Source organism: Cavia porcellus, unplaced genomic scaffold, assembly GCF_034190915.1.
Source record: "Cavia porcellus strain 051 isolate PalLab524CR breed Dunkin Hartley unplaced genomic scaffold, mCavPor4.1 scaffold_20, whole genome shotgun sequence".
Taxonomy (NCBI): Eukaryota; Metazoa; Chordata; class Mammalia; order Rodentia; family Caviidae; genus Cavia; species Cavia porcellus.
The window spans coordinates 24,331,554-24,403,642 of NW_026947503.1; the positions used below are offsets into that span (position 1 = coordinate 24,331,554).

General features: G+C 39.8%; 1 protein-coding gene across 1 annotated transcript; it reads right to left on the reverse strand.

The window, feature by feature from the left end:
• Window positions 1-4,208: 4,208 nt before the first annotated feature.
• Sec11c (SEC11 homolog C, signal peptidase complex subunit) lies at window positions 4,209-27,767 on the reverse strand. Its single transcript, XM_003474146.5, has 6 exons — window positions 27,571-27,767; window positions 16,096-16,205; window positions 11,971-12,120; window positions 9,504-9,623; window positions 7,271-7,328; window positions 4,209-4,409 (listed from the first exon to the last, which is right to left on the reverse strand). Exons 1-6 carry the CDS (start codon window positions 27,655-27,657, stop codon window positions 4,356-4,358), a joined length of 579 nt encoding a protein of 192 aa, XP_003474194.1. The 5' UTR covers window positions 27,658-27,767; the 3' UTR covers window positions 4,209-4,355.
• Between the last annotated feature and the right edge of the window lie 44,322 nt (window positions 27,768-72,089).

A 72,089-nucleotide genomic window follows, 5' to 3' on the forward strand; every position in this document is an offset into this window, starting at 1 on the left:
ATGAAACTACTCCATGATACTACAGTACTGAATACTATTATTATATATGTGTCAAAACTTGCAGAGTATCTAGTAGATATAATTAGAGTGTACTCTAATGTAAACTATGGGCTTTGGATAGTAAAAGTTGCATCATGTGGGTTCATCAGCACTGGCAAATGCATTATGTTTGTGGGGCATATTGGCATGTGTAGGGCGAGGAAGCACGTGGGCAAGCTCCGTCTTTTCCACTCAGTTTGCTATGAACCTAATATGCTCTAAAAAATATGTCAAGAAAACAAAGCAAAATTCTGCAGCATAGAAAAAGCCGAACACCTTTAGGCAACTCATTAAACCTGCAAAGAGGCATATGGTAGACAGTGTGGGTGGTGATTCAGTAGGAGGCCTAGCCTCAGAGCATGTGGGAAGCCTTTCATTCTTATGCCAGCACAGAACTTGTGCAGAAGCAAGATGCAGTGTATAGAGGGTTTATACTCTCTTATATCATCCTAAATCTTCATACAGTTAACGCAGAGACCCTGGAGAAAATATCCCTGCCCTAGCATGCCTGCAACAGCGTGGACAGACATTAAAAGCTCAAAATAATGTAGATGGGATTTTCTAGGCAAAGAGGATAGGGAAGAATGCGAAAGAGGCTCTGGAGGAATAGTAAATCTTTATTCAAATACAGGCATCAAACCAATCCTCTGCTCTAAATTGATGCTAGAAAGAAAGAAACTTGAATCCAAGCTAGTTAAAAGTGTCTAGGAAGTAGATAAAGGCAAGACCTTACCCACAGTGTGACTCGAAATCTTTCTTTTATCCAATCCTACTCTCATTGTAAATGGAGAGCCTGCTAAGTCCGAATAATGGGGATGGATAGACGTCTGTCCAGAATTTCAGGATGAGTCTAAGCCGACTGTTCAGTGCCCTGAGCGAAAGCTTACTTTGTAAGATGTGGTGCCCCAACAGAAACCAGATGACCGCAGTAGAGAGCTTAGCATCAGTTCAGGTGGGAAATGGTGAGACGGTGGCATGTAGACAACAATGCATTTCTGGTTTTTTGCTCATCATGCAATCTGAAAATGACTTCATGAAGACAAAAAGGATGTTATGAACAACAAGCAAGCCAATCTTATGAATTGCCAATTTGCGCGATGTTTCTTGGTGCTTCTCAATTCAGCCTCACATCAGTTACCTAAAGAGTTGCCAGATGCCCACGCTTCCCCTGATAATCTCACCTTGCTTACTTAGAAAACTCAAGACTTCCTCTTCCTCACAATGCTTCATCAGTCCAGCTTTGTGGGGACAGTAGTAGGTAAAATTTTTAACAGACAAGTCAGGTAAAGTCTGCAATCTGGTTGTGGGAATGTGTATGCATACTGGGAGCTATTTGTCTAGCATTTGCATAACATTAACACAATGGCTGCCAAACAGGAAGGGTTGGAAGGGCTGTGGGTTAGGAACTCTGAGAGGCTCTACTACCAATTTTGGTTCACAGTTTGTAGAAGTTTCAGTCCATAGTTGGTTGGCTCCAAGGCTGGTGGCATTGCCAGAGGGGCATCACCGATGAGAAATGTTACGTGGCATGGCAGGCAGCAGGCAGCAAAGCAGCAGAAGCAAGTCCACCTTTCCCTTTAATCCCAAAGACGCTCCAGACCTTTTGGTTGATGACACTCACAGCCAGGGTGGGGTTTCTATCTTCAGTAAGTTCATTCAGTCATACCCAGAACTATGCTAATTTCAATGAGTGGATTTAGAACACACACCCTTAATCTCAGTATCACACATACTAGATCCAGCCAGCTCTGAAAAGCCCCAATGAGCACATGAGCCTTTGGGGGGGACATCTAATTTAAGCCATAACAATGTGTAGCCCCTTAAAATACAGTGAGGACTTTGTGGGTTGTCTTTATGCCATGTGGTGTCCTGAGATGTTTGTATCAGTTTAGGTTTCACCTTCTTAGTGGTGTTGTGGGTAGGCACATTGTACTTTGATGCTTCAGCGCAGAGGTGGAAAAGTTACCTAATCATGTGAGAAATACAGTTCTGGTTTTTGGTGTGTTCCAGACACTGAGGCTACAACCAGAGAGCCTACGATAAAAGAAATTGAGTCCACTATTAACTTCCACCGTGTCTCACGTAAGGAAGGCCTGGCAGTATCTCTGAGGTCCAAAAGATCTTAACCAGCCACAGAACCCAAGAAGGAGATGAAATCATTAAGTCCCTGACTTACAACTTCTTCCAGAAGAACATCTGTTCAGTCAGATTCATTCCTAAGTCCAACAAAGTCCTACTTTTGATACAAATGTACAATGTAAGCCATGACCTCTCTCTACACAAGAATATTGCCAGTAAACAGCAGATGCATTAGCTACTGCTGTGATTTGTTCACATCTGTGAATGTTCATAATATGAGGTTCCTTTGTATCTGTGCAGGTTTGAAACTCCAATGCTTATGAATTGGGGACTTACTATCATGAAGTTTTGACCCAAATATTTTAAAATTCTATTTTTAGTTAAAGGAAGAAAACACTCATTTTTCTTAAGACAGTTTGTTAAAAGGCAGAAGAAAATGTTTTTAGAAAGTATTCTGAAAATTTTTTTTAACTTTGCTGATTTCAACAGGATGAGGTCTATTATTGTTGCAATACACTATTCAGGAGAAAGGATTTAGAGGGCAAGCTGTCCCCCAACAGAGCCTTCCTGCTGGCCTTTCCCAAGTCAGGAGCTCGTTCAGAGAGGAACTTTGCAGGTATGTGATGTGGTACAGACTTACCCTGAAGAGACAGGAAGTACACAGGGAAGTCTTCCTCAAGTGCACACTATGTACATGCACAGCACTGTGCCACAGCACTGTGTTACAATCTGATTATTACTCATGGCAGCCCAGTGTGGTAAGTTTGGCTCACAGCCTCCTTTCCAGACTGAGAGAAGTTAAGTTACTTGCTTAGGCTGCACAGGAGTTGAAGGGACTTTTAGGTTTTCTAAATTCTTAGCTTGGACAAACCTAAATGAATGAGGTAGATGGGTGAGCTCTGACAGCATGCAAATGCCATATTCTCTAGCTGAAAACAAAACACTTTTGTAAAACTGAGAAGTGTATTTTAAATACCCCTGGCCTTCCTTTATCCCTCTAGTATGGTCTGGGGACCAGGAGCCTCAGCATCCCCCAGGCACACTGCCCTATCTCAGACCACTTGGCCAAAATCTGTTTATGTACTGCTGGGTGTTCTACGTGCTCTTGAGGAAACCGGGAGGAACCACTGCAGCCTGCACCCAACTTTGCCTGCTCAGGGCTTTCTGCTGACTGGAATGCTGTTCCCCAGGCCTGACACGCTTCACTCTCATTCCCTCCTCCTCTGCTTAGTATCACCCGCTTCCTCAGCCAGCTCTGACCTCTATATGAGAAGCAGTATCTTCTGTCCCCCTCTATCTGCTTACCCTGCTTAATCACAGCAACTATCACTACCTGAAATCACGATGTGTTTATTACCTCTTCCACTGCACTAAACCCTCCAACAGGACTTGGGCACTGCATTTCAGAACCTAAGACAGTGGTTGGGGTAGAAGTGCTTGACCAACAATTTGAATGAGAAATGATTTTAGATGTAGGACTATCTAGAGCACAGCAGAGATTCCTGGAAATAGGAAAGGCAGACGAGGGAAGGAATATGTCCCTTTCACCATTCCACATTTATCTGGAGTCTTCATCAAGGGTGTGTGCATTGCTTTATTATGAAACATTTTTTCAAATACCTGAACAAACCACCTTGAGACATATCACACCATGAAAACAAAGCAGGTTGCATCCTTTCCTTCTAAAGGGTTTTAGACATTATTAATTTACCAGATTATACTTTTAATAATTTTAAGTCCATTATCGTAGGCCAGGGAATTAGCTCAGTGGCATAAGTGCTTGCCTGGCAAGTGCAAGGTCGTGAGTTCGATCCCTGGTACCAAAAAAAAAAAAAAAAAAAAATTCCGTGTCTGAAACGTCTGCTTGTCCCAAGGAATGCCGTTATGTTAAGTGAGTTTTATTTCTGAAATGCAGGCACTACAACCCGATCACACGGGCTATGCCTTGCCCTTCCTCCCCAGCAGGCCAGGCCCCTGCACTGCTCACCTATTCTCTAAGGAATGCCGGCCCTCAGACTTGGTCAGAGTGGCTAGCAAAGCAGCAGACAGAATGGGCGGATTCCAATCAGAGCTTACAAAAGAAAACAATCTTTACTGATGAATCATTTATTTGAACAAGACAAAAACATCTCCAAGAGTTTTCTTTTATACAGAAAGTAGAACATTTCAAATATATTACTTTTTTTTCTTTTTCAACAGAATTCACTTCAGCCTGGTCCCAGGAACTGCTTCTCATGTTAGGATTCACGTTTTAGTAACACATATGCACCCATTATAGCCAACAGTGCATACTGTAAAGAAATACAATGGAAAATTATTGTGAGGTCTACAAATACATTTGGCTTATAAATGTACTGTATTCAGATGAAGCCTATTCAATACTGCACTGAGGACAGAATCAAAAGATGACCTCTCCCCGACGGCTTGTTCTCCAAATTAGCTGTTCAATACCACACTGTGGTAAAGACCCAAAAATACATCAATGGACCAAGGATCAAACACCTGACAAACATCTAGTGCAGTACTTATTCCTAGGTAGGTTTCCTATTGTTTTTCAAGTGTTTATTTTCCCCAAAAATAGACAAACTGTTTCTATTGAAGCTAGTAGGCAAATATTACTAGGTTTATTATACTGCTTTTTTGTCTGTTTGAAAATTTCCATAATAATAAGCAACAATTACATAAGTGCCATTTTAGAATATACTATGAACAAAAAGATGAAAGATACTATTTAAATAATTAATTTAAATGTCAATCGAAGTGTTCTGTTAATTTGTAGTTAACTATATATACTCTGCAGAAAAATTAGTGGCAAAATATTTTAAGACTACCTCTTAAGAAATAGCTAGACTGGCACCTGCACGCCCACACCATCAGAAGATTTGCCTCCTGTGTGCAGTCCGCAAGGGCAGGGAGAAATAGCCAGACCCACCTTGTGTACTCACAGGCCATCAAAGGTGCTTGTTTCCCGTGGGCAGCCAGTGCAGGCCACAAGAACCACACAGACATGCCTCTGTGCACCTGCTCCACAGGCAGCACATAGGCTACGAGAAGAAGCGGCCCCACCTTTGCACACCCATGGCCAAAGGGGAAGCCTCAGGATAGCCACACAGCTCTAGGGAGGCCTGCCCCAGCCCCACTGCCTCCTTGGGAGCTGGGGTTCAGGGAAACCCAGTGCCTGGCCCATTCCACTACACTGCAGAGAGGCAGCTGGCATGGGAAGTGCCTGGGAATCGGCTCGTTGCGAGGAACCCAGGAAAATGTCAAGAAGAAGGAGCAAAGGCAATCTGACCCTCAGCCCACACAGAACAAGTCTTGAGAGATACAGACATGGAAGAAAATGTGGAATTCACACATCTGAAATCTCTGAGAGGACAGCAACTGAAATAAAGAAACAACTTCATGAGGTTGTAAAAGTAATTGAATCAGAAATAATATCTCAAGTAAAAGAAGAAATCACAAACAATGAAAGAATTGCTGAGAATATCTAAAGAAGATTCAGATAAAAAAGAAGAGCATAGGAAAATGATGGAAACCTTTAATGAACAATATAGGAAGAAATTAAAATGCATGAAACAGATTCAAAGAGATATCCAGGAAATTAAAAACTCCACTGAAAACTGGCAAAACCATTTGAAAGAAACTGGAGATAGACTTTCAGACTTTGAAGACAGGATCACAACTAACAATTGTGAAAGAAAAGATCTCTTAAAAATAATGAGGAACCAGGAAATAGCAATTCAATAGCTACAAGACAACACAAAGAAAAATAATTTAAGAGTAATAGATGTCAGCAAAAAAGCAGGAGTCAAAATGACATAGAGACTATTTACAAGACTAAAGCAAGAGAATGTCCCAAAAATGTGAAACCTGACATAGATAAGGGGGGCATATAGAACTCCAACTATCCATAACCAAAATAAATCTACACTTAGACACATAATAATCAAGACTCAAGAAATTCAGCACAAGAACAGAATTTTAAAGGCTGTTAGAGAAAAGAAACAGATAACCTATAAAGGAAAATCCATCAGAATGACAACAGACTTCTCAACACAAACTGTCAAGTCAAGAAGAGCTTGAAGTATTTCAAACTCTGAAAGAAAACAACTTCCAATCCATACTGATGTACCCCGAAAAACTAGCCTTCAAAACTGATAGATAAATAAGATGCTTCCATGATAAAGAACTGAAGGAATTCATTACCATCAAACCAAACTTATACAGAGTGCTGAAGGATATTCTAGAGAGAGAGAAAGATGAACATGGTTCCAGGAACAGCAGCAGAGGGGACTGCTGAACAGGGCAGGCAGTTGAACAGAGGGGGAAAGTGGGGGGCCTGCAGCAGGAGGATAGCATGGCGGAAGTGACCCAGTGCATGCTGGTTGTAACCATTTACGCAGATGTCTTCAATTCACCAATAAAAAGAAACATAGGGAAAGTAAATGAAGAAACACGCATCGATATACTATATTCAAAAAACACATTTAACTCAAAGGAAATTCATAGATGAAGGTAAGAGAGAGAAAACAATGTTCTATGTGACAAGAAACCAGAAAAAAGCAGGCACAGCTTGTCCATCAAACACAGAATGGATAACAAAGATACAATACTGTTATACAGTGGAAAGCTATTCAGCTATCAAGAAGGATAATTTTGAGGCTCTTGTAGGTAAGAGGATGGAACTTGAGATCATGCTTATGGGTGAAATGGTGGGGACTTGGAGTTAGTGGGATCCAAAATGCACAACAGACATTATGCAAGTGATAGGGGAGGAAATGTCTAAAAAGGAAAGGTGGAAACCACTGTTAATTTCCTATTATCTTATTTTGAATTCCTGTATTATTTTCATAGTTTGGTTAAGTTTGGCTTTGTTCTGTCTTGCTCTGTTTGATTTTACTGTGTCTGATGGTATGGGCAGCTATTTTGAAGATAACAGAATGTTTTATGGTACCCATTGTTGATTTCCTATTTTATTTTGAAGTCCTGTATCACTTTCATTATTCTGTTCTGATTAGCTTTATTCTGTTTTGTTTGGTTTTATTCCCTTTAAAATAAATAAATAAATAAAAAGGAGACTGCCTCTTTACAGTTGTGCAAATAAAAGCTCCAATATTTAAAAATAAATAAGGACACACATATAAATTCTTACCTTGAATTTTGGATAGTCATTCATTATTATGGTAACCATACCAACATATGGTAAAAACCTAAGTTGTGGGAATAAAAAGCAAAAAATATATAATTGTTTATGATAATACTTTTTTTTTTTGTCTTTTTCCTTTTCATTGGTACCGTGGATCGAACTCACGACTGCCTGCTTGCAAGGCAGGCACTTATGCCGCTGAGCTAAATCCCCAGCCAAATAATACTTGACATACTGTAAGTTGGCTTTATGAAGTAAATCTTTCATATTATACCACTGGGCCGGTGGTTTAGCTCAATGGCCTACATGCCTTCATGGCAAATGTAAGGTTATAAATTCAATCCCCAGTACCAAAAAAAAAAAAAAAAAAAGTTTATGGTATCACTAACTGTGGTTTTAAGGACAGTATTTATCCCTGGCTCAAAGGGCTTTATCAGTGGGAAAACATCAGTGTTAACAGCTAGGATAATTTTTTTAATCCAGCATATGATCTGACATAGCAATGCTACTTGTCTTCATTTGCCATAATTAAAATCATTTGTTGAGTCACTCATCCAAACAGAATAGATAACTTTCACAAATATTTTTTTTCTTTTTTTTTTTTTTGGTACCAGGGATCAAACTCACAACCTTGCACTTGCCAGGGAGGTACTTATGCTGCTGAGCTAAATCCTCTGTCACAAATCTATTTCTTATCTTTTAAGGAAAGCAATTTCAAATGGCTCATATATAAATTGCTATAGGATAAAGCTTTAAAGCACATAGATAATTAGTTTGTAATTTGAAGAATCATTGTCATTTTCACTTCACAGTGCTTTTCAGGTGTGAGAAATACATTTATTAGGCAGTAAATACACAAGAATCCCATACCCCATACTCAAATATGATTACAATCCCAGAGAGAGAAGGTTTGGAGCCACTGCTTATGCTGACAGCATTAATATCAGTATGTCATCAGTCTGACCCATCTCATCATGTCTGATAATGCAAACAAGGAAACACACCCACAGTGCCTTCCAGCCAGCGAGCAGCAGCTTCCAACCTCTCTTGGCCACAGACTTGCACCCGTGTTAGAAAAATAAGACTGACTAGTGGGAGGCCCTCCCTGTCTCCTTGAAAATATTCAAGAGGAAACCCAACAGTTCAGGTAGCAAGAGTCCTTACACTACAATCTGATGCATAAAGCGAAATCTTAAACAATGGTAGCCAGTTTCTTAAGCCATATATAACTGGTGAACTTCAGATTAAGACAACGTATTTCTAAGACATTTAACAAGGGTTAAATATTTAAAGGGTCACAGAAAGAAGTCCTTTTTCGGTTTTGGTGTTGTGCTGTATTTTATACCGAGACAAGGTCTTGCTGTGTGGTTCAGCCTGGCCTGAACTCACCACACAGCCTAGGATGGCCTTGAACTCAAGGCAATCTGCTCCCAAGTGCTGGGATTACAGGCATGCACCACCATGCCCAGTTGCTTTATTTAATAAGATTGACTCAGAATCAAAACTCACTGCTGGAACAATCATGCAAATTAATATTAAAAAGATTTACCACAAAATTGTTCTTAGTTGCTGGGGATTTAGCTCAGCGGCATAAGCGCCTGCCTTGCAAGTGTGTGGTTGTGAGTTTGATCCCCAGTACCAATAATAAACAAACAAACAAAAAAAATTAAAACAAAAATCGTTTAGTTATGAAAAGTAGAAGATAATCTAAATATTTACCATGACAAAAAATCCACCAAAAGATATTTGATTACAAAAGTGATGATTATTATTAGAATAGCATGTAATCATTTTAAAAGAAAAAGGTAGAGATTTGACAAGTAAATATTTCACACTGCCTCTTAGGTGAAAAAACCCAAATCTTCTAGGTAACACTGCACACCACAGGTGCATATACACACATCTATTGGGCACAAAGAGCTTCCAGAATATTCACCAAAAGGTCATTTCTGAGAGGATTTGCTGTAACTTATTTACAATCTACAAATAACAAATCTCTGAGATTTTATTTTGAAAAAATTAAATCTATGATATAGACCATATACTTGGATTTAGTTTTACATTTTAGGTCTTTAGAAACTTCTAAGTTTTCTTTAGTTTTCATGGTATAAACTAGCACTATTTCAGGTGCTCCTGGCATATTATTATGATTCTGTTACACTATAAATTTAGTTTCTTTGTTTTTAAATATATTTCCCTGGCTTCTGAACCTTTTGCATAACTGAAAATTCATCCTCACCCTCGTGCTCTTCCCACCACGTCCTTCTTTTCCAGCCAGTTCTGGCCTTCTTTGTACAAGCCTCTATCATCAACTTCATTATTATCTCCTTTAGTTAGAAATTTGATGTCTCCGTTATCTCTGGAAAGCAAAATAATACCTTCTCAAAAGTTATTTTCAGCACAATATCATTTAAAAATATTAGTTTACCTAAGACATTCTGGTCAGACATGAACATTTAGAAAGCAATCAAAGAACACTTGACCTTCTTTTGGTCTAAGATGACTGCTTACAGATAATCATTAGCTGTAGCACAAATGACTCAAATTCTGGAACACTCAAATAACCCTGACAAACAAAAGCATTTGCAAAGCACCAGAGCACCAGGAAGGCAATGGTTCACACACAATACAGACCTGCTTTTCGCTCCATGCCTTCACTCCATGAAGAAAAAGCTAGTTCCTTACTTATTTTTAATTTATAAAACATGAGGATTACTATCAGGGTAAAATCAGGTAAACAATCCCTGTGCATAATCATATTCTGGCTTGTAGCCTACCCAAATGTTGTGGACAATCAGCTTTTCCAAGCTTACTGCTGTCATTCACTTCAAGTCAGAAGTCAGGGATGAGGCTGACTTAACTATCTGTGTCGTATTTAACAGTTTTCATTCCTTTCCAGACCGTAGGGGCCACTTGTTAGCACGAATTATATTCTTCTTCACTGTAGACACAAACTTGGTCCCAGATGACAGACTCGAGTGCAAGATATATAAATGCAACTGTGTTCCTAGCTGCCCTCACACTTTTCTTTGTCTAATGTGGAATGTGTTAATGGGTTACTCCTTCCACCACTGAGCAGAGTGGTGAAAAGTCTTGTTTGCAAGGAAATAAGTCTCAAGTGGCATAAAGCTGGTATGTTAAAGAGATATATGAGACTAATATTAAGCATTCTAAGCTGGTACTCAGCCTTGATACTAGAAACACAAAACTGTTTATGCAGTTATAAAGACAGCAGTCTTTCAATAAAACAAGTGAAAAACAAAAGTACCCTTATAATGAGAGAAAATATATAAAGCTCATAAAGATTTGAAACTCTGTCAGAAAGAATATCGTAACTTGCAGCCATGGCTATCTCTCACAGTCCATCCCAATTACAGCAACTAATCATCATTCTCAACTTTGAACAATTTTTCATCTTTAGAAATTGTGTTAAAATCAGGTAAGTCATGTCATGTCTGATCAGACTCCTTTCTCAGTAAGCTAACAAGTAGATATCAGGTGACCATTAGAACAGTACCAGTGTATCAATACAAACTAAAACTGAATTGTCAATGTTTAGAATAAAATGAAACAAAAATTTTAAGTATTAATATATTTGGAGAACACCTGGTAGCAGTGAAAAGCATGAGAATCTAATGCCATAAATGCATAGTTATCTAACACACAAACACACACACACACAATGAGAAATCCTCCATTATTCAGAAAATACAGATGTACGTAGCTAATTGTAATTCCATAAATCAGGTAAGTAAAATTTGTATAAAGGTAAACAAATAATCCAAGAATATGAAATATTGTGTAACATTTTCATTTTCTCATGGAAATTTTCTATGTTTGAGTAGAGGTAAATGTTTTGTTTCTAAAAATAGAAACCAGACCTTATTAAGATCTTAATAAGTCATCTGGCATTTAAGTGAAAAGCAAGGCTGTCTGTACCAGGAAGAATTAACACAGGATATGCCAGGGCCACTCACGAGATGAGTTAGGGAAAGGAAGTTTTAGCCATATAGGGCTAACGTTATGCTGAAAATACCACTTTGGCCAAAATGACACAGAAAAATACTTTTTTATATGTCAAAAAATAATTATCACATCATATTATCAATTTCTAAAAATGAAAAATTGTTCAAACTTGAGAATGATGATTGTTTTCTGTAATTGGGATGGGTTGTTTATTTGTTTCACAAATAAACAAAGCACTCTCAATAAAACTAAATAAAATGCATAACTTTTAAACTAGCCAGAGAACCTGTTCTATTCAACACAACATAGGAAAAAAGAAACTACCAATGTATAGCAAATATACCATCTATAAAACAGCAACGCTAAGTGTTTCTCTAGTTTTAAAATAATTGTAAATTAAGCTCACCAATTAAAAAGTAATTCTCTATCAAAGTAATCCTTTATTAATGTGATATGGTTTTCTTTGCAATTGCTTTAGTAACTAACACAATATACCTTACCTTCAATTTGTGCAGCAAATTAAGTTTTAAGTGTATTGTTCATTTGGTTTTAAATAATTGCTCATAATCACCCTATGAATTATTAAGAATAAAATATTATCACTTCCAATTTTAGAGAGTGAGGTGGTTATTCCAAAGTTACTCAATCGGTAAATGGCAGAATTAGGAACATGATTTTACTACTATCTAATTACCCATAAAACCATCTCCCCAAAATTTACAAAAACAACGGCTCTTTACTTTTCATGAACTTTGATTACTCTGTGAACTATTGGAATGTCTCGTCCTTCGACTTTAAAAACCACTATTTCACCAGCTCTAATGGGGTCTTCCCGGAAGTTTGTGAGGAACAGAAGATCTCCCCTGTGAAAGGCTGGCTCCATACTGCCACTGAAAGAAACACAAAGTCAGTATCAGCGAACAAAAGGTAATCACAATAAACTTACCGGTCAGAGTTAACACTCAGCCATAGTCAGCCAAGTCTCCAGAGCTACAAACCAAGCCACTGTGGTTCCTTCAGTTCAAGTGACAATGAAATGTGAGACAGAATCGATTTCTACCTAGACTGAAGAATGAAAAGGGCACTAGGAAGCCCAGTGCTCTTTGCATTAAGTAGAACAAGGACCAGGAACAGGACAGACTCTTTGAAGTAAAAGCAGCCAATTTTTAGTCTTAAAACAAGCCGCACCTCTACAAATACATCACTATTTTCATTCAGAACTGCAGGCCTGTCCAGCTATGGGAACTCTGGTTTCATACATATCTCCAACACCTAAGACACTAAGTATTTGTTCATGGAATGAGAAATAAACTGGGACATGGGGACAAAATGTGAACCCCTGTCTTGCCACCTGGGACATCACCATTTTGACCATATTCTTTTTTTTTTTTTTTACATTTTTTTTATTTTATGGAAAAAAGGTAAAACAAATTTCATATAAAATAATAGGAGAACGACAATAATTAATACATTACATGTTGCCATCTTTAAAGTAGTTATTCAGGGAACAAGATATGGGCAAAAAAATTTCTCCAATCAGTATTAGCACAAACCACCCTTCTTAATGAACTAGACACAGAATAGTATAACTGACTTGCATTTTTTCCCTTTTCCATACCGTCCTTCCCCCTTTACCCATCCTACTTCTTTTTTCCTTTGGAACAATTTCTTCTCATTTCACAATATCTATTGTATATTTTAGAACTTACTAGAGATTTCAGTTTCTCATACTAGAGAGAAAAAATGATATTTACACATGTGAGTCTGATTTATTTCACCTATGAGTACGGACTCAAATTGCATCCATCTACCTATAAAAGTCTCAAGTTTATTCTTCTTTATGATTGAGTAATACTCCATTGTACTTCATCTTTTTATTCATTCTTCTGTTGACGGGCATCTGGGTTGTTTCTAAGATTCAGCTGTTACAAATTGTGCTGCTGTAAACATGGGTGCACATGCATCACTGTGGTATGACATTTTTAATTCTTCTGGGAAGATACCAAGAAAGGAAACTGCTGGGTGGAATGGGACTTCTAATTCCAGTTTTTTTTTTTTTTAATCTTTACACTGATTTCCATAGTGGTTGCACCAGTCTACATTTGCACCAACAGTGGAGGACTCCTTTTTCCCCACAGCCCTCCAGCACTCGTTATTGGTTGATCTTGGCCATTCTTTCTGGGGTGAGATGGAATCTCAGTGTTGTTTTAACTTGCATCTCTTGACTAGCCAGTGATGTTGAACACTTTTTCATATATTTATTTGCTATGTATATTTCTCCATCTGAGAAGTGTATATTTATCTAAGATGCCCATTTTTTGGTGGAGTCTTTGAATTCAGGTGTTCTGATTTTTTAAAAATTCTTTATATGTTGTAGATAAAAGTCCTTTGCCTAAGAGATAATTGTTTAAAGCTTTTCTCACTCTATGGTTTGTCTTTTCACTTTGATGGTGATTTCTTTTGCTGTGCAAAAGCTTTTTAATATAATGAGATCCTAGTTATTGATTCTTTGAGATACTTCCCAAGTAGTCTGGGTTTTGTTCACGAAACCTGTGATTTTGGCTGTATTCTACAAAAGCCTAGGCTAGCAATGTAGATGTGGAGGTCAATAAATAATCCCCAGTGCAAATCCATGCCAAAATTTTTGGTGGGTACAAAGTGAACTATAATCTACTGGGAGCTGAAGTTAAAAAACCAGAATTCACTGTATGTACAAAAATGCTTTAATATGTGAGAAAAGAACAGGCCTAAAAATCTGCCTTGATAGAGGCCGTGTAACAAAGAAGAATGAGTAATGTCTGTTCAGCAGGAAGCAGAGGGAGAGAAAGCCAGGATATTGAATCCACATGGAGCTTTACAGGAAAGAGTCGCTCATCGAACTGGCCCCCCTTTCCAATTTCAAAGCCCTGGTACCCCTGAACTTCACAGCAGATGCCAAATGCAGGAAGGAGACATGCAGCAGAGGCTGGCCATGGAGCACCCCCTGGGAGGTTTATGTTAGAGTGACACCAGCACATTAAGTATTATAACATATTTGGTGCTCAAAACCAAGAAATCTGAGTAAAAAAGGCACGGGGAGTTCGCAACAGAAATGACCAAAAGGAAAACAAAGAGAAAACAACAGAATAAAATAATTTTGGGGCTTCATTGTTTCTCAACACAAAATTTATTTTGTTTTCCTAAGTGACACATGAACTGCTTCAGAGTTGTGTGTTCTTTTAAAGAACAATTGTTAAAATGCTTAGGATAGTTTCTTCAACTGTAGTTTCATGTTTATTCCTTCAACCAAATTTCTGAAGACACAGTGTGAAGATGTTTCTAGAAAATTGTTTTGGTCTGTGATAACAGAATTACAGAGAGGAAAGAACTTCCTGTACAAATCTCAGAGGCAAGAAGGGTATACTGAAGCTTGGCACTGAGGGAGGGATATGATCTGTCTCAACAGGAAATCAGTTCTTTTAAGTGTTTCCCTAATTACCAACTTATACTTGCTTTTCTCCTGGCCAGAGATTCCCCCAGGGTCACACAGTCCTCAGGGAGGTCAATGTTTTATTTTATAAAACAAAAACTGCTTTGAACTATAAAGGATACTTTTTAAAAGTTCCTATGCACTGAAATTTCACAATTACCTCTTTGTACAAATGTGTCTCTGTGACCTGAGGAGAGCCACGTGTTCTCAGATGTGGCACCATGCATGCACTGCCAAAAGTAACCGTGTGACCCTTGCCACACTGCCTCCCAGGGCCTTAGGGTCCTACTCTGTGACATGAGATGGAACATCTACAGTTGAGGCTTTTAATTCTTCTTCTCTTTCTTGTTCTGTGTGTGTGTGTGCGTGCATGCACACACGCGCTGGGGATTGAAGTTAGAGCCCTGTGCATGCTGGGCAAATGTTCTACCACTGAACTACACTCCTACTCCCCATTTGAAAAGTCTTAAAATCCTTCTTTCAAATGAAACTTGCCAGGCAAAATAGCCACACAAATACATAAAAGTAGAACTATTGCAACTGAAGGTATCAAGGGTCCAGCCTCAACCCTTTCCCTTTTTATCCATCAGAGCCCAGGAGACTCCTGGAGCACAGTGTAAACACCTCATCCGTGTTGTGAGCCATCCTCAGGCAGGTATATTTGTGAAAACACTGTGCCTCCAAAAGTGTGCCCTTTGGCTAGTTGCACAAGGGTGGCCAGGAGAAGTGCGGACACGGCTGCAGCCTTAGGACGTGTACATCAAAGGGGCTATCTCCTCACTGACAGTAAGAGCCAACCATCTGAGACAAGCTGGACAGAGAGCATCATGAAGCACCTACCAGCTCCCAAATGTGGTTATTTGATTTCAGATTGACTTAAAATTTTCGCTTGGGTGACCTTATGGCTACATGAAGTTGAATTCGGCATTTATTCTTCTAAAATAAACATGCTTTATTTTTATAAGCACAAGAGTCTCTAGAAGACTGTAACTACTATAACGGTATCACTGAAGAAGCCTGAAAAAGTATCAGGCCCTTGCTAGGCACTGGGCACTCTCTGCCTATTAGGTTCAAAGAAAACCAAGTGACAATTTTAACTTAGTTATTTAGAAATCAACTTGAACAACAATAATGCATTATAGCTAAACTGTGATTTATAAGTGAATTAAATGCACTAGTATCAACACAGATCTTTAAACTGAGAAGATAAGATTTTCCACCAATACCACAAAAAAAAGGGGGACAATCTCAAAACAAATATCAATAAAGAAGGTTCTAATAGCTTAACCAATTACAATCTTGAGTAATAATTGTCACACTCAAGTTTCTCACTCAAAGTCCGCTCCTCCCCTTTACCCCAGCGTGACACAGGACAGGGGCTGACCCGTGGGCTTACCTGAGTACCACCACAATGGGGCTCTCACTGCCTGTGAGGACAATCAAGCCTTTCCATATCATCAGTGCAGAAGACACGATCATGGCGAAGTTTAAAACCTGGTAGTAGAGCTGGAATGAAAAAGGCCAAACACAAAGTGAAAAGTCACTTGTAGACTATTCAACACCCCAAAGCCAGGGATCAGGTTCTGAAATAAAACAAAAAGATGTGATTTTAGAACATGAAATTAATTTGTACAAGGCAAAAAAAAAATTAGGCAGTGTTTTAATATTTTTTCCAAAGCAAAAGCCTTTCAGTTACCATCTCGCCTTCAGTGAAGGGAGCAAGGAGAGAACAATCTGTGGGGTGCGCTTTGTTAAAATCCTAGTGAGGATCTACTAACCACTCCAGATTTCCCAGCACCTTAAAACCTGAGGGGTTCCACTACCAGGATCCCAGCTCTAGCCATAGGCATGGCTCCATGTAAAGAGCAGGGGTCCAACCCTGAAAGTCTGGTACACATAGCGGGAATCCTTTAGCACCACAGCCAAAGCTGGCCTCAAATGGAAGCCTTACAGTATGATGGTGATTAGTGATGAGCCCTCTGGATCTAAAAATTACCTGTTAAAACATTACCTGCATGTTTAACTGTTCTATAAACATGAACAGTAAGTATTTGGTTAAGAATATACAAGTCAAGTTATTAATGAGAGGTTTAAACTGCCCTCACCCCCCCCATTTGTTATGACCCATAAGGATGGCCTCCCTGTCGACGCAAGCCAACCCATGAGAATGGCAAAGCAACACCTACATATATCCCTTAATCCTTTAATCCGTGGTGAAACTGTCAGCCAAATGTCTACCATCCTCCAAGAAGCTATAGGGACTAAAGTCACAGTGTCTAAGTCCTCAAAAGGTAAGCCCTCAGGGTCTGATCCTTCCTACCCTGAAGAAAGGCACCTGACTGGTTGGTACCTGCCTCAGCCCTACTCTTGCAAACTCCTTTCCAAATTCAGTTTCTGGACCTCCTCATTTCCAGGACCTTCTTCCCTCCCGCCTCAGAACCATCCACTCTTAGCAACATGCACTGAAATGGAAACTCCGGCAAGCCACATCTCTAATTCCCCTGGCACCATAGGATCACCGACATGCTACGACTCTTGCTCTCTCAGGACCACTGCCCCTCACTTCTGCTTTCATCCTCAGTATGCAAACTGCTCACAGTAGTCTCCACATCCTCCACCAGGTCCCTTACTCCCGAGACCTTCTGTTTATTCCTCTGGGAAATAAACATCTAGATCTGCAACAGCAAACCTTTTGGAGATCCAGTGCCTAAATTGCAACCCAAAACTCTCTTATTTACCATCAAGTGCCAACACCGCAATTAAACCTGAATACTGAGGTTTTAGTTTAAAAAACTGTTATCTGATACTTGGCTGCTGGAGCGACCTGATTCACCACCACTGATCTAGACCTTCACCCGTGAGGGAAGGCATCCAAGTGGGGTGGGGAGGATAGCTAGAGATCTAACACTTCTTGGCTTGTTCATCCAATCTAATTTATCTCAGCCCCACTTCTCTTTCACCTTAAGTTTCAGACATATCAGCTACAACCAAGTCTCGAGTCTTTGGGGATTCTGCAACACAAATAGAGAACAGTGGTCCCCCATCTTCCCCTAGGGTTGCTCAGCATTTTTGCCTTTCTGAGTAGTATCAGTTACCATTCTTCCACATGACTCCTAGCAACCAGTATTTGGTTCATCTTGATTTCTTGTCTGGACCTCTCATCTTGAAAAACCATGACTTTTTAAATCTCCTAACTGTTGTTTTATGGATGTTTCAAGATGAAATCAGATCCCATTTTAGCTACCTACCAGCTCTCCAAAATATCCTTATGAAGTGAGTTTGGAATTAGAATTCTGATCACGTAATACTAAACACTGTTTCCCCAAATATCCAAATTTAATTTTAACAGAAATAGAATGTGGGGATATGAATTCTCTTTGAGTTCTGAATATAGTTTAAGGGTAAGTGCAGAAGTCCCATTGTGCAATAGGACACACATACTATTTCAGAGAGAGTTCTAAAGATGGCGCCTTGTTTTCTCTCTGAGAAAACAACGCAGACGCTAGAATTTAACAACATGGAGAAGACCAGACGAAAGGAGAGGGATTCTCATGACCCAGGAAGAAACTGAGGAAAAAGAAAAAGAACGAAAGGAAGGAAAAATGTGGATGAAAGGCTGGAACCAGACACACTCACTGGGACTGGTGCCGCACTGCGCTGGATGCACCTTGCAGACAGACGATTCACAATCACACTAAAGCCACAGCCACCGATAACAGGAGTTGTGAGTCCCGGGCCCTTGGTGGGAGGATGCGGTGCAGCATAGAGTAGAGCTAAGGTGGAGAGCTGCATTAATTTGCGGTGAGTGCTGAAAATTGGGTCCCGTGGCAGGTGTGGTCAGCTGGAGGACTAATTGGAGTCGGGGAGGACAGGCCTGCACCCAGAACCACAGTGGCGTCAGTCAGCCACCCCTGGCCCAGAGAGGACTGGTGGCATCTGCTTAGGCTGAATCACACCCCTGGTCGGGACCCAATAGCCAGAGACGAAACTCTCCCACCCTGTGACGTCTGCACAGCACAGACTAAGATGCTGACAGCACTCACCAGTTGATTGGCTCAGAGAAGACGGGCCAGCCTGCAACATCATCCCTGCATGCACCTCAGATAACAGTAAACTAGAGAAGGCAGCAAGCCCCCAGCTAGCACGCTTTAGAAAAACTGTAAGCAATACGGAGAAGGCCTGAGACCTCCACCACACACCTGTCTGAAAGAAACCAGAAACATGACAAAAGAAAAAAATAAGAAAAAACTTCCAGCTGCTGATCCTGGGAAACAAGTCTAGGAGAGGTAAATACAGAAGAGATTCAGGGCAGCAATCATGCAATATCAGCCACAGCATCAGCAGACATAAAGAAATACCTTCATGACCTCATAGATCAACTTAAAACTGAAATTCTAATCCAAATGAGGCAAGATATAAAAAAAATTAATAAAAGAAATGCTAAGCCCCTCACAAGAAGACACAGATGGAAGAATGGAGGAACCCAGAAAAGGAAGAGAAACCTTTGGTGAAGAATACAAACAAAATCCAGAATACATGAAACAGATCCAAAGAGATTACCAGGAAATTAAAAACTCCATTGAAGGCTGGCAAAATGCCTTGACGAAACTAAAGTTAGTCTTTCAAAATTTAAAGATAGATTTGCAATGTGTGATCATGAAAGAAAAGACCTCTTAAAAATAACAAGGAACCAGAAAGTAACAACTCAAAGGCTAGAAGATGACAAGAAGATCTATAACTTAAAATTTTAAAATGTGAGTAAAGAAGCAGGAGTAACCACAAATCAATTACAAAGGCTATTCACAGAAACAATTAAGAAAAACTTCTCAAGCATAGGAAAAAGAAATGATATCCAGATAAATGAGGCATACAGAACTCCAGCCACCTACAACCAAAACAGATCCTCACCCAGACATATAATAATCAAGATCCCAGAAATTCACACAAGAACAGATTAAAAACGGTCAGAGAAAAGAAACAGATTACCTATAAAGAAAAATCCATCAAAATCATGACAGACTTCTCAGCACAAACTATCAAACCAAGAAGAGCTTGGAGTGAAGTAGTCCAAATCCTGAAAGAAAATAACTTCCAACCCAGACTGATGTACCCTGAAAAACTCTCTCTCAAAATTAACGGAGAAACAAGATGTCTCCATGACAAAGAGGAACTGTGGGAGTTCGTGACCACCAATCCAACCCTACAAAAAATACTGAAGGACATTTAGATAGAGGTAGAAAAAAATACCAGGATTCTAGCAACAGTGGCAGAGAAGCCTCAATGAACAGGGCAGACAGTGGAATGAAGGAGAAAAGTGGACATATAATAGCAGAAAAATAAAATAGCAGGGATGAGGCAGAGAAGGTTGGCTATAATCTCTAATATAGATGGCCTTGATACACTAAAAAAAAAAGAAACACAGGCAGAGTAGATCAGGAGATAGGATCCATCGAGATGCTCTGAATAGGAAATATACTCAACCTGAAAGAGGGTTAATAAACCGAAAGTCAAAGATGAGTAAACAATGCTCTATGTGACAGGGAACCAGAGAGAAACAGGGACAACTCGTCCAGCAGCTCCAGATAGGTTGGAAAGTCATGACACTTTTGTGCAGTGGAGAACTACTCAGCTCTAAGGAAGAAAAACCTTGAGGCTTTAGTAAGTAAAGGAATACAGCTCAAGATCAAGCTCAGGGGTAAAAAGGTTCAGCACCACTCAGACAGATAACAGGTTGCCCCTAATCTAAAAACTAAAGGAGTTAGTGGGACCCAAAATATACAAAGCACCTGAGAAAGGGAAAGGGGAGGAATTGTCTAAAAAATGAAGACAGAGGACATTGTTTATAGTGTATCAAGATTTAAAAGCCACATTAGTCTTATTGCTCTGTTTAGTTTGATTTTATTTTATTCCCATATGTCTACTCATACTAGATTTGAGGGCACAGTCAGCTATCCCAAAAACAGCAGGATATACTACAGTAACTATCCTTAATAAGTTAATAACTTAAACTGAAGCCCTGTATTACTTACACTGTCTTACTATGACTGATCTTATTTGAATCTGGTTTGTTAGACCGTTGTTTTGTCTTAACTGATTTTATTCAAATTTGGTATGCTTGATATCAAGTCTAAAAGTAGAGACAGTTATTCTGAAGATGACAAGATGCAATATAAGATACCCATCCGGCTTGATTATTAACTGCATCTGAAGTCCTACAATGTCTCCAAGGTTGTGTTTTTATTGAAATTGCTATGTAATGCTATTTTCAATTATATTATGCCTGATGATGTAAACAATTCTATTGAAAGTAACAAGAGACAGCATAGTAACTACTGTAGATCACCTAGTATTGTGGTTTTATATGTCTTTTTCATTTCATGTTTTTCTAGGAATTTGTTTTGTTGTCTTGTTTTGATCTGTTTTTCCCTATAATACAGAAAGAATAGGTATACATGTAGAGGTGCACACATGTGGAGACTTTCTAAACAGTTTACGGGAACAGATTATATAATGCACGATGTAATGAACAGATACTCTAAAAAAGAAGAGACACTAAGATACCCAGTGCTAATTCTGTAGCATTTTGATATAAAAATCTAGCAATACTATTATTCAGTGTTCAGAGTGATATGAGTCTAGTCTCTTATGTTTAACTTTGACTTCCCTATTGTCTGGTCTTGAAGACCTAAAATGCTTTCATCAGCCTGTTCTGATTAGTTTAGTACTATAGTGTTCAGTATGTATTCACTGCATGTGAAGATGTGGACAATTATTTAGAAGAAAACAAGAGACAATATGATAGACAGTGGAGAGCTCCAGTGGTCTTGCTTTGAAATCTGTGTTTCTTAAAATTGTTTCCTTATGATCTGTTTTGTTCTGTTTAATTTTACCCTCTTTAAAATAAAAATGTAGGACATACATAGTATTTCAAAATTGCTAGGGAAGATTATGAATGTTTCACCACAAAGAAATGATGAAGGTTTGACATGACAGACATCCTAATCACACTGTTTTGAAAATTATGCAATGCTTACAGGTCAAAACATCACCCTGTACCCTATAAATTTGTCAATTAAAAATAATATGTTATTCTAAATAGTTTAAAATACAGTTCTTAAAATGCACAGGGCCTGGAGAATTGTGGCTAGACATTCAGGAAGCCTTATTAGGGATATTCTAGGTAGCTTTGTAAGGTGATGACTTCAAAGTATGTAGATGGTCTTTCAGTAGTGAGTTTCAAACATCAGCATGCACTAAAAATCATCTGGTGGGCCAGAGAACTGCATTTCCAACAAGTTCCCAGGTGTTGCTGAAGCTGCAGGTCTGGTGCCACAGTTTGAGAGCCACTGCTCTATGGCTGCGCACTGGAATGATATAGGGAAGTCTTTGGAAGGTAGGAGACAGTGCTTCCATCCCAGGTCAACTGAATCAGTGGGAAGTTGGCATCCTGTTTTCATAAAGAGCCTGCCAAGTAATTCTGATGCCTAGGGAAGGCAGACCCACCGCACTATACCTCTTCCTTCCAATCAGCCTAAGCCGCGCCATTTCAAAACCCTTTCTCTACCTGACATCTTCCTCCACCTCTTCCAATGCTCTCTTCCACAGTCAAACTACTCAAAACAGCTTCTACCCCAGGTAGAAATCTGGGTCCACCCTGACCACTTTCTTCTTGGTCTTCCAGTTCCACCTCTTTAACTAGAACTACTTAGTTCTCCCAATTTTGAGACTACCAGCCACCTTCTTGACATTTCCACTTGGTGTCTTTAAAGGTGACTCAAAATGTACACATGAAGACTTATCTTTTCCCCAAAGCTTTCAGTGCTAGTGATGCCTATCTCAGTAAGTGGCACTGCCATTCACCTCAGCTTGTAGCCAACCCCTACCCATCCATTCTATACATTTTATCTTTTAGACATTTTCAAAATGTATTCCATTTTCTCTACTCCCACTGCTGCCACTCTCACTCAAGTCATCAAAAGAACCTACTGGGCCACTGTAAGAGCCTCCTACAGGTCTTCAGATGTCCACACCACAAACCATTCTACAGTCAGTACTTGTTGTCAAATGTACGTTTGCTCCTCTCATCACATCTATGCCCCACTTAAAGCCCTTCAACTATATCTCACTACTCTGAGGACAAAGAACAAACCTTAATACAGCTCGAAGGCCCTGTCGCACATGGAGACCTTCTCAGTGAAGCTCACTGCACTCAGCTGCACCTGTGGTATCTGTCAGTGCTTTAAATAGTATATCCTCTTTCCCCTTCCGGGTCTTTACCCAGCTATTACCTCTGTCCAGAAGGCTCCCTCTCTGAACTGCTTGGTGCACCAAACATTCATTTATTTATAGGTCCCATTTTAAAATCAGTTCCTTAGGGAAGCCTGCCTGATCTGTTAGACCAGGAGTATACAAATTTTTTGTTTAGAGTCAGATAATAAATATTTTAGGTTTACAGGCTATACAATATCTATCAAAACCACTTACCTCTGCCATTTAGCAGGAAATTGGCCATAGACAATATATGAAAGAATGAACATGACTATGTTCCAATAATACATTGTTTCTTCTTCTTTTTTTTTTTTTTTTTTTTTTTTTTGGTCTTTTTCCTTTTTATCAGTACCGGGATCGAACTCATGACTGCCTGCTTGCAAGGCAGGTGCTTATGCCGCTGAGCTAAATCTCCAGCCCCTAAGACATTGTTTCTAAAAACAGACTAAACACTGGAGTTTGCTACTTTTGCTGTAGACTAGCCTTGTTGTCTTGTTACATATTCTCACTGCATTCTGTACCAGTTTATAACATTCTTCACCATTATAATAACACATACAACTATTTAAGGTGTTTTTCACATCAGACTGTATTTCATGAAGGCTAGGATCATTTCAGCCGTGTTCAAAGCTGTACCCTCAATACGCAACACAAATCTGGCAAAAGTTCTCATTTGTTCAGTTAATAGGGACTGAACAAATGTCTTCAACACAAAGTGTTACGACTTCTATCTAGATGTTCCCCCAAAGCTTCATGTACTCATAGATAGAATTTTTCATAAGTAGTTGCATCTACAATATATGGTAACTAAACTGGTTTAGAATAGTTCTGGGTGTGGATAATGGGGAGCCCCACCCCGGGCATGGGTGGCATCACCCAAAAGGCTTGTAGCCTGGATGAGACAAAAGAAAAAGGTAGCTCGCTTTGCTTCGCTGCCTTCTATCTCCTTTGCCAAGAACTATTTCTCCTCTGCAATGCCGCTCTGCTGTCATCCTGTCTTGGATCCAGTCCACTATAAACGGAAACCTCTTAAAACTGTGAGCCAAAATAAACCCTTCCTCTTTCAACCTGTGGGATTTTTGTCCCAACAATGAGAAAAGTAACTAAGACACATAGTGAGTACAAACAAATTAGCAGTAAGGAAAACATTAAAATTCCAACAAAAAGATAACACTTTAAAACTACAATTTTTCCAAAGAGAAATTAGACCATCAAATAAATACTTAAAATGTTCAAACTAATAATCCTGCCTCCACTTTCCTTCCTATCTTTTTTTTTCCTTTTTTACCCCTAGGAAACTTAATTGTTTTGTTTTTTAATACACTCAACACTGGTTGATATAACAATTCTGAAAGCAAGTTGTCATTTTTATCAAGAGGTTGCTCTTGGCTCAATAGTACTACTTCTAGGAATTCAGTCTACAAAAAGGCAACAGGAAATTATGGCCCAAAGATATTTCCCAGTGTTATTCCTAATAATATGGAAAAGGAAATACTGTAAATGATCAGCAGCAAGGAAATGACTGAGTAGAAAATGGCAGATTACACCATTATTTTAAGCAACACATGAGAAACTTTAAGCACTTGATCAAACACTCAAAACACATGAAGTAAAAAATATCAGCTGTAGTAAGAGCTCAACAAACACAGGACGCCCACAACCACAGGTGGTTTTAGGGTGGCAGAATTATTAATGATTGAACTTTCTTGTTTAAAGTAGTCTCTACTCTTTAAAATTTATTTGAGCATGCACTAATTATGGAATCCAAGGAGAAGATGTTTAAAGAAGTGCAACTTTAAAGAATTATGCAGTCATTAAAATAATCATTTTGAAGAATGCACAAAACATGAAAACATTTTCTAACATGATAAAGAAAAGGTAAAGTTTTAAAAACGTTCCTTGCCAATATCACAACTATGTGGAATTGATATAATTTGAGGCAGTTACAAAGGATATGGTTGAAAATGGGGACATGAAAAGAAAAAATAACTGTTAAGGTATTTTGGTACAATCAATGAAAAAACAAATATTGTAGTTCAATGCTGAAGCTACATACTATTTTTTAACTACTTGGCTACTGTGTTAGTAGCAAATTATGAATTTAGCATTACATTCCTAGGAGAACAAAAGTGAAACTCACATCTCTCTCAAACAGAAGTCATTTACTGGCGTTCACATTCAAAAACTTTCCCACCTGCCGTGCTTAACTTAAATGACTTCATAAACAACTGTAGTTTCATTATGAGTTACAGATCTGATTCAGAAAGTCCCAGCATGGTTTTAAACAAAGACTGCCTTTTTTTCCAAACCATCAGATTTCACCCTAATGAAAGCAAATTATAAATTCTTGCCACTTACCTATTACAGACTTTGTACTAAGAATATTTCCCAGAGTGGTTTTCTATGCTTGAAAAATTTGAGAGGAAATAAAATTAATTCCTTAACAATACTTCCTTTGAGTAAAACATCTGTCAGCTAAGGAAATGGCGAAATACACCAAAACTTAACTGCAAAACCACAGATCACACTTCCAACATCCTACTTAAAGTAGTTATTAACCTGAGTATAGGTTTGACATCCAGAAATCTAGAAACATAAAATTTGACCAAACTACTGATGAATTGAATGGAATCTAAAATATAAACCACGATGTCTCACTGGTACCTTTTGTTGTTGTTCATCGTTAGCCATCAAAATTGTACTGTCAGCACTCAACAATCCCACCAGAGTTTGGAAGTAGGCCGACACTCTGTTCTTGCCAACCAAAATCAAAATAACCACTTTCTAAGGGCTTTAAACAAACATTCATATCACATACTCTGGCCACAGAACGACAGAAATGTCAGTAACTGTATTTTTTTTCTCTCTTCCTCACTACTGAAACAAAGAGCCCCTGTCTTGCATGTGGCTCCTGCCTTGACGAGCAGGAGCAGTATAAAAAGGAGTTCCTGCTTCTAAAACTGGTGGAGCGCAGGCCTGAGGAGGTGTCTCAGGATGCTATTTTGAAATGAAAAAGAAACAGCAAAATAACAAAACTTTTTTTAAAAGTACCAGAGGGCAGATCTGAAATGGACAATGTAAAGGTCTCACTATGACCTTTAAGGGAATACATGGGTCTTCTGAGCAGGAAATTATAACCATTAGTTATCAGTGTCACTTTGAGAGATGTTTTAAATAATCTAGATTTTAAAATAAACTTCTATTTTCTGAATAAGCTTCCTGTGAACAACATCAGTGCTCAGTTCATTAACTATTGGTGTTTTAAGCTAGTGATATTCTCTGTAACTCATCACAATCACAGGAGTTGATCAGTTATGCACACCTGGACATGACCAGGTCCTAAATACAGTCATCAAACTCCAAGTCATCAGACTTCCATACTGCCTCGCTAGGCTGAAATTGTACAGGAAGTTAGAAGGGAGGGAAGTAGAGGGAGAGAAGGAGGAAGAAGACAAAGGAAGGAGGGAAGAAGGAAGGAAGAAAACAGGAAAGAGGGAGCGAGGTGCCCAAAGGAGTCAGTAGTGCCCTACCAGTGGCATCACTCTGCAACTGAGTACTGTATACTGGAACAAATGAAACTGGATGGCATTGAAATAATGAGAATTAACACCATTTTCAAAGACAAAAACCTCTAGTATAAAAGTTATATTTTTTCTTGCCACTATTTATTATTAGTAGGCATTTCAGTAATACCCATTGCGATATCTGGCCACAATAAGTCCTCCAAATTTTTCTATCTAGAAGTTCAATCAATCACATTTTTCTGGCAGAGAGAATTTCCAATCTTTACTCGTTTCACTTTATATTGAAAAGATAAAAGCCCAAAGACAAAGATGATGGCCAACACCTGACTAAGGTAACAGAGCAAAAGGGAAGTTTTCTTCTAAGGTTCTCTCTCAAGACAAGCAAGAAATCAACCCCAGCTACCCAAAGATTCCCAAGTTAACGGCTTTTCGGCTTTCAGTGCTGCAAAAATCATGGAATCAGAGGAGGAAATTCGAGAAGACTTCTGGACTGGGCCGGTCCACAATGACTGAGCACCACTTATTAGCTTGCTAGATGCAAGAAGCATTATTGAATTTTGACGCATGTCCCAGAAAAAAAGCTACGGGGGTTGAGGGAGAATGGTTTGAGAGATACAGCTGGACAGCTCCCAGTGTCAGAAAGTTCTTCCCTTCAGCCTGCGTCTCTGCCTCTACACGCGCTCCAGTCAGGCCTTGAGCGCCACGGGGACAGCTACTCCCTCTTCACTCGGTGGCCCTTTGGATACGCGCAGACAGCTGTCCCTCACGCTTCAGTCATCTAGCCTTGCTTTCCCAAGTGCATTTGATATCCACTGTAAGGGGTTCTCTTCGCCTCCTGGCCAGCCCTCCGTAATTTACTCATCAGTGAAAAGAAAGCGCACGCACTTGCCCCACAAGTGGATTTGGGAGGATTTGAACCCAGGGCCTCTGAAAGCCCAGTGCAGAAACTTCGTGTCGCCCGCCCAGCCGCAGTCACCCGGGGGGGTGTCCTTGTCAGAACCCTACCCTGGAAGCCCCAAACCGCTGCATCCGCGATGGTCCCCGCCCCTGGGCGCGCCCCCAACCCTGGCTTCCATTACCTGCCGCTTGTTCATCTTTCTCAAGTCTCCAAAAATGTCCAGGCACGACGCGGGGAGATGCGACCCCATACTGCCCGCACGCACCATGTTGGTGTCTTTGGGGGCCCTGGCGGCCAGCCGGCTCCGGGTGTCACACACAAATGCGGAGCTCCAGATGCCCCGCCCACCTGCTCGCGTCCTGCTGAGCCACGTGACGCGAAGTTCACCTGGGCTTCTGGGAAGCGTAGTCCCATGAGTCTTGGGCCCACTCTGCCCGGAAAAAATCCAAGAGAAGGAAAACTACTCCTCCCACAATGCCCCGGAGCAACAGCCTCGGCCAGTGAAGACCCAGGTATCCTCGGCAGGGCAGCGAAGGGGCTCAGGATCCTAGTCCGAGGCTTCGGAGGGAACGTTGGGCAGTGAGTGATTCCGCACGTCTTAGGAACAATTAGGGGAAGCGACTTCTTAAGAGGAATGGAATTCCCAAGACTGTGTTCAGGCGCCAAAAGGGCACCTAAAGCTCACTCGCAGTCACCCAGCCGTGTATCTTGGCCATTGGATGGCTCCAGCAAAGGAAGGCGGGGCTTCTACCCTGAGGGCGGACGGTGCAGAAAAGGGGCGGAGCCTAGAATGAGGGCGGGACTTGGGGAGGCGGGAGTTTCAAAGCCATCGGGTTCCTGCTCTGAAAGTGTTATAGGATTTGATCCTGGGGAGAATCTCTGAATCTTCGTGACGTAGACGTGACAAAACTGATTTTAACTGAGTTGATTTTTTATTTATTCACAACCCTTTAAAAAATGCCTACTGTCCACCTGGTCCTGGGCTTGAGAAACATCGGTGAAAAAACAAGCAAAAGTTCGCGTCCTCATGAAGCTTTCATTTTACCAGGGGCAGATATGATGGGTAAATATATTTTAGAGTACATAAAAGGTGATGATGCTAAGAGAAAAAGGAAAATAGAAGCTGGGTGAGAAGCTCTGGAAGAAGAGAGCATGTTGCAATTTAAAATGTGCCAGAAACCGACTTGTGATGAAGCTAGTTAAAGGTAAGATTTTGAACGCTAGTGTGCAATAGCCTAGAAAAAGCATTGCCCTAGAGTTCTGTAAATTTTGCAAAGCAGGGCAGTAGATCCCCAACTTACAAACAAATTCTATTCCGGGAGAACATTCGTAAATTGAATTCTTTCATAAATCCACCAAGGTGAGTCATACTGTATTTGAATTATTATTGGCTAAGAGTTCTGTTTCCTTGCATTACAACTTCCTCTCCATCACACTTCTGTTATTAGGGGGACAAGGAACATTTTGGGAATCCAGCTAAAGAGAAACTGAACTGGGGATACATTTAGTTCGGATTGAGGATACATTAATGTGGCTCGTGGTCATTTCCTGCCATCTTGGCATAGGAATGATGTCTTCTAGGAAAGTTGTCACCCACTGCATGTCATGATGTCACCTAACATCACGACAGGAAGTTGCACTAGTAATAGTATTATCTGCTGTAAAGGTTCTACAGTACCCAGCCTCAGAAGTATTAGGTAGAAATGAAACAAAGTTTAAAATGCACAGATCTAGAAACTAGACTGTGTTCCAAGGGCAAGGTGGAGGCAGGGGCAGAATATCAGTATCCTCCCTCACCCTGACACATGGAAGACTGCTTTTCCTGCAACCTTCTCTCTGAAGAAGAAGCACAACATATATCACTTTTGAGTGTGTTACCTTAACAAGGGGTTCATGAAGCTGCCAATTTTAAGAGATGAGCGTAACACAAGAAAACGTTCGACAGCAAATCCAGCTCCTGTGCAAATTCCACACATTTAGATATCATAATGCAACAGGCATGATGGTAACTCAAAGTATTGCTGATGAGTATGACAGTTGTAGGAAGATTCTGGCAAGCACTAAGTGAGAAACAGCAAATTTTCTGGATTTCGGAAGAAATTCATTCCCTTTATCATAGATGACTGGAGTCTTTTTGAGTAACAGCTGTTTTGCCATTGGCCCTTAGACGTGCCTGAAAACCCAAGGGTGGGATCTCAGATAACCATGTGGCCCACACTTCCCCTCAGATACTGTTTTATGACTCATCTAGTCATTAGGATGGATGGAAGCAGCAGAAATTTATTACCACATGGAAATGGTATATCAGATGTATGTGTGAAGTGTGTGTGTGTACTGCTCAGGCCGATCCAGAAAAAATGAAAACTTGAATAAGCAGGTGACTCTAACTCTTTCAACACTATTGCATTCTCTCTTTCAATCCAAACCTTTACTCCCCTGCTGGAGACTACCTTATATGCAGTTATTTAGGACTTATCAATATATGGCCTATCTATATCTACCCTTCTTGGCCCTGCTTTGTGATAGAGAGCTTAACCTTGTGAACATTTCTCCTTTGCCAGCTGGCACATTGTTAGCTTTGTCTGAGGAGGGAACTCAAGGGACATTGGAGAAAGGAGAATCTTTTCCTGGTTTCCCTGTGCTTTTTACCCCCTTCAAACCTATTTTAGTTAGATGTCATTGGTGTCTAGGACTCCCTATCCTATAGCTCTAAATCTACTCTTCTTGGCCCTGGTTTGTGATACGGAACTGAACTTTGTGAACATTTCTTCTTTGCCATCTGGCGCATTGTTAAGCTGTCACAACTGCACAGGTCTCAAACTTCCTAAAGTGAGGACCATGAAGGGTGGTGAGAAGGTGAAGAAGTAAAGACAAGACGCAGAAAGCTGGGTCAGGTGGAGCTCTCTCTCCAGATGGGAGGAAAGGAATTGGTCAACCACTGCAGTGCACTTATTTATACACTCAGGAGGTTAATACTAATTTCAACCCCTCTGTTTTGCAACTATGTATGGCTCACATTGAGCTCTCTGTGTTCTCAGGGCTGGTCTTTAGCCCCACACATGTGATCAACCTCCAGCTTCAGCCACTCCCCACATTAAGCTTTCTCTATGGAGGGAACTTGAGGGACCTTGGAGAAGGGAGGGTCTTTTCCTGTGTTCTTTGTGCTTTTTTTTTCCCCTTCAAACTTATTTTATGTCACTGTCATTGGCATCTAGGATTACCTGTGCTATGCACTATCATGATGCAGTGGCATCCCAGAAACTGGCCACCATTGAGTTTTGTCAAAAACAAAATGGTTTCTCTGTGGCTCCTCAGTGGGTAGTTTCCTCTTGTCATCCCAGCCAGCCAGTTACACCTCAAGATCTTCTTTGCTATGTTGTGGGCTACAGCCACACCCGCTAAATCTAAATCTCAGCTATCAGGAAACCTCTCCACTTTTGATCTTTCCTTGAGTGATCTGCCTCAGTTCTATTAATAGTTTCTACTCTCTGTATCTGTTTTCAGTTCTTGTATCCTTTCATAGTAAATCCACAGTTACTAATTGCTGGATTTATTAAATTTTTCCATTTTGAAATTATTTTTGTAATGTATCTTTTGACTGAACCCTGACTAGTATAAATTATCAGGAGAGAAGCTGTCCCAATCACCAAACACACTATCTGGCTCAATAAGATGTATTGTTGCTGTTGCTGTTTAAATTACAGAAGTAACACATAAGTATAAGCAGAAGTAACATATAAGCATAACTAACACATAAGTGGTCCCTCTGAAAGCTCAAATTACACACAAATGAAATCTCCCTTCATCCCACTCAATTCTCAGTACAATCCCAGTCACTTCTTATTTGGGACTTGACATCCCTTAGCCTCTCTCCTGAAATTAATTTGCTTCAAGTTTTTTTAATTTTGAAACAATATCTCAGTGACATGTGTTTATATGAGTATGTGCTTGGGTGTGTAACTATATACATTGGTGGTTTTGTACCATAAAATTCATTGAAACGGATTTAGTGAGCCAAAGAGCATGAACATTTAAAACTTAGATGTTCCTCCAGATACATTAAATTAATTTCTAATCCTATACAGTAGAGATTTGATATCACAAGATGTCAAAATTAAAAAGGACCATAAATATCACACAATTAGAACTTTTTATCTTGGTGGTAAACTTAAGGTTCTGAGAGATAAATGAATTTTTGATGTCATAAGCCAAACCCATGTAACACAATCAGCCAAGAAAAACTTAAATTGTTGGGCTAGGCTTGAAGGAATTACATTTAAAATAATGCTTAGATTCTTGAGTCCTACTGAATCAATGGAGTGGAGAACTGAGATCATTCTTCATATAACACTTCTAATAGTACTGCATTTCAAACAAAATAATCTATGTGTTTCAGACCTGGTGACTTTGCAGCGTGTCACCTAGTTATTGGCCAACTTCAAAGAAATTTAGAATCCATGTGGGTCAAGTTTATACCCACAGCTGGCATCTCCTCTGGAAGCTTAGACAATTATGAAGTCCCTATTTAAATGCTTTTTAACAGTTCCAAAATTTTCTAGTGAAAATAGACCTACGGTTGATCACTTATCAAAAACTATGCTAGACACTGTTCAGATTGTACCTCCTAGGCCTTTAAAAACAGGGAAAGAGTCCAGGGATATAGCTCAGTGGCACAAGCACCTTCCTGGAAAGTACAAAGTTCTAAGTTCAACTCCCAGTACAAATAAATAAATCAAACAAAGAAAGACGCCCATTTGAGGAAGGCAATGAAATACCAGCAGTGATGCTCAGCCACCCGTCTTCAGCCTGATACACCTGTGCACAGGGCAGAATACACTCAGTAAAATGGCTGGGACAGATGTGCTATTGAATACCCTCTAGCACCAATTTTTATTGCTGCTGGGCCTCCACATGTGTTGGCTCAGTTTGTCCTTAGAAAGGCAATCCTTAAAGTCAAGGATACCATAAATACTTAAGGATCCTAAAAATACCATAAAACACTAGATGAGTCTCTACCCCACCCTGTGCTGAGGTTCAGATTCTCTCAGGTTCTGTTCTGTGTTCCCAGCTCCTCATTTCTCTATCTCTAAGAGTGCTGTAAAGCAGGCTCGAATGCAAGGTCTTCACTTTGTGGGTCCATTTCCTGCAAAGATCTTTGAAAATGAGCACAATTGAATCTGAATAGCTGAGGAGAACTAGTTTATCTACTTAGGAGTCAACAATCCCTCTGACTGGTAGTGTAGCTCAATCATATAGACAGCCCAGTACGACAAAAAAAAATCTTGTATTTTTATAGATCTTGAGAGTATTTGACTTACCTATTTTAAACCAAGGTATAATATTTCTTTACTTTTCTTTTTCCATGCAGAAAAATAAACATGAATTTTTCTTGCAAAATTCTGTAAATACAGTATAATGCCACTTACCTTCTCTTAATAATTTACAGGCCTCAGGTCAAATCATCAGAACTAGAATTTTAAGAAATCTTCCAAACAATAGTTGGGCAACTCCCTTTTGTATTAAGTTAGTGTTCCTTTGGGCACTAGGAATTCAGAGCTGTTTAAGACAGTCCACAGATGCAGCTGAAGCTGTAACGGTACAGACGGTGGAACAGGTGAACTAACTAAACTGCAATCAAGAGTATGCACTCTAGTTTAGAGTCTCTTAGCACATCGGTGTGACCTTTATGAGTGGATAAGTAATTGCTACAGAGGCAATGCCAGATTCCATTATTTGCTTGTTTATTCTGTGTCACTTAAGTACATCCTTATATTTATGGTCAAATTTACTCTTGCAAAACACCCATTTTCTAGGAATAAACAATTCTCAGAAATGATAAGCAACCTACCCAACAGCTGAGAGCTGAAAGATGACACTTGAATTCAAGTCTGCCAAATCCAAACTCACTGTCATCTGCTACATCCTCTTCTGTCTTTGACTGCATGAGCAGACACAGTCTCTGGGTTTCAACTTTGAGTTTGCAAGTTCAAATTATTGTCTACAGGCTGATGATGGAGGAAAACAGCAGTAGCAACCCCAAGTCATGATACTACAGAATCGTGGAGATCCTGGCTTATGCATACATGATGGAAAGAGGTAAGACTCACACTCTTCAGTGGAGCACAGACAGGAAGACATCTGAGGAATGACTTGGCCTTGGGTCAGCACTAGCAGAAACACTGGAACCAGTTGGGTAGAAAAGAGTCTAAGCATCTCAGCTCTGATTCAGAAACTCCTGGCTAATGATGCTAGACAGCAGCTTTCTGAGTCACCCCCGTCTTCTCCACCTTTTGTGTCTGTGGAAGTTATACTTCAGAACTGTGCTGTTAGCCAGGGATGTCATAATCGGGGGGGGGGGGGGGATTTGGGCTCCTCTCCCTCCTCTGCAGTCTTCCCACTCTGCTGCCTAAATGTTCTTGTCAAGATAAGCCATTTTGCAAACCATCCTCTTCTATCCGAGGTCACTACTCTGATCATTTCCCCTCTCCTTGTAGTTGTTACAACCAATCATAGGGAGTTTTATGTTTAGAAAAGAGTCAGAAATAGTAAGGGGTGGAGGGATTAGAAAGGAAGATGACATTCTTAACAAAAGGTGCTCATTTTATATTGCATGCTACTTGCTTGTCATGAAATAGTTAAGAGCTCTTAAAATTTGGCTTTGAAGTTTAACAATTCTATTTTTAAAAATGCTAGGAAGAGGTTTTCTTATGTATAATATATTGGTGAGGCTCAATACATTTATTTGTGCATAAATTTGATAGATACAAGGAGATAACACCATTATGAAGTAACCTGAGACAAGACTCAAGGTAACTGAACTGTCCTCAGGCTGTGTGGGACCACCTTCAGTTACCTATTTCATTCCTTGATCTTCAGCTTTGTCATCTGAAGAGACAAAGTTGTGGTCTTTAATATTACGTGCAAAGATTCACAATCGTGGCTTCTGGGGGATAAAAATGTTAACTTTATTTTCCTGTACTCTAGAAAAGTTAATTAAAGAACATCTTCAGTCTTGGTAACAGCAGCAGAAAATAATCACTTTCAGTTTAAAAACTGGGTCAGTTCAAGATGTTTTATAACTGTCTTCTGTCTACTATTTCTCCCCAGAGGGCAATTGTATTCAGGAAGGGGTGTGTGAAAATAGGGAAAATCAGAATGTCACTTAATGATTTGCTTATTTGCATCATTTATTCAGTTATGTATTCATCATCCAATAAGCAACTATGGAGAGCTCTAAGGAATATACAGTTTTTAAAAATCATAGTCTTGGCCCTCAAAAAGCCCATGAGCTGGTCATGGCACTAAAGTGCCTGTCCCTAGCACATTGTGGAGAGGACCCTAGCTGGATGGGCTGCTTTCTGTGACTTCTACAAGATGCAGCCTGTAAAGGAAAGACCCTAGGAGACCCTCGAGCTGCACAGTGCTAAAGGTTCAGTGTTCCTGCCGCAGCAGGCAACTTGCTGAGCCGTCTGAAGTCCCGCCGCTTCAACTCACTAGAGGCCCAGTTACATTGAGTTCAAGGGTCTTCGAGCCAAACAGACAGCTGAGTTGGCAGGGTGCCTGCATCGACCTGTGGTGAGTGATGGGAGTGGAGTCATTCCACAGAAATGGGGGCTCTGACGGGCGACATTCTGGGACCAGGCAGGACTGGCAAGTACAAGGGGCAGCAATCATTTCAGTCACTTGTTCCCTTCCCAAATGGGATTGGTGCAGTGAGCTAGGCCTGGTCACTCAACCTGGCTGAGACCCAATAGGTTATCCAAAATTAAGTCCCTAGAGCAGTGGCACACACTAACCACATTAACCCAGTGAAGCCTAAGAAGTTTGACTGACCTGGAGGGGAAGCAACAGAAAGTAATATAGTACAGGCCACAGCAGCTTGACTGACCCAGAGGGGAGGGGCCTGTATACGCTGTCCCTGTCTCCAACTCACTAGCACACTGCAGTGGGAAGGGTCATCTAGCCAGCACACTTCAGAAGAATTGTAACCAACAAAGAAAGAAACTGGGGCCTCCTGGAAGAAGCAAAAAAGATGGGAAGAGGAAGCAACAACAAAAAGTACCCAGGTCCCAACCCTGAGAACATTGACCCAGGACAGGTAAATACAAAGGAGAATGAGAACAGCAAACATGCAATATCAGACATGGCACCAGCGGACATAAAGAGATATATTTAGGACCTCATAGATGAGTTCAAAAGGGAAATATATAGCCAAGTAAAGCAAGATATAAGAAGATTAATAAAAGAGATACTAAGCACCACTCAAGCAGACACAGACAGAAGAAGAGAGGAACTCAAACAAAGGAGAGAACCATTTGATGAAGAATATAAAAACAATATAGAATACATAAAGCAGATTCAAAGAGATCACCAGGAAATTTAAAATTCTATGGAAAGATGGCAAATCAACTTGAAAGAAACTAAGGATAGATTATCCAAACTGGAGGATAGTTTTGCAATGTGGGATTATGAAAGGGAAAACTTTTTCAAAATAACAAGGAAACAAGCAGTAACAATATAAAGGCTAGAAGATGACAAGAGGATCTACAACTTGAGAATAAAGAATGTGAATGAAGAAGCAGAGGTACAAACAAGGGAACTACAAAGGCTATTCACAGAAATAATTAAGCAAATTTCCCAAACATAGCAAAAGGAAAAGATATTCTGATGTATGAGGTACATAGAACTCCAGCCACCTACAACCAAAACAGAGCTACACCCAGGCATATAATAATAAAGATCCCAGAAATTCAATATAAGAACAGAATATTAAAAGCTGTTAGAGACAAGAAACCGATAACCTATAAAGGAAGGCCCATCAGAATAATGGCAGACTTCTTGACACAAACCATCAAGTCAAGAAGAGCCTGGAGCGAAATATTCCAAGCCCTGAAAGAAAATAACCTCCATCCCAGATTGGTATATCCCGAATATCTGTCTCTAGAAATTAATGGAGAAACAAGATGCTTCCAAGACAAAGAGGACCTTGGGAAATTCTCAACCACCAATCCAACTCTACAGAGAATACTGCAGGGTATTCAAGAAAGAGAGAAAAATACTAGGATTCCAGGAACAGTGGCAGAGAAGCCTCGATGAATGGAGCAGAAAACAGAATGAAGAAGATAAGAAGACAACTGATGGAAAAAAAAGACATAACAGAAATGAGGCAGAGAAGATTTTATTCAAAACTGATATGATTGATAGTATCAAGTCTGAGAGTATAGGCAACTGAAGTATATACACTGAAGATGTCAAGACTCTATGATACGCATTCTGGTTTGATTACTGCCGGTTTTTGAAGTTCTATACTATATATAAAGTTGTGTTTTTATTAATACTGTTATGTACTGATATTTCCAATTATACTGTGTCTGATGATATAGCTAACTCTATTGGAGATAACAAGAGACAACACAGGAACCATGGTAGAGCTCTTTGTACAGTGGTCTTATATGTTTTTATGTTTCATGTGTTTTTAGGAATATGTTTTGTTTTGTGTTGCTTTGTTTTGTTTCTCCCTCTAATATAGAAAAATAGAAATATGTGTTAAGACTCATGCATGTGTAGACTCTATAAACAGTTTATGAGAACTGATCTTATGACACATGATGAAATGAACAGATACTTTGAAGAAAGAGAGACACCAAAAGAGTCAGTGCTGATCCTGGAGTGTCATAATGTGAAACCCAGCAATAGTATTATTCATTGTTCAGAGTCATATTAGCCTGCTTGGGTTTATTCAATCTCAACATAATTGAAGATATGGATAACTACATGTATATTTCAGTGTATAGAATTGATAACCATATTTCTAAGTTTCTGTTGGATAGTTGAACAGAACTGGTTGCAGTCTCACTGTTTGAATCCTCACTTTATATGCTGCACTGTAGTATCTTGAATAAGTATTTGTAAGAAGACAATCTGTAGTCATCAACTAGTGATTACTTACTGTTTATTTTTTGCTTTGAAATTATGTATTATTTCTACCCATTTTCTGTTTTGCTTAGTCTTTCTTTAAATTAAATTTTTTAAAAAAGACACTATAGTACCCAGTGCTGATCATGGAGTGTCATGATGTAAAATCCAGCAATACTATTATTGTTTGTTCATAATGATTTTAACCTGCTTTAGTTTGTTTAATATCAACATAAATGAAGATATGGATAACTGCATGTATGTTTAAGTGTATAGGATTGATAACCATGTTACTAAGTTTTTGTTGGACAGTTGAACTGAACTGATTGCAATCTCACTGTTTGAATTCCCACTTTACATGTTCCATTTTGTATCTTGAACAACTATTTGTAAAACAACAATATGTAAACATCAACTAGTGATTTCTTACTGTTTATTTTTTTCTCTGAATGTATGTATTATTTCTACATATTTTCTGGGGTTTTTTAGTCTTTCTTTAAAAAAATTTTTTTAAAAATCCCATGAGCTGGGTCAGCATTGTCTGGGGGTGCAGTTGAGTAGTAGAATGTTTGCCTAGCATGCATAAAACCTTGAGTTCCATCCCCAGCATACCAAAAGAAAAAAAAAGACCTATGATCATGAAGGAATTGAAATACAAATAATACATGTTTAAAACATACATTAAAGGCACAGCATGTTAAATACATATGCATACACATGCACAAATCTTCAGTGCACCTTAGCGGGGGTAGAGCAAACAGAAACACAGATTGAAAGACAGTTAATAGTTCTCAGGATTATCTTGCACTTGCTTTTCATATCAAAGCTTTTGGGAAAATGGAGAGGGAGGCATTTTTCTTATAGGTTCTTTTTTTTCTTTTTTTGTTTTTTGTTTTTGTTTTTTGTTTGTTTGTTTGTTTGTTTTTGGTCTTTTTGTCGTTTTGAAACAAGATCTCGCTATGCTGGGATTACAGGCATACGCCAACATGCCCCACTTTTCTTATGAGTTTGCATCCTTTTGTTGTTGTTGTTTGTTTTGGTACTGGGGATTGAACTCAAGAAGCACTCACTGAACTACACCACCAGCCCCTTTTAAAAATTTTGAGACAGTATCTCACAGAGTTACCTGAGATGGTCTCAAACATGCATTCCTCCTACCTGAGTCTCCCAGATAACTAGGATTACAGGTGCACATGGGGTTCTGATTCTTAAAATCAAAAACCCTGACTTTTAAGACTTTGTCCTCTACTACGAGTTAGAGTCCATAATAATTAGATGGTAGCATGGGGAGCTCTACAGTAAAAAAATATAAAGCCACTTCATCATTTAAAGACCATTTAAAACTTCTGGCAACTGTCAAACAAGTATAGAGCAAACTGGAAGCCCAGAACCCACAAGAAGGACTCACACCAGTCTCTTTTATGGATCTGTGCTGGGAAGACCCAAAGGTAAGCGGTGGGAGCCAGAAAGTCCATGCCAGCGGGTTAAAGGAGCTGTGCTGGTGGGATGAGGGTTCTACGCTGGAGCCGAGAAGTCATACTCACAACAAAGACCAGAGCTATCCTGAAAAGCACCACAGCCATTTTCAATGACATGGAGGCCCCAAGCTCCTCCGACAATGCCAGAAAGCTAGCATGACAAGTTCATCCTGGAGACCAAGTGGCATACGTCTTCCCCTCTGGAGCCAGGAAGCAATGCTCGATGTGAGGATCAAAGCTTCTCCAGGAGAACCAACAGCTCAGACAGCAACTCATAGGAGAACCCACAATGCCTCAACACAACAATGCATTAATGCCTTTCTTCTCCTTCTCCACCTCTCTATTTATGCTGGCAACTTTCCTCAGGTGGAGCATCTATGATCAGTGTCATGCTGATGTAATCCAGCTGGCATTAAGTTGACCACCAGTTCTTAATCCATAATAAGCAAAGAAACATTTATTCAAGAAAATCTATTTATAATCAATAATAGCAAGAGTTTATGGCCTGTGAATCACAACCCAATCCCCTACCCCAGCTCAGCTTGACAAAAGCTCCACTCCAGGTGAGTGTGACCAAGAAAATGGATCCATTCAGTCAGTTCTAGAGGCTGAGAGTCCAAAAATGCTCAAGCACATTGTCTAGTCATGGTTCCTTCTGTGCTCCCAAAATGGCTCTTGCTTGCTGTACCTTCACATGGCTGAAGGTGGGAGATGGCAAAGGGCCAAGAAGAGATACACGGGCTCCCTCTAGCTCTTTCATGAGAGCATTAATCCCACTCTGAAGGCAGAGCCTTCATGACCTAAATCACCTCCTAAAGGCCTCACCTCTTAATATTATCACCTTGGGGATCAAATCTCAACATGAATTTAGAGGGACATGGACATTGGTATCACAGCAACTAGCAGGTTCACCAGTGGAAATCAGATAAAATGCTCAGAAGAGCCCTGCTGGGGTTGGAAAAACATCTCATTGCTCATATGAATGTAAAATGATGCAGTCACTTTAGGAAACAGTTTAGCAATTATTCAGATGGCTAAATACAGAGGTACTATTGTGGTATTCTAAGAAAAATAGCTTTATTATATTTGTATTATAGCAAATTACCTGTAACATGGCCATACTGTATATATGTTTTCCTTCTCCCTCTGGGTGACCTAATTGATATGTTAATCAATGCTGTCCTCTGTAAAGAATTGTAAAATCTTACCTAACTGATATGTTAACCATTGTTGCCCTCTACAAATAACAGATGTGGTGCTAACATAAGAGAACAGGAGTTGTTAATTACTGTTTGACTTCTCTATTCTCTGCTGAGGAAACCAGGATGTTTTCCTAATTTAAACTTGTTTAAAGGGTAACTTGCTGGTATGCAGGGAGACTGGCTTGTTAGCACAACTCTTACCTGACCTTGTTCTTCCTCCTCCAAAAAAAAGTAATCTCACTGTATTTCTGTTCTGTAATGCGCCGTACCGCCTCCCACCTTCCACATGTTATTGCCAGCAAGCTGTCCCAAAATAATTAACTTTCTACCTTCCTCTCCAAATGTTATTGCAGATGTGCTATTCCGAGATAATGCTTATCTGCAGAATGGGAGTAACTTAAAAGGCACCAAAGGCTCCCGATGTTATCAGAACTAAGTGGACAGCTTTACAGTTGATTCCCCCCCCCTCCTGCTTTTAAAATCCCCTTTTCAGTCTCTGGGGCACGCAGTCTCCAAATTGGCTACCAGAGGCTGTGTCACCAGGCCTGGCCAAAATAAAGCCTTTGCTCCCCAAATTTAATTTCTTGCTTCCTTGGTTTCATTCTGGGGTCCAAGCTATCACACTATATGATCCAGTAATTTCTTACTCCTAAGAGAAATAAAAACATATATCCATGCAAAAACATCTTCACTTTTGTATGGTGAAAGCAATATTATTTATAATAAAAAGAGTAGAAAAAATCCAAATATCCATCAACCAGTGAGTAAGCTAATAAAACATGGGGTTATCCATACAGTGAAATACTAGTTGATGGTAAAAGAGAAATATATTGACACATGCTGCAACATAGATGAACCTTGAAAGCATTATGCTTACAGAAGACCACATATTTTATAACTCTGTTTCTACAAAGTGTCCAAAATAAGTGCATCTACAGAGACAGACTCTACAGAGAAAGAATTGATGTCTCCACATGGACATGATGGGGAGGGCTGGAGGCATGGAAAAGTGATAGGGAGGGTAACAAAGGATACAGTGTTCCTTTTGGGGGTGAAGAGATGTTCTGAAACTGTTAATGGTTGCACAACACTGTAAATACAATAAAAGTCAGTGAATTGTCCTCTTTATATTGTGATTTGTGAACTATAATTCAGTATAACACTGCATGTAAGTATAATACTTTGATCACTACTGACTATGGCAGCATATAGAAATTTGTTACAGCTCTAAAAGATTGGGAGATGCAATAGGAATAAGGAAAAGAGTCACAAGGCACCCAGTCTTAAGGGATACAAAAGGATTCTTTCCCAATGTAAGAAAATAAAGAATGATATGCATTTTACATTTACATGCACTAAGACCTTTTCTGGATTGGCTGTTGTTTATCAAGGATCCTCTTGAAGAGTTATAACTAAGACCTTTGCACTAAGACCATTTGGTTCATAAATGTCCATAGATTTCCTAATAAAATTCCTTTGGACAAACTCTTAAAAGACCCAGGGTAGTTGGGAAGATTTAGTGTTTGGATATACCTTACATCTACCCACCTGGACAGGGCAGCTTTCGGTCCTCAGAGCCCATGGCAGGTCTTGGGAGACAGTGCAAGCCAGTGTAGGCAGCCCAGCAGTCCTGTTGGAAAGGAGAGAGCAGCAGGTGTGTATAGGAGCTCTCAGTTTTAAGGGGCCAACGTCTGAGGGCAGAGACAGGCAAGAGAGCTAGGACAGAGCCTGGATGGGGAACAGGAGAACCTGACAGTCCAGATAACTGTATGTCTTAGTAGGGAAGCATGCCACCCACCAGTCTGAGGTTTAGAGTATTAATTAGGGGCTGAGATTTTAAGCTGGTTACTACAAAAGGGGGCAAGTTGCTAAAGCCTAGATACTGTGAATGGGAACCAGATATCAAACACAAAGCGTAAGGTGGGCCTCAGAACTGGAGCCTTGGGTCAACTGACTCCAGATCACTGGGACAGGAGCTACTTCTGCCTTTGGTTGAGATGACTTCTGGATCCTGCAGCAAGGCTAAGCCACACAGCTGTGAGAGGAAGAAGTCAGGAAGAGATTAGCCCTGCTCTAAACCCTGGTCTAAATGAGTTTTTGTGGACTGAAAATTGAATGTAAACATGAGTGCAGTGAAAGAGGCCCAAAGAGAGAGAGGAGTAGAGACAGTAGCTTCAGAGTATCTGCAGAAATGAACCTGTTCCTCCAGGGCATGGTTTTCAGTGCTAAGCAAAACTCTTCAAGAGGATCCTTGATAAACAACAGCCAATCCAGAAAAGCGCTTTGAAAATAGAAAAAGATTAAAATACAATAGCAATTATAATTGAATGAAAAAAAGAAACAAATGCTATTTAGGTTATAAATAAGACATGCAGAAGGAGAACGATAAACAATTGTTTTATAATAACTCTAAAATAGTTGGAGGAGACAATAGACCTTAGACTCCAGAAGGAAGAGCCAGGAACAGTAAGCAAATGATGTCACTTTAAAGGGCAGGTGGATCTAACAATCCAGTAGGAAAATAGAACAGAACTTCTTGTGATGGTGGTGAGTTCCTGGTCCCTGGAGGAATATGAGCACAGATTTTTAGGAAAGTTTAGAATAAATATATTCATTTGACAAAGAATAAGTTGGGATGATCTAAAGATCCTTACATTCAGACAGTCTAAATTGGCAAAGTACTGAATGCTGAAGACAGTCTGCACAAATGAGTCTTAAGGAAAACAAATTTACAGCCACCAAAATGAGTGAAGAGTTCAGGGACCTGAATGTGGCCACTCTGGTGATGGTGTGTGCCCACTACTCCTCTTTTCCTAGAAACTGGTCCCTCCACTCACCAGCAGCACAGCTGCAGGATGAACCTCCATGTGCCATGGGATCTTGACCTTAGCCACAGATATCTGACCACGGGTGGGTGGCCACAATGCCAACCCTCGGGGATTCTGTGGCTTCATCTGGAGGTGGGCACTTGCCTCAGCTTGCACAGTGAGTCTTTCACAGTATTTTAGACTGGGGAGTCTTTCCCATGGTAGGCAACAGACTTTCACAAGAGGCCGCACATTTGTAGAAGAGGGAGCAAAAACCCCTAAAGAGATTCACAGAAACAGAGGTGAAAGATAAAATGAGCCCTAATCATACACGAGTTCCATATTCCCTTAGTTCCCTGAATAACCTGGTTCCTGTCCTAGGCTCCATGAGACCCCTTGATGTCTTCATAATGAAGTCCCCTTTGGGTTTAGGCTGATAAAATGAGGTTTCTATTGCTACCAAGAAATCTTAACCAATTCAAAACATTCTTACAATTGCATAGGTAGACTCAGCTGGGATGGTGAGTACTGAAGGGGATTCTGGCTTCAACAAAGGACTGAAATGATGAACCGTGACACTTCCTATCTGACTTCCCACATAAGCTGCAAGACTGATGCATAATAATATGTTCAAGTGCCATTGTACTCCGGGGCTGGGTAAAGTGATCATGGAACAGATGCTATGCAGAATATGACTTAATTTCATGAGGATTTGCATTTGCCAAAATACGTTTTTGCCAGAAGTGCCAGCACATCAGGGTTGTGTGTTTCTTAAAATTGAACAAAATCCCAGAAAGCCCTGGAAAGCATCACAGGTGACTTAGCAGATTGTCTCCTGATTTCGCACAGTGAGCCCCATAGAGATGCAATTCTCTGACTCAGCCCAGGAAGCTGACAAGAGGCTTCCTAAATCCACACCTTCCCAGACCTCCTGTTGCTCAGGTCAACATCCTGCCCCAAAGTTATCTCCTCTGCAGTTTGTAATCAGTATACAGCAAGAAGACTGCTTTTCCTTCCCTTCTTAGCTGTATTCCATGCTATTTAAGCAACTACTCCCTCCCCTCACACAGATCACCAGAATTTTAGTTGTCTTCTTAATAATAATCTTTCCTTTGAAGCAAATGCTCTTCGTTATTAGACTCTAACTAATGGCTTTACTTCTCCAGGAGCAGCTTCTCGGGTACACGTACTTTGCAGCAGGGCCTGAGTCCTCACCAACCATTTCACATACCACAAAGAACATAGTCCTAATAAATTCCAGCATCTTCATAAAACATCTTCAGGCCACACTCTCACTAACAAACATGGTCTCTGGAGTTATTTTTGTCCATTTGTGGATTATACATTTATAAATATGTTTTCACACATGAGAACTATATATATATTCCACACCAAATATCTATCTTTCTGTCTTATATCTGAACCCAGGATCAATGAAAAAATCATTCCACCATGCATTTGCATAGTATGTTTAGCTTAACAAATACACATAATCTTTAGTCTAGAAATAATCCCTGTGATCAAGAGTTGTCAAAATTTTTTGGGTGATGAGAGGCAGAAACCTGCTCAAAGTTTATTAAGCCAAAAGGGGCATTTCCACTGGTTTCTACAACCTTCGAGGGAAGGATGGTTGAGCCTCAAGATTTAGGATTCTTGCCTTTTCTTTCTCTGTCTTCCAAGCACATTAGTTCTATTCCCTCCAGCTGGTTTTTCCATGAGGCCAAAATCTAGTAGTCAGTAATTCAAGGAGCCACTGCCTTTCCAGTTTTTCCAGAGAAAAAGCTACAACTTGATCCTGGGGAGACTCCAAGGGGAGAAGGCTTTTAACTGATGTGAGATATTTGCCACCTCTGTGGCCAGGGGAAACAGGAACTGTGATTATAGGGCACTTGAGAACCTCATGAGTGGGAGCTACACTGTAGAGGCACTGTCCCTCAAACACATGTTTGCCATCTGTAGAGCAGGTTCCTGGCAGAGCCTCATAGGAAAGGCCACTCTACAGGTTTGGATTCATTTACAGAAGATGAGGTAGAGGCTGAGATGGCAAGTGCCTTGTGTGCTTATTCAACTAATCAACAGCAAAACTCAAACTGAAAAGACTGGGCTGTCTGGGGTGCACTTGCAGTTTCCAATCCAAAAGTGAGGCAAAATTGTTCTTGAAGATCTGGACTTTTAAAAGACCTGTATATACTCACCACAGAACTTTACATATGGTACATGCTCGAACACATCAAATTTCACAATCTGATAGTGTTACTGTTCTCCTTATTCCTAATCTCTCATCCTGATCTTGCTAGAGTTTGTGATGTTATACAAAGGGAACTTAGGGACTCAAAGCCTCATAGTACAACAAGAAAGGCAACTCAGTCCCAAAGGTTGTTACCATCTCTCAGTCTGCTCCTCACCATCAGCTCCTCAAGTCCTAAAGTAAGCAGGACTCTAAGAGAGGGTAGGCAAGAACAATTTGACCAGTTTTGTGAAGAAAGCAACCAAGAAAGTCGCCCTGACGATGTGGACAGCTGCAGAATCCACCACGGGCCTGATGCTCAAGGAGCAGCAGGAGCAGGGCTGAAGGTGTTCTGTGTGATCCTCCTCTTCAGCCTTGAGTAGCATAGTCATGAGAAAGTTACAATTGTCCTTGTAGGATGGTCCTTGAGCATGGCGAGAAGTACCTGATCCTCCTACAACTCTAGGCTCCTTCCTTTCTCCCTTTACCTCTCCAGGGCCCTAAACCAAATCTTGGCCAAGGATAACCTGTGCTTCTCTTTGCTATCCCAGGCTTCTTCCCGCTCTTTAGGGCCCTAAAATAAACTTGAGGGTAATGGGAAACCCATAGAGACATTTTCCTTATCTAGGAATGCTGCAGTTAATAAAATATAATGAGGGCCTACCTGCTAAAAATTGTCTATTGGAAAGATACCCATTTTGACCAGTGTGGAAGACTAGTATCCAGAGAGACTGTTTTAAAACAGCACACTGAATTATTTTTAAAAATTGAATGCACTGTTGAACTGTCAGGAAAGTAAAGAAATTCCTTAATGAAGCTTGAACCCAGATGGCAAGTAATGCTATTGATGGTGTGTGTCGATTCCTATGGCTTAAAGCCTGATTTTTAATAAGCCACATATACAGGGCTCAAGAATAACCAAGTTTCCCTTCAAAATACATAAAAACCATAATTATCACAGAACAAAAACATAATTAACATTTTGTTTAATTCATTAATGAGGAAACCTGCAGAATGACAAAGCCCGTTCAAGGGGAGGCACAAGGAATCCATGTGTGTGAAAATTCAAGATGATTCTATATCACTGAAGAAAGCAAACAGAGAATAAGGGGACTAAGGCTCCTAAGGACAGCAAGGACCTTCGTAACGTTTTATTTTTCAAAATTGATGGTGGGTACATGGGTATTTATTTTTCTTTAAATTATAACGGTCCTTTACATGCTCTTATAAGTATGATGAGATATTTTACAAACACACAAATTTTTAGTCAAATCAATGTAAAATCTAGACAAATGGGGCAGAATAAAAAAGCAAAATATCTTCTTGAATGCCCTATAAATTGTTTAGGAAAATTTTTGTGTCTCTCTGCTGTCTACCACGAGTCATGCAGTTGACAGCCACCCCTTGGTGCCCTTGTCCCTTTACCTCTTCTTGAGGTTGGAGAAAATTTCTACGTGCTAAGTCCACACATCTTTTGGTTGGCTGCCTACCCAAGAAGGAGACTTTGCCACACAGCTTTGCTTTGTTTGCTATGATTCTTTTCTCTCCCTAACTGGTCTGAAATAGCTTCTGAAAATTGAGTCTATATTTTATATGGATCCTTTATTTCTTTATTGACCAAAACAGATAAATAGATACATAATACTATATTATACATACACAATTAAGGATATTCTTTGTTTTCTGTTTGTTGCTGTTATGGTTTTTGTGGTGTTGGGAATTGAACCCAAGCCTATATATGCTAGGCAAGCTCCCTACCACTGCATCACACCCCCATCCCTTAAAATATACACAAACATTTAACTCAGCATACACTTTGCTGATATTCCCCCCACCCCAGAATCAAGACAGCAGTGTGATTTGGAAAGAATAGATTCACGCATATAGTGTTGTAGGTTATTATATGACATTACTGTCACTTGTAACAATAGCTATTGTTGAGCAAAGCAATGAGCAAGAGAACCTATAGGATACCTAGAAGCTCCTGGATGAGGAATATTTTGGCCACATCTCAGTCTGGCAGGCCACGAGCATTATTTGCCCCTGCCTGAGATAAACCTCCTCTGGTGCCACCATTAACAACCTTTCTTTCTAACAGAACCTAGATTTCTTAAATCCACCCAAGAAAACAAACAAAGAATACCTTTAAATATTTATGTACCTATTTATTGATCTGTTTATGTATTTTGGTCACTGAAAAAATAAAAGATCCATGTGAAACATGAGCCTAACCCCAAAATTGAAGAAACAATTCTGTCTCCAGAAACTTGGACAGGAAAGAAATGAGTGAGCTCAGAAATTACTGAAGCCAGACTTCTGGGGAGATTGTGGAGTGATGAGCAGCAGAAAAACAACCTCTCTGAGATTTGGAGTCCAGATGATGGAATATAGCAACATAAGAAAGAAGAGGAGGAAAATGGGTGCCCAGGACCTAGCTAGGGTCTGAGTTGAGACCTGGAACCCATGGGGAGAGCAAAGAGAGAGGGACCTCACCACAGAAGAGGGAGATGGAAATGGCACTTTCTCCTTGAGCCTTGGCTCCAGGCATGGAACCAGCAGCTCAAACCTGGAGACCCACAGTGACTACTGGCAGCCCAAAAGGCTTGTATGGAGATACACATCAGTGGAACAGAGCAGTAGATGCAGCGGGTTGAAGTAGCTAACAAATTATCTGGGTTCAGATGTCTCCCAGGAGATGGCAATTAACCAGTGACCATTTTGGAAAGGGGACAACTGAACTCAGAACTCAGAGCAGCTTCAGGTTGGCTCCATCTAGTATAGCATCAGGGTGAGATGCAGTTAGCTAAATTTAGATTCAAGCCAGCAGGAGGTCATGAAGCTGAATTCAAGCTGGCAGGAGGCACCCAAAGTGTTATGGGCTGAACAATTCAGGTCCCAATCTCACAACCAGAAACCAGAAGTAGCCTGATCTTCAGTGGAACTAAAGGCATAGGCTTGCTGAGATTATCCACCATCCTACCATAATTCAACCACAGGCTTGCTGGGATCAGGCAACATAAGTCTGAGATTTGTCTACCCCTCTCTGTCCAACAGTGATAGCAGAGACACATTCTGAAGGAGGCATTTTTTTTTCTTTTCTTTTTTTCTCTTTTTCTTGTTAATGTTTTATATGAGTGCAAACGTTGTTTCTAGGTGCTTTTGTTGTTTTGTTTTGTTCTATTCTGTTATTGTTTTTGTTTCTTCCTTCTTTCTTTCCCTCCTGTCTTTTTACCAGTTTCCCAAAGCCTGCATAGTCTTACCTTGTCCTCCAGCCATGCTTTCTCCTATTTCTCTATTTTGTCCCTTAAATCCTTTTCATCTTTTTTAATTTTTTTCCAGATCAGAACAATGCAAGTAACACAGCATTTTACCACAAGACAACCCATAATTAACAACCCATAATTAACCCATAATTAACTATTTGTCTGAAATAGTTGAGCATAGCTTTATATACGATAGTATCAAACATAGCAAAACAGTATAAAACCATTCAAGAGAATAAAAGCATTACGGGGCTTTCAGAACCAAAAAGCAGAGAATGATCAATGGCTACATTATCTCATTTTCCACAGAAAATTTGTTTATATTATCACACATAATAATATCCAATAAGATATAACAAGATAGAACCAAAGGAAACAGAACAACAAAAGCATAGTAGGACTCCAGAGTAAGATGATACTAAATCAGCACTGGCTATTCTAATGTCTTGTTTTCTTTAAAATAGCTGTTCATACTATCACAGATAATAAAATCAAACAAACTAGGATAAAGCCATTCCAGCTAATGAATGCAGACATTATAAGGCTTCAAAGCAATGTAATGGGGACTCATGATTACCATAAACTCTTATGTACTCTTGCCATTTCTTACACTAGGGAGACTACATGGTATTTATACATGTGAGTTTGATTTATTTTGCTTATGAGTATGGTCTCAAGTTGCGTCCGTTTATTTATAAATATATCAATGTGATCATTCTTTATAGCTGAGTAGTACTCCATTGTATAAAAATACCACAACTTTTTTATCCATTCCTCAGTTGATGGACACTTAGGTTGTTTCCAAGGTCTGGCTATTACAAATTGTGCTGCTATAAACATGGGTGCACATATATCCTGTTTAAACCCTTTTTAAATCTTGCCCCCTGAGGGTAAAATTGCCATATTGAGAGAATATTTACCGTATACAATTTTCTGGTGTCTTTTAGATTTTGTTACATAACTATATATCTCATTCATATGGTTAAAGGTAGAAAATTAGTAGTTACCACAGTTCATTATTTTGTAGGCTATACTTGATACTATTGTTATTACTGATGATACAACTTTACCCAAGGTGACATAATTGTTCTAATCAGTTGTTCTCCCTTGTATGCCAAGGCTGAGATTGCCTGAAGCTCATAAATAATATTATAGACCGGAGCTAAAGAACTAGGAGCTAGATCAAATAGGCAGAAACTCCTAATCCCCAATAAATTGAGAAGTTAGGAGCTTGCAATTGAAAATGAGAATACATGGAAGTAAGATGCAATCCCAGACTTCTAGCTCACCAAAGATAAACCCAGGAGCAACGAGAGGAACAAGTCAGAAAGTACCTGCCCAGACTCTGTAAAGCAGTAACAGCAAAAGTAACAAAGATGAATGAAGCTCTAGAAAAAACCAAGTCAGAAATAATTTCTCAGATATCCACAGAGATGATGATGCTAAAGAAGAACATGGCTACTGAATCTAGAGTGGATACAGATTTAAAAGACAGGGGACAATTAAAAGTGATGGAAACCATGAAAGTATAACATACGAAAGAAATGGCAATGAGAAAATATTGTAACCATTGTTCGTTTTCTATTATTTGGTTCTGAATGCCCTGTGATACTTTCATTCTCTTTAATAGTTTTATACCATTTTGTTATGTTTGATACTATTGTGTATGAAGGTATGCTCAAGTATTTCAAGGAAAGAGACATTATGGTAGCTACTGTTACATCAGATTGTCTTGTGGTGAAATACTGTCTAGAATGTTGCACTCCCTAGTATCAGAATACACATTCTTCTCAACTGCACATAGGATATTCTCCAAAGTAGACACTTACTAGCTCATAGAATATGCTTAAGAATCCAGGCATTGTTGTACAGGCCTGTAATCACAGCACTTGGGAAACCAAAGAAGAAGGATTGCTGCAAGTTTGAGGCCAGCCGAGGATACATAGTGAAACCCTGTCTAAAAAAAAAAAAGACAACATGCTTAAGTGAATGCAAAGGAATTGAAAATATCTCTTGAATATTATCAGATAATGAAATTGGAAATTAAAGGCAAAAGAAACCACAAGAACTTCATAAACAATGGAAATTAAATAGCACCCTCCTGAACAATCAATGGGCCACAAATGAAATTAAAGAAAAAGTTAAACAGTGCCTACAATTAAATGATAATGCCAACACAACATACTAGAAACTATGGGACATAATGAAAACAATCCTATGAGAGAAATTTCTAACAGTAAATTCCACATCATTAAAACAAAACAAGCTCAGATAAATAATCTAATGTAGAACCTCAAATTTCTAGAAGAGTAAATCAAGCCCAAAGCTCATATGAAAAAAGAAATTATTAAGATTGCAGCAGAAATTAATGCAATTGAGATTAAAAACAATACAAAGAATAGATGAACTGGTTTGTTTTATGCAAAAGTAAGTAAAATTGAAAAATTCTTAGCCAACTTTTTTTTGAAAAGGAATGAAAATATTCAAGTCCATGCAATTAGGAATGAAAAGGGTGAAATCATAACAAATCCTGCAGAAATTCAGAAGATCAGGAACATCTACTTTGAAAACCTTGTTCTAAAAAGATAGAAAACACAGAAGAGACAGATACATTTAATTATCAAAGCTTAATCAAGATGATATAAAAATTCTAAATAATCAAATATCAGTCAATGAAATTTAAGAGGTAATTAAAAACCTACCAACAAAGAAATGCCCAGATCCTGTAAGAAATTTACAGAAGATCTAATCTCATTACTCCTCACATTCTTTAATGAAGTTGAAAGGTAAGCAACACTCTCAATCTCATTCCTTGAAGCAAATTATTATCTTGAAACCAAAACCAGAGAAGGATCGACCAAAAAAAAGAATGACCGGCTAATCTTTCTAATGAACACAGATGCAAAAGTCCTCAATAAATTACTAGCAAACAAAGAGCAGCAAATCATCAAGGAGATTATACACCATGACAAAGTATGATTCACCCCAGTGATTCAGGGATGGACCACCCTACAAAAACCAATAAATGTAATACATCATATAAACAGTCAAAAAAACACATGATCATCTCAATAGATGCAGAAAAATCATTTGGCAAAGTTCAATAATCATTCAGGGCAAAAAAAAAAACTACAGAAAATTGGAATAGATGGTTTTTATCTCAATATGATCAAGTTCATCTATGACAAACCAACATCATACTAAATAGTCAAAAACTGGAAGCTTTCACTCTAAAATCAGGAACAAGACAAAGATATCCAGTGTCCCCACTTATCCAACATAGTTCTAGAAATGCCAAAGCTATTAGGCAAGAGAAAGAAACATTAAATTACTATTTGTGGATGACATGCTGGTTTATATAGAAAACTACAAAATTTCACCAAACAACTTCTAGATTTAATAACCAAATTCAGTAATGTACCTGGATACAAAGTCAACAGTCATCAATAACATTCTTGTACACAAATAAAAAAACTCACTGAGAAAGAAATTAGGGAAACAAAATCCTTCACAACAACATCCCCCAAAAATGAAGTACTTCAGAGTCAATCTGACAAAGAGATTAACTAATCTTTACACTGAAAACTATAGTACTCTGTTAAGATATCAAAAAATAGAAAGCTATTCCTTGTTCTTGGATAGAAATAACCGATAAAGTTCATACTTTCCAAACTGTTACACAGATTTAATGCAACGCCAATAAAATACCAACAGCATATCTCACAGAATTAGAGAAAACAATCCTAAACTTCATTTCAGAAGAGACCTAGAATAGCAAAAGCAATCCTGGACAACAAAGGGAATCACTGACTTGAAATTATACTGCAGAGAAGACAAAACACACTTTCTGGTGAACCAGGCATTGCCATGGGGATCAGGAAGAAACCACTCAACAAGAGGACAAAGCCCCTTCCTGTGAGCCAGCTGGTGCGTGGACTGGGTAATCAGAAGAGAACGCCCAACCCCTTAAGCAACTGGCTGGTTTGGAGGACTCATGGTAAGAGGTAACCTAGGTGAAAGGAATAGCTTGATCCTTAAATTGTTTGATTGACTTTGCAGGCCTGGAGCTGGTGGTCTGGGCATGTATTTGGAGGATAGCAGTGTGCATTGTGGCAACTGTGGGGGGATTTCCTTCTGCATTGTTTTGTTTCATTCCATTTTACTGTTTTGTTTTATTCCTGTTTCTGTTAACCCAAGCAACCATTTTGAAGATAACAATACTCAGTATAACAACCACTGTTACATTACTATCATCTTGCTTTGAAAACCATTATCACTATTGTTATTTTGTTGTTGTTGGTCTTGCTGTCTTTTGCCTTTGTTGTTGTTTTTAAGGTTTGTTTACATCTTGATTTTTCTGTTTTTCTTTCTTCTCTTTAAAGTAAAAAAAAGTATATAATAGATACTGGAAGAAACAGTTCTAGGGAAGGGAAAAACTGATGGGGGAAAGGAAGAATGAGCAAAGGGAAGAAATATACATATATACAAGATAGTTAAGGAAGTTATACAGCTAGCTTCTGTTACATCATACTACAGCAAAATATCTGCACCCATGTTTATAGCAGCACAATTTGTAAAAGCTAAATCTTGGAAACAACCCAAAAGCCCATCAACTGCAGAATGGATAAAAAAAGATGTGGTATTTTTATACAAGGGAATATTACTCAGCTATAAAGAGAAATAATCTTGAGGCTTCTATAAGTAAATGGAGGCAACTTAAGACCATACTCATAACTGAAATAAATTAAACTCATATTTGTAAATATTGTATTGTCTCCCTAGTGTAAAAAAAAGAGAAAACTAAAAGAATAATAAGATTCAAAATGTACAATAGCTATTGTGACAATGAAAAGGAAAGAAAGTGCTTAAAGGAAGAAGGGAAAAAATTATATGTATATAGGTCTACACATATGTATATGTGTATGTGTATGTGTATGCGTATGCGTATGTGTATGTATATGTATATGTATGCAAGATAGATAGCTATACTACTGTCTGTTAGCTCATCCAAAAAACTTTGTGCTTTCATTGTTTGATTGTTTGATCATTTTTATGCCTAAATATTGTAATATGAGTAACTATCCTAAGAAAATAATATGTGATATATTAATTAGTGTTAATTTCTATTTTTGGAAATTGTGTATCATTTCTATCTTTTTTTCTGTTTTGCTTTTTAAAATAAAAAAAGAAAGAAATTATGCTACAGAGTTACACATGGTATAGATGATAAAAACACAATGGTAGTGGCAAAAAAAAAAAAAAAAAAAAAAGACCTAAGGATCAGTGGAACAGATTAGAAGATGGAGAAACAACTCTCCAAATGCATTTGACCACCTTATGTTTGACAAAGGAACCAAACACATTCACTGGAAGAACAGCCTTTTTAATGGATGGTGCTGGAAAAACTGGTTTTCCACATGCCAGAGATTAAAACTAGTCCCGTATCTCTCACCATGCACTAAATTAAAGCTGAAATAAATCAAAAGATCTAAATATTAAAATAGTATCACTACACCCACTGGAAAAGAGAATAAGTAGAATTCTTGAGGACATAGACATAGGCAAAAGCTTTATGAACAAAATCCTGATCACACAGGAAATATCTCAGAGAATCAACAACTGGAATCTCATCTTATTAAAAAGCTTTTGCACAGCAAAAGAAACTACCAACAAGATGAAGAGACAATCTATAGTGTGGAAAGAAATTTTTGCCAGCTGTCCCTCAGACAGAAGATTGATATCTAAGTTATATTTTAAAAAATCAAAACAATCAGACTCCTGCAAATTTAAAGACCCAGTCCAGAAATGGGCACCTAAGATGAATACACACTGTTCAGATGAAGTACAAACAGCAAATAATTCTATGAGAAAATGTTTAGCATCACTGGTCATTCAAGAGATGCAAATTAAAATAACCCTGAGATTCCACCTCACCCCAAAAAAGAATGGCTATCATCGAAAAATCAACCAATAACAAATGCTGGAGAGGCTGTGGGGGAAAAGGAACCCTTGTCCATTGTTGGTGAAAGTATAAACTGGGGCGACCACTGTGGAAATCAGTGTGGAGAGTCTTCAAAAAACTGGCACTAGAGGCCCCACTGAACCCAGCTCTTCCCCTTCTTGGTATCTTCTCAAAAGTATTAAAAGCATCATACCACACTGATTATGCACATCTATGTTTATAGCACCACGGTTTGTAATAGCTAAATCTTGAAAAAGTCCAAATACCCATAAACCAATGAATGGATTGAAGATGTGGTTCTTTTATGCAACAGACTGTTACTCTGCCACAGAGATCGACTTGAGCCATTTCTATGCACCTTGAGACTATATTCTTAAGTGAAATAAATCAGATACACATTTTTAAATATCACACTTTTTCTGGTGTAAGAAATTGAAAGGTAAATAACAACCAATAACAACAGACAATGTGAAATAAGAAGAAAATGTAAATGGGGGGCATAATAGAAGAAAAATTAGAAACAAGCTTTTGTAAATAAGGAGGGGTAGAGGGATGGAGGGAAAAAGAGGGAGAGGGGAAAAAAGAATCAAGATATATCATGTACAGGTACAAAGTCCCTGTAATGAATGTTGTCACTGTATATAGATGGATATAGATATATAGATATAGATATAAAATGTACCAATAAAATTAATTTTTCTTTAAAAAGGAGAAATGACTGAGGTCAGAGAGGGAATGAATCCATTCCCTTTCTCAATCTCTCTCACTCACTTACTTTCTCTCTCCTCTCTTCTTCAACTTTTCTCCTCTCAGGAGAAGCCCCATCTCTCCCTCTCTCTCAGTGTGGGTCAGCTTCCTCAACTTGGCATAAATATAGTAACTGAGAACTCCCAAGTTTTAATTTTTTTAAGAGAGGATCTCACTATGTAGTTCAGGGTGGCTCTGAGCTCACTATGTAGCCTAGGCTGGACTCTAACTCACAGTGACCCCCTCCTGCCTCAGCCTCCCAAGTGCTGGGATTACAAGTATGCACCACCATACCCAGCAAGTTTTAAATTTTCTGATTTTACCACCAGAAAGGCTGACTTTCTTCCTAAGTTTAGTTCTACCATCTGTAGAAAAGCTCTGGTTAGCTTGAGTTGGGGTAGATGCCCACCCTTTATGAACCCACTATGGCTAGTCTTAGGATTGCCCCAGGAGGAACCTGGGGTGCAAGTCTTTTCCCAGGCCAGGAGCACAAGGATATAACAGCTCCTGCTGCAAGTGCCAGCAATTCCTAAAATATTGGGGAAGCTACTCTTAGAAGAAGGGCAAAGGGAGCTGGGACGGGGAGATGGAACAGACATCCATTCAACCTCCCACTGCACTCAGTGCCTTGTGCCAGGATCATGTGCTTACCCATTGTCTCCACAAATGAGCCAGGCACTAGAGGATAGAGCCCAGGAGCAGATACCTTCAGTCAACCAGGTGTGGTGGAACCATCTCTCATCCCTGGTCCAGGCATGGCCCTTCCAATTCTGCGGATAACATCCTGAATCTATATATGACTATACGCAGAGTGTTAACAACCAGGGAAGTTCAACCAGGCCTTGGAGTCCAGAGCTTTAACTGGTGCACCATCATGTAGTCATTTTGGATGCACTGATGGTTGAGCTTAGTCTCCAGCATCTCCAGACATCAAGCTGATGCTACATTACTGAAGTCCCCAGCCTAAGTCACATTGTACGACCCTTTGGTATCACCCAAAGACCCCCAGAGAGCCACATTCTTCTGGGAATGGCAAGCCAAGGATTTAGACATTATCTCTCTTTGAAGAACATTGAATGCTTATTGCATAATCATAAATTCCTTGTATTCTTAAATCTACCAGTAAATATTACCTCAATAATCCCTGCAGGCAGCAGCTGTGTCTAATCTCACCTATTCATCATACCATCTATTTTGGGACAGGATCCTCAGCAATTATCTACAAGTAATTGGACCACATCAGCTGAAGCCTGACACACTTCAACATAGACTGGAAAGTGAATGTCCCTTATGCACATGAATAGCAAGAACCAGAGAGAGATTGAGTGGGAAAGCACCTCCAAAGAGAGACTGAGGAACAAAGCCAATGGCGCATTCTGAATACGTAGGCAATTCTAAAAACACATTATCTTTAATTGCATCTCCTTTTTTAGTAAGTCCATATTCACATATCCAGGCTCAAAAAGCATAAAGTATATGAAGTGAGAAGTCTCCCTCCCAGATGGGCAATTCTAAATAGAATCAGAAAACAGAAACACAAAATCAATTACTATTCCCATTCCTTCCCGCACACATAAATATTTTGCTCTCATGAATGATTTAGGGGCACGTTGTTAATGTTTTGTTTTCACCAAATGAGCTGCAAATAAAAACAGTCATCTATACTTTGGTTGTTTGTCTATACTTTGGTTGTACTTTGCTTGTTGCCTTCCAAACAAGAATGGGATAGAATTCATTAAAATTACTGTCCTATTCTAACACAGTCACCTTGCTTGAGACTCTCTCTGCATATTTTTGACTGATATGGGGTATCTTCCTTTGAATGATCAAAAATTATCTGTCTTTGGAGCAAAGATCTAAATCTGCATGAGAGATTCAATCTCTAGTATTTGGTAAACAGATCTTCCTCAATGCCTCTACCCAACTGAACTTTATTTTAATTTGCAAAATAATGTGTTTTCTATCACTTTGTTTGCTTGGCTACTAGAAGCCTTGAAACCAACACAGCCTGTGAGCTCTTTCCTGGCAAATAAAACAACCACATTCTAGGTCTGCCTTCCCCAGGAAGCCTGCTGAAGGGCAGTCACAAGAGCGTGGCTGACCTGAAGCATGTAGGTTAATAGGGATCAGCCTTTGCAAGCAGCAAAGTCCAGGTGGTGGAGGGCAGGGATGAAACCACTTTTGCAATTATCTATCCACATCAAGTGTGTCTGTGGAGTGCTTTGTTTAGGAGACACTCCCTGTTCGCTCCTGCCCCTCCTGACATCCTTCATCACTCTTGGCAGCCACCCACTGTGCATCGTTCTCATGGCTAGTTCTCACTACTTGTACCAGGAGAACAGAAGGTACACAAAACAAAACCTCAAGGGGCAGGTAACCTAGCATCACCTCCCTCTTTCTCAGTGCCTCTCCCCAACTGAACTTTATTTTAATTTGCAAGATAATTCTAAAATCCTCTGGGACATCTTTTCAAAGTGTTGTTGGAGACTCTGTCCTCCCTGCCCAGCACACTAGCGTCACACTTTGTCCTTATAATCTGAAGAGGGACATTGGTGGCCCACCTGAATCTGTCTCCTGGCTCTGTGGCTGTTTGTATTGGTCCATTAGGGCTGCCATCGCAAAGTATCACCTAGGTGGCCTGAACATCAGACATTTATTCTCACTTTTGGAGACTGGAAGTCAGATCAAGGCATTGGTGGGTTTGGTTTCTTCTGAGGGCTGAGAATATCTTCCAGGGCTCTCTCCTAATTCCTAGTGGTTGCTAACACCCTTTGGTATTCCTTGGCTTGTAGGTACACTGATCATTATTTTCAACTTTGTTTGGTGTTCCCCTGTGTGTGTACCTGTCTCTGTGCCTGATTTTCCCCGTGTATAAAGGCACAGTCCTATTGGAATAGAGCCCACCCATCTCCCATATGACCTTGTCTTCATGAATTCCATCTGCAGTAATCCTATATCTAATGCAGTTAAATTCCCAAATAGAAGGGGTTAAGACCTCAACATTTGAACTTTAGGGAGATACAATTTAACTTATAACACCGGGTGAGTAATGGGAACAGCTTTTCAACCTCAGACCCTCAACTTGCTTAAAATTAAGAGACTGTGCTTGGTTACAGGACCTGTGAGTTTGATAGCTTTACGTAGTACCTGGAGCACAAAGGTCACTCAATATCTCTTCAAATAATCACAGGACTCTTGATTCTTACCTTATTGTTGCTAGATCAGTTTGGCCTTTAAAGGTCTTATTTACTGGATTCTACCTCTGTTTAGAGAAAAGACTTTGCTGCTTAAAAATAAATGCATGAAACAAACTACTGATCTAAGAAAAGCAGCACTTGGCAGTAGAGTCCAAAAGGAGATCAGAAGAGCGCCCGTAGGTGACCATTTGGAAATTGGATAGTTCTACCAGCCCTCTCAGCTCTAGGGAAGAGAAAGCAAAAGAACTTATGGTAAAAGGCCTCTACGAATTGTGAAAAAGAAAGTGATGTGCTGTACTGCCAGGCTCTGTGATCAGAAACATTAGAGGGATTCACTCCATATTCACACCAGCTCTCTCCTGCTTGTCAACTCCGTGTTGCGTGGATCCCAGCAATCACCATCTCCATCATTTAGTACGGTTTATAGGGTAAGTGAATGACATATTGTGTATATCATTCATTAGACCTCACATCACAAAATCAATATAAATATTTCAGGAAAGATCCAGTTTTCAGAGTCTGTACCACGCCATAAACTAAACAACATTTTGGAGTTTGTCCACCCTAAGTCAATCCTAAGTATTGGGAGAAGAGAGGACAGAAGTTTGAACAAAATGGAGAGAACAAGGTCAAAGGAAGTCAGGGTCCCAAACTCAAGGCTTTGGGACTCTGGCTTAACAGGGGGTGCCAGAGCTTAGTGGTTATCTGTGTTACGACCCCCAGTGAACCACACCTCCTGATTCAGGCCTTCAGAATCCACCCAACTTCAGCAGACTTCTCTCTATGCATTTTATCTGGATTCAAACCACATGGTTTCTTAATTATCCCTACATCAGCTCCAGCTGACTCTGGCTTCAGGTTTTCCTCCCACACAAGATTTTGTCATTTCCTCAGCTCAGACCTCCCCATGTCCTACGAGCATTCCCTTCCTGACCCAGGTCCTTCCTCACGCATTCTCCTCTCTCTTTTCATCCTACCCAGGTCTACATTAGTACTGTCACTGTCTCTAGCTCCAGTGTTCTTGGTGGGTAATACATTCCAAAAAGATGCTTCTTGAGTAATGAGATGATCAAGATCAGATTAACAGCCAGGACTCCATGGGAATGAAGGGGTTTGAGGCAAACTAGGCAAACAGTTGAGAGACAGACTCTACAGAAGGACAAGGATATTGGAGATGAAGGTAGAACATTCATTTGAAAAGCAGTAGCAATCCCAGAGAATCAGTAAGCAGGCCAGACTTCCCTGAGGACGCATGTAAACTTTTCTAGAACTCTTTCTCAGGGAATGATCAAGACCATGGAGAGAAGAGATAGATTTTTGTTCCTGCCTGGAGATGAACACAGGCAAAGGCGGGGCAAGGCCGGTTATGGACACCACTCTCTATTTTGGTCCTTGCCTTCCTGATTTCTCAGCCAGATCCCATGTAGGTATTGGAAGCAGGTTCAGGGCCCAAGTGCAAGTCCAGCCTTGCTGAGAATGGGTCCTCTCGTACCCCTGGAGGCCTAGCCATGTCCTTTATTTTCTGTCTTCCCTCAGCTCTTTCCCTAACTTTCTTTTAAAAGGCCACTGGTGGAAAATGTCACCCATAAGAACTGTGCAAAAGAAAGTTCATGGTCCCTGTGACATAAGAAGGGCAAGCAGAAGGAAATGTCAGTGTCACCTCCAAGGAGCACCTAGACAATTAGAAACAGTGACGAATAACAACTTAGCCTTCGTACATGATCTTTTGCTTGCTATGTAACATAATGAAGCTGAGTCGCGTTGGTTTTCATTGTTAAGCTGCCTATAAAATCTGCCTCTCTGTGACCCTCCAATTATGCCATGCCACAGGTCTGCCAGTGCCACTGTATGGATTTAGAAGACTGCTCACACTATAAACTGTGTCAGAACTCTGCATCTCATATGGGGGAGGCTGTGGTACCAAACGAGAAAGATGCTTTCCTGCAGGGCCTGCTGCTCCCTGTCCCTTAGTCCATCCAAGCTGAAATGCAACGATGTGCCCACATATGTAGGAGGAAGAACAAAGTGCTTTCCTTCTGGCGTCTTTGATCTGACAGTGGAACCCAACTGAAGGAAGGGAAGCAAACTTGTATCACAGTAGTGTATCCCCCATTTGCTTTGAAACTTACTACAAAAACAACAGACTCCAAGGATGAAAGTATATTCAGGTCCAATGCCAAGGCCAGCTGGGTCACCCTGCAGCGTGAAAGTAATGGTCTTCTAACTGGGTAATTTTGCATTTTAATGTCTTTAATGAGAGCTGAATTGTAGTGGCAGATTCACTTTTTTTTTAAAGAAAGGATTTCTTCTACATATCTTTTTTAAAGTGAAAAATAATGTCTCAGAAAAGATCTAGAAATGCTTTACCTAAATTTTCATGAAGTAGTATGGATTGAATCCCCCTCAAATTCATATTTTGAAGAATATATCATCAGTACCTTAGAATACTATCTTATCTTAGGACAGGGCTGTTGTAGATGTTGTTAGATAATATACCCAACATGACTGATATTCTTATAAAAGGAGATATTTGGGGATGAGAAAAGCACCCCAGGAGAATGTCACACAGAGATGAAGGCAGAGATCAGAGGGATGCATCTGTAAACTGAGGGACAGCAAAGATTACCAGCAATCTTCCTCCAGAACCCAGAGGAGAGATCTAGAACAAATTCTCCCTCATAGCCCAGAAGAAATCTACTGATCAATGTCTCGATTTTGAACCTCTAATATCCTGAACCATGACACAGTAAAGTGCTCCTGCAGCCAACCAGTACTTAGTGTTTTATTGCTCTAAAACCTCATACAAATGGCATGGCTATATGCAAGGAAGATAAAGGACCAATTAAATGAAATTCTCCATTGCTATGTTGTGAACTGGATAGACTCTGGAAATGGAGGAGAAAAGTGTGGGGTTTCAGAAGAGACATTTCACTTTCCCATGCTGGAGAAATAAGGTATGCGTTCAGAAATTAAGCCATTGGGATTTCAACCAAATTGCAACTCTCACTTTCTTTTTAAAAAGAAGCATCACTGGGCCAGGGATATAGCTCCCTGGCACAAGCACCTACCTGGCAAGTGCAAGACCCTGAGTTCAATTTCCTGTACCCCCCCTCAAAAGTAACATCATTAATGTAATCTCAAGGTTCACAGTCTTGGATGCTAGCTCATCACTAACATGGCATAAATACGTTGGCCCAGCCTTGCAAGGTAAGGGATAATCTCCTGGCCTTTCTGGGCCTTTCTGGGCCTTTCTACCCTTGTTAGTGAGGCTGGCCGAGGAAGGAAGTTAAGTGTGCACAATATGTCCACCAGCAGGTAAACCCTGGAGACTGGTAACCCACAGTCACTGACACTACACCCTCTCCAAGGAATACTGATCCACAGGTGAGCAGGGAGAGGCCTGGGTGTGCCCTTTAGGGGTGAGGTACAGAGGGCTGAAGCCTGAAACAAGGGTTAGGTGTCAAGAGAGGACAAAGCCAGGTGAGGTGGTGCTGCCCAGTGGGCCACAGGCGCTGTCTCCTCATTATAAAATTTCACTTAAGACCTTCATCCTCAGGCCTGCAACTGGCGCTCAGGACTTATTTCTGGTCTTAAAGGACTGCTGAGAAAAGACAAAGGCCAGGGAATCCGTTGGCCTTCATTCAAATCCTTCTTTATTAAGTACTAGCTTACTTGGGAAGTATCTTTTCTCTACTCTGTGATGGAATAAAAATGTTACTTTGAACTGAATGAAGTATAATAATCTATCTCAAGGGATCAGTACGTCATCAGGAATACATTTAATTCACTGATAAACTCACCTGAAAAAATATTATTTCACCCTCTCTTCCCATTCACACATACACACAGACACACACCCACACACACACACACACACACACACACACACACACACAGACAGAGTTCTCTTATTTGTGGCAAATGGAGCAGACTATAGTAACAATTGATGATTAGATATGGGTTAGACTCACTTTTAGTGGGATGAAAGAATCACGTTTCCCTCTCCAGGTACATGTCCCAGATGCTTGATGGTTAGAGAAAGAGGCGGATTGCCCGTCAGCACATGCAGAGAATACATTTTTATACTTTAATGAAGCATGGCACAGAAGTGACATGAGGGGGACTGGGAGATGCAGCTCGGTGAGTAGAGATCTTGCCTAGGGTGGGCAAGACCTTGGGGTGTATCCCCAGCACCACAAAGAATAAATCTTAAAAAGAAGTCATGTAAGTAAGCTGGATGACCAGAGACAAAATTGCTGGGAACTTCAGATTTTACCTGGGTTGGGAGGAACAGAGTGGCCAAGAGCAGAGGAAGCTGGCATTCCGGCAGGAGCACATCTCTGCTCAGGAGGCCAGCATCAGGCAGACTCCACCTGGACCATATGCAGTAAGTGCATCTGCCTGGCAGATGAGTTAAGGAATATTAAGAAGTTGTATTCAAGCTACATTATGGACATGACTTTTGGCTAAACTTTATTAAAGGATTTTTTGTGTATCAACTATATCTTAGATTTATACTATTATGAAAAAGTCTTTTTTAAAAACCCAGCACTGAGGCTCAAGCAAGCACTCCACTACTGAGGTACGTACATATCCAGCCTTTTATTTAAAGTTTCTTTGTACTGGGAATCGAATTCATAACCTTGCACTTGCCAGACAGGAGCTGTGCCACTGAGCTGTATCCTGGGCCCCCTGGTCTTGATTGCTTGTTTGTTTAAGAACAGGGACACACTGTCCAGGCTGGCTTTAAATTTGTGATCTTCTTCCCTCTACTTCCCAAGAAGCTGAGATTACACAAATGTGCCACCCTAACTGGTGTACTTTCTTTTTGTATGTGAACTTACAGTCATGTTTTTCTAAATATCAAAGAAAATTTTTTGAAATATTTGTTTCATAATTTCAAAATCAACAATTAAAATGTGGATATAGTAGGACATGAAGTAGTAAAATGATTCTGAAATCCAATATAAACAGACATTTAACTTTGTTTAGGGAGGAAAATGCCCATGAAAAAAAATCTTGAATTTATACATGCATGTTTATGCTCATCCTCCCTCCCATTTTGGGTGATAGAATTGTAAGTGATTTTATTTTATTTTTTAGTTCTTTTATTTTTCTTTCACTTCCACTACACTGGGAGCTTCAAGTTTTCTGAATTAAGTATATTTCTTTCATAATTAGGAAAAAGACATTTTTAGCAGACATGAGACAGATCCTCTAAAACAGACACATTCTCCTAACGTCTATTAATTAAAATAGAGCTCTAGTGTTTACGTGAGTGCCAAGAAATCTTGAGAGTCTTGCATGTAGATGGAAAATGAAGACAGAAAAGAAACAAGAGTTTAGGGAGGCCAAGAGCAGAGGAAAGCTATAATCTTTAGGACTTCATACTAGATAAACTCAGCAACAGAGTGTTTTCAAAAGTAGTTTTTTCTCTCATGTGATTGGCTGTCAGATGTCTCTCTCCTTCTCTATGGCATTGTTGTTGTACAGGTGGTCAGCACTATGCCTCTGCCATGTTGGGGTTCCAGGCTGCAGGAAGACAGAAGAGCTCAAGAAGCTGGCACTCTACCGTGCATCTGGCTGGATGGTGGCTGCTCCCCTTATCATCACCTATTGGTGGGATTTAGACACGTGGCCATCCTTGCAAGGCAGGCTGGGAAATGGTGCAAGTTTCCTATTACTAAAGAAGAAAAAGGATGTTAGAAGTAGGTACTAAACAACATTGTCAAGTAGGCACAACTAATAGTCATATTTTACAGTTAATAGAAAAGAGCAATCTCTGTCATAAAGAGGGGAGAAAGGCTAACAAGGAAATTGTAGAGCAAAAAAGAGAAATCAAAACAGAGATCAGAGAACTATGAGTGAAAGACAAGACATCATTAGCTGAGACCCCTAGAGTTGGGGTTGCAGCAGCAACACACTGGCACCTCCCTCTCTCTCTCTTCATTCCTTTTTTGAGACAGGGTCTCGCTATATAGTCCAGGCTAAACTTGAACTCACTATGTAGCCCTCACTGGCCTCAAACTCACAGTAATCCTCATGACTCAGCCTTCCAAGCGCTGACATTAAGGCATGAACCACCAGCTATTTGATACCTATTTCTAAGAGTTACCAGGAGGATCAAATATGATGATCTTGTCTAGCACAAGGTAAGCAGTGGAGACACTTGAGACCAGACTCAACTGGTTTACTTAAAGATTAAAAATCTAGTCTTCTGACTTCCAAGTCTACTTTGGCCCAAAGCATAGACTTGGTGAAAACAAAGTAAGCAACTGTGTAGCTGGATGAAATGAAAGATTATGAAACACCATAAACCAAATGGATGAGTGAAAAGAAATTCAAGGAGTGGACATAGTTCCAACACAGTATATTGCCCAGAAGGACTAAAGGGGGACACAAGGAACACAGTGGTTAACTGAGGTACTAAGGTCTTAATGTCATGAAAGGGAAACTGAGGAAGAGTTCACATGGAACATCAGCAGCTGAGCTTCAGAAATCTGGAAGAATTGAGATCTCAGGGAGATCCAGAGAACTTCCTCACCCTGGGAAGCCCTGCTCCACAGCCATCCACATCAGCTTCGGTCCCTCCATCCCTGTGGGCACCTTCCGGCTGACTGCCCTCGACGTGGCCAGATGAGTACAGCTGGCTGAGTGAGGAAAGCACACACCACACATCACAGTGTGTTCTCCTTTCTGGTACTTTATTGTAATCCCTCTTGGAACAGAAGACAGATAACCTTTCAATAACCTGAAGTTCCAATAAAAAGAAACTCTCCGAAAAGTACATAGTGTTTGGGAAAGCTCTTGTATTTAGCAGACTGTGAGTTTTCATTTGCCTTCCTCTGTTTGCTTTGGAGAAATTGAGGACAGTAGCTTTAGCCGAACATAAGGTCACTACCACCAAAGTTGTTTTTAGACTAATAAATTTGGAAGCAATGGAGCGTGAAGCTCTAGCTGGATATTAAGTTGCTGCTAATACCCCAGGGCAGGTGCAGTGATCACTTCTCACACCCCGGCAGGAGCAGATAAAAGGTTTTCCTATGCTTGCTTGTGAATTTTGCTTCTCTGTTTCACTCTCATTTCCTCTATTCTCCAAGCATTGCTTGGCTTTGCAAACATGCACACTTTCCTCAAGTGTTACTTTGCTGAGTCTCGCACCGCAGCAAGCACCAGATTACCTGGGGGAGCACTGGTAACTGGGCCCCACGCCAGAAGTCAGAGTGGGGTGGAGAGTAAGGCTGAGGGCTGGTGAAGTGGTGTTTCTAATGACTCTACAGGACTGCAGGTAGACTAGATTCCACACTGGGGAGACTGACCTGCTTGGGTAACTCTCCCTTCAACTTCTCTCTTTGTGTTAGTGTGTACCCCCAAATCACTCTAACCTTAACTTGCTATAGTTCCAAAGACACTTTTGCTATCAATATTGCGGCACTCCATTCAGGACCCCAAGATGCACCAACAAATCTTCTAGAAGAGGCTTTAGAACTCATCCCAAGATGCTGGGCATGGTAGTGCGTGCCTATAATTCCCTAGAAGAGGCAGGAGGATTGCCATGAGTTCAAGGCCAGTCTGGATTACATAATGAGTTTAAGGCCAGTCTGAACTATGTGGCAACAACTTGTGTCAAGGGAAAAAAGTCAACCTGAGAGCCCAACAATGCTAGTTGGCAAGAAGCCCTGAGCATCTAGCCCCAAAGTCATCCCAGAGGGCACTCTGACCTTTCCTCCCTTCAAAAGTGGGTGTGGGTTTTGTGAGTGTCCCTAGGTTTGTGAGATTACTATGCTGTCCCCAGGTTGGATTTGGTCAGAGATCCTAGAAGCTCGCAGTTCTGGCTGTCCTCCAACCCAGGAATGTCAGAGACTTCTAATGGGATCTCCCCCTCCAATAGGCCAGCCTTGCCCTTTAGTCCAGGAGGGCACAGCAGGGCATTTGACTGATGCATTGGGCATTAAAAATCCAACGACATCAAGGTCAAGTCTGACAAGAAGTCCACATTTTAGAAACGAAAAAATGAAGCCTAAGGTCTTATCTCAAATTCTGCAGAAGGCAGACAGTGTAAGCCACTAAAGAGACAAGTTAAACTCTGTTAAAAATAAGGTATATCAGATAGACATAACAGATACATTTCCAAAAGGAATAACTGCAAACCTGATTCAGGCACTCTAAATGTCCTAGTATGCTTGCCATTTAAAAGGAAAGCATAAATGTTTTTTAGCTCTTCTACTCACATTTTAGCACATTTTCCTGGGAAGCTTTTGGTGCTTTCCAGAAGGCCTTCGGGATCCTCTCTGGTTCCTTGTGTGTTGCCCTCTTGTGGTCTTCTAAGCACACGCTACTAGATCTGGATTGAGTTCATCCTTTTAAAGCAATCGGCACAGAGCCCAGCACTTGATTTCTCTCTAGAGAAGAAGGACTATGTTTGCCACCACACAGCTGCCTACAGGCTGGAAACTGCAATTGCTGGTGCTTCACCCGTGTTTTGGATGCAGAGAAGGTGAGAGGAAATCATCAAGCAAGTAACACAGATTTCTCTAGATTTTGTCAAGACGAAATTTGGAAAGAAAATGGTTTATGTATATAAGCATGTGTGTATGTTGCATACACATGAGGATATAAATAGAGAGAAATAGAGAGACAGAGGCCTGTCCGTGCTGCTCCACTGACCCTCCTGCATGGCCCTGCAGCGAGGACAGGTGTGTGGACCTGAGCAGGGCCTCAGTTGCTTCCATATAAAATGATGTCATTGATTCTCTCTAAAGCCCCTCTCCTTCCAGATTCTGATTCTAAAACAAAATAGAAGAGCAAACCCTCTCCACCTGCTCATGCCACATGCCAGCTGACAGTCCTCGAAGCCACCCTTTGCCTGCCCTTTGGCTTCTCTTTCCGTATTTTCTGACAGGGAACTCCTCTGCTGTCACTTTGGCTTATTGATGTGCTGCCTTCTTTTTGTACCCATATTTGGGATCTTTAATATTACATAGCAAGAGTTTCAATTTTCTTTTTGAGTCTGTCATGGATATCTCATTGCCTAGTCACTGGTTTTTGATTCTTTTTAAGATCCCCTAAACATCCTCGTATGTCTAGCCATTTCATTATCATAAAATATAAACACTGCTCAAAAGCTGTTGGTGTTGCTCTTTACCATAAAGCTCCCCCTCAAGGTAGGACATAAACCAAAATCATTCTTTGTGAAAATTTGCATATTGGTTTAGAGCAGTGATTCTCAAAGTGTGATCTGAGTATCCTCTGAAGATCCCTGATAGCATTTTAAGGGATCTATAAGGTCAAAGTATTTTCATAATAAAACAAGGACCTTGGTTCTATAATAATGCACAGCCACACTCTCCTATAATCCTAGCGACTCAGGAGGCTGAGGCAGGAAGACCTTGAGTCTGAGAAAATTAACAAGCCTAAGAAAATTAACAAGACCGTGTCTCAAAATAAAAATTTTCAAACAGGTTGAGGATGTTGCTCAGTGGTAGAGAACTTCTCTAGCAGGTGTAAAACTATGGATTCAATCACGGGAGAGAAAAGATAACTATGATACTTGCTCCCCCCCCCCCATTTCCTCCTATGTACACTCTAGAGTTTTCTAGAAGTAACTTGACATTGCAACAGAAGGAAAGCTGTAGCCACTATAAGGTCAACTATGTCTCCTAGTAAGTCAGACTTTAAAGAGATTTGCAAAACTGTTACACAATTATATTCATTTCATTGAGCATTTTGTTTTAAAGACAGAAATATTTTTAATAAAAATATATGGGCATGTAATACATATATTGTTACACTTAAATGAATTCAAAAGTAGTCTTTAAAATTCTTCATTTTAATGTGCATAAAGTAATTATGAATCGCTATAAGCCACAGGATAAACAGAGGGTTTTGGAGTCCCAGGTGATCTTGAGAGTGTAAAGCAGTCCTGAAATGAGATAGCTGGAGAACCACTGGGCTGAAGAAACCGTGGGACTGGGGGCTTGCTCCTGAAGCTCTGTTTGCACAAGTGTTCTGGTCCACAATTCACTGTGAGAAGAGATTTGGGCAGTTGCCAGTTCACTTCTTGCCTGACTTAAGAGAGTAAGGAGAGATGGTTAGGAACACACTGCTCCCTAGAGGATATTCTTAGGTTGCATAAACATTTCTCTGAGCCCAGGAAAAATATAAAGTTCCTTTGCATCATCGCATCCATACTCAGCACCTGCTCCCCCAGAAGGTACTGCTGTCTACCACTCTTTTGGTTACTTTGTTCTGGCTGCTGATACCTGATGCCCAAAATTAGGAAAGGAATGGTTTATTTAGCTTCCAGTTTGAGGAGGTTTCAGTCCATATTTAGCTGTTTTCAAGGCAAGGTGGTGTGGCTGAGGGGCAACTGTTCATGGTGGCTGCAAGTAACAAGTGTAAAAAGGGGGAAAGTACGCCTCCTTCCTTCCCCCTGTATGTCAGCTCCCACTCCTGGGCGGTGCAGCACTCAGGTCAGCAATCCCAGCACTAGACAATGAACCAATCACAAGCACTACATTCAGCCTCCTCCATGATTGCATGAGGCTTTGGGGGGACATTTAAACAAACCATAACAAACACTAAACTGTCTTATTTCCCACGTGTAGCTACAGAGATCCGTGGCCAAGAATAGAGCTATTCCTTGAGTAGGTATCAGCTAAATGAAGAGTACTGGCCTGAAATATGCCTCCAGATTTTACATTGCTATAGTGTCTAGAAAATAAATGATAAACTTTTTAGGTTTATCTGCAACTGGGATATAATTGTTGGCTAAACCATGTTCCCATAAAGTCACACATTGAAGTTCTCAACTTCAGTATGACTGTACTTAGAGACAGGGCTCCCATGGAGGTATTAGATTAAATTAGAGCATAAGGATGGAGCCCTAATCCAACAGGATCAATGCCCTGATTACAAGGAAAAGCAACTCCAGGGGTTCAAGCACACAAATAAAGGCCTCGTGAGGCCAGTGAGAAGACAGCCATTTCAAACCAAGCAGAGAAGTCTCAGGAAAGACCAAATCTGTTGCCACATTCACCTTGGACTTCCATCTTCTAAAACTGTAAAGAAATATCCTTCAAGCATAAGATTAATTTTGTCATCAAGGTGCATAAACTGGGTCTGTCAGACCCACATTTATTTTGTAGAATATTTCTATTGATGAATTAGTAATTTTAAAAATATCACAAAAATTATTGAATTTTTAATATTTATTAAATGTTTATAAAAAAGCATCAAAATTTTCAATATCAGTTGTTTTTTGGTGTACTAAGTTTTTAAAAAAACACACATAAATTCTTACATGAACTTCAATGAAAATACCAATAGTACTTTATAAAAAACCTTTACTTCAATTATCATACCTAAGGCAGTCTGCACTCATGACAGCAGCACATTCTTTTTGCACATATTGCTTGTACTGACAGCACATGTGTTTTGCTTTCCTGATATTTTTGTAGGACATACTTGACCTCTCAGTGGTTTAACTGTTCTATCAGAACGTTCCTAATATAGCATATAGTATGTAATTAACAGGAACATAAAATATCAATAAAATAAAGTATTAAATTCTTAATGTGTATTGTGCATTTAGAATAAACATCAACATTTTCTTTTTTGTTTTTGTTTTCTGTTTTTTAACATCAACATTTTCACCTCAACTGTGTGCTTGCTTACAAAACCTAAAAGATAACATCAGCAATAAATTCCTATATGAAGTACAATGAAAATATCAGTGGAACTCTACCACAAAAATAAGCTTTGTTTCAACTGTCATACCCAAGGCAGTCTTCCCACATGACAACTGCATGGTCCATGCACACGTCTCACATTGACAGGATATTTGCTAAGCTTTCTTTTCCTATGTGGCATTCTTCCCTTGCTGTTTTGTCAGGAGAGTCCTACTATATTGTACAGTGCAGACTTAGCAGGAAAATAAGGTATCAATAAAATAAAATGTCAAATACATAGAGTACTTAGAATAGACATCAACATTTCACATCAGCTGTTTACTTGCTTACGAAACCTAAAAATTAACACCAACAATAAAAATCTATGTAAACTCAAACAAAAACAAAAGTCTACCACAGAACTACACTTTGCTTCCACTGTCACACCCAAGGTGGTCTTTACACATGACAACTGCATGTTCCATATACAAGAATCGCTTACACTGATAGCACATACGTTTTTATTTTCCTGTACTTCTTTTAGGGAACAGTTGATAACTTTTTTGTTTTTGTTTTCCTGTTGTTGTAGTAGGTCTTTATGATGCTGAACCTGTTTGTTCACCTGTCAGTTCACATTTTTTTGTTTTTGCATAGTTCCTGGTCAGAAACACTTTGTTTTTCCCTCGCTGTAAATGATCTCTTATGAGCTCCAGTTCCAATATTCTAAGAAAATTTCTCTATATTTTGCACTTGTTATTTTCTCTGTAAACTATCAAACTACTTATGCCACACATGTTTTAAGACTGAGTGAAACACAACCATTGGCCGATGCTTTGTGTTTCAAGTGACATCATAATTGCTGCATAACTCATCAAAAACACCTACTCCACCTTTGATTTTATTGTAGGAAGTTTCTATCTCAAGCTTCCACTTTACTGAGGTTTCTTTGTCAGTATTTCCATCATGGTACAACGTTGACATCAGCAGTACCAGTTTGTTTTTCTTTGCTACATAGGAGGCCCGTGTTCTTTCTGAAATCCAAAGATGGTACTATACACTTCTCTGTTTTGAAATTGCAACATTTCATTTGGAATTTCTGCTTTGTTTCTGTGTACAGTTTCTATGCTGGTCAGCTAGTGCTCTGTTCACAAATGTAACATCAACTGGAAACTGGTAAATCAGTTCTCAGATGTCACATTCTGATCACTTTGAGAGGTGGAAAAAACAAGTCTGTTCAGACCACTGTTTGATTTATTTATATACAAATAAAGACCTGATGGCTGAGTTCCAGGATAAATGGAAGGGGACGTGACGGGGAAATGACAGAGTGCTGAGTATCTGCAACTCAGTTTCTCCAGGATAAAAGTGCTGAGAATCTAGAAAACAACCTAGAGAGGAACCAAAGGGAATGCAGAACACACAGGTCCCACAAGAGAACTGACAGAGGAGAAGAAAATAGGATTCATTGCTAAAGAAGAAATAGCTCACTGCTACAGATCAGAAGCCATGCAGTATGGTTAGATTGGGTGTGTAGCTGACCTGCCAACCAGAGAGACAGAAAAAGCAACTTTGCTCTTTATTGAGAGACTGAGACCTAGCCTGGATAAGGAGAATCGTGTGCAGTCAGAGGCAGTCGTTTCTTGAGTAAATGAACTAGAGTTGCATCCAGCATCTAGTTACATGGAGCAGCAGCAGGTGGGTGGGATTATCATTTTATTTCAAAGGGCTTGGGACTCAAAACCCAGCAGCAGAACATCCCCCAGGTCACTGCAAACATCTCAGAGTGAATTGTTGTTTCCTGATTCCTTGTTATTTTTAAAAGATCTTTCCTTTCCTGTTCACTAGCTGCAATCCTGTCTTCAAGGTCTGAAATTCTATCTTCACTTTCATTGAGGCGGTTTTTACAACTTTCAGTGGAGTTTTTTATTTCCTGTATATCTCTGTGCATCTGCATTATGTATTCTGTTTGTTTCTTATATTGCTCATCTAGGGATTCTATCTTTTTGTTTAGTTCCTCCAATTTTTTAACTGTGTTTTCTTTAGATATATTCAGAATCTCTTTCATTTCTTTTATCATTTCTTCTTTTACCTGGGAGATTATTTTGAGTTTGAATTCCTTTAAAGCTTCCTGAAGTTGCTTGTTAATTTCAGTAGCTATTTTGTCTGATATTTGAGGTGAATGGCATATATTTTCTTCTATATACATTGCTCCTAGGGTTTCTTGAGATGGGCT

Coding starts and splice junctions, on each gene's coding strand:
- Sec11c (XM_003474146.5), bottom strand. CDS start 27,657: ATGGTGCGTGCGGGCAGTATGGGGTCGCATCTCCCCGCGTCGTGCCTG. Junction 12,121..16,095: donor CCCATTGTGGTGGTACTCAG/GTAAGCCCACGG, acceptor TGTTTCTTTCAG/TGGCAGTATGGAGCCAGCCT. Junction 4,410..7,270: donor ATGACTATCCAAAATTCAAG/GTAAGAATTTAT, acceptor ATTTCTTTACAG/TATGCACTGTTGGCTATAAT.